General features: G+C 42.4%; 1 long non-coding RNA gene and 1 pseudogene across 1 annotated transcript; one reads left to right on the forward strand and one right to left on the reverse strand.

Annotated features, from left to right (window-relative positions):
* The first annotated feature begins 4,246 nt into the window (after positions 1 to 4,246).
* LOC129011537 (uncharacterized) lies at positions 4,247 to 37,217 on the forward strand. Its single transcript, XR_008493352.2, has 4 exons — positions 4,247 to 4,565; positions 4,686 to 4,917; positions 5,768 to 5,844; positions 36,352 to 37,217. It is a non-coding gene; the product is annotated as an uncharacterized LOC129011537 (long non-coding RNA).
* An 11,087-nt stretch (positions 37,218 to 48,304) lies between these two features.
* On the reverse strand, positions 48,305 to 55,837 carry LOC129035946 (cofilin-1-like; annotated as a pseudogene).
* Positions 55,838 to 72,089: the final 16,252 nt, after the last annotated feature.

Raw genomic sequence — 72,089 nt, forward strand, 5'->3', positions numbered from 1 at the left:
TTCCAGACAACAGAGCCATCACTTTGGAAAAGTTTGGACCAATCCCAGTTTTGCAATCAGCTCCCAGAGTTTTTCATATTTCTTCTGGCAAAGATATCTGTCGCTGTGGTCAAATGCAGCTGAATGGTTAAAGTCACAGCGTGAGCTGATCAAGTTGCCTATTTTAGTATTAGGTTGGCAGTCTGTGGCCAGGTGTCTGGGTATTTTGAGAGAAGTAATTTTGTAAAGTAATTTGCAATTCTTAACTGTGAACAGTGCCAGAAGAGTTATATGCAGGTTTTCTGTGGAGATGCTCTCTCTCTTCCAGACCAATTGGAGGATAATCATTGGTTTTCAAAGAAAACACACTGGGCCGGGTGCAGTGGCTCATGCCTGTAATCCCAGCACTTTGGGAGGCTGAGGCGGGCAGATCACCTGAGGTTGGGAGTTCAAGACCAGCCTGGGTAACATGGTGAAACCCTGTCTGTACTAAAATTACAAAAATTAGCCAGGCGTCATGGTATCCACCTGTAATCCCAGCTACTCGGGAGGCTGAGGCAGGAGAATCGCTTGAACCCAGGAGGCGGAGCTTGCAGTGAGCCGAGACATGCCATTGCACTCCAGCCTGGGTGACAGAGCAAGACTCCATCTCAAAAAAAAAAGAAAAGAAAAGAAAACACACTGATTGCAGGGAAATTAGGACACCTTGGTCCTTGCTGAATGTGTCACAGTGTCTGTGCTTTGCAGCAAATTGCTTGACTTGAGTTTTTTCCCTCTAAGAAGCAAAGATATCGGAAACAGGAGTGCCAAAATCCCTAAAATTTTTTAGTTTCTTTGTCCGTTGGATGATTCTAATTGCATGCCCATTTTTGTAGCCAAGGACGTAATTTCTCTATTCATTGGGGCTCTGTCAGGCAACAATGGAAAAGAATAGGATGTGAAACACAAACCTATGTTTATAGTTTGTCATTTCTACCAGAAGATATCATGGCATATATAATTAAAACCAATGGCAAAAAATTATTTTGACTACCTGTGGCTTGAATGTACTTACTCCATCCCTGCTCCTCATGAATATGTTAAACATAGAAAAAAAAAAATAGCATTCACTCTTGCCCAGCAGGTTAAGAGGAAGTCAATCCATTCTGTGGAACTGGTCTTGAATTTACCGACCATTACTTTATTTGCTGACTGTAAAAATTCTAGCTTAAAAAATAGCACTCTCAGCAACATCATTTTCAAACATGAAGGCCAACAGTATTTTATTTAGCATAGCATTTTGAAAATCTAATGGCAATTTGGTAAGAAAAACTTAGGCCAGTTAGGGGAGGAGTAAAAATGAAAGTGGGAATAGCATTCATTTTCTTTTTGTATTTTGTATTTTTATTTTTTTTTGAGGCAGTCTCATTCTGTTGCCCAAGCTGGAGTGCAGTGGCGCGATCTTGGCTCATGCAACCTCTGACTCCTGGGTTCAAGTGATTCTCCTGCCTAAGTCTCCTGAGTAGCTGGGATTACAGGTGTATGCCACCATGCCCAGCTAAATTTTGTGTTTTTAGTAGAGACGGGGTTTCACCATATTGGCCAGGCTGGACTCAAACTCCTGACCTGAAGTGATCTGCCTGCCTCAGCTTCCCAAAGTGCTGGGATTACCGGCGTGAGGCACTGCACCTGGCCATTTTCTATAAACTCTCTGAAATTAATTTTCATTTAGTCTGTTACAAAAGTAGTTATTCTCATTTTTCCCTATGAAGGCATAGAGTCAGTAAAGAGATTTACAATGAAGCTATGTGGTCACTTTAATGCATATCTTTGTAGCTGCCTATAGAAGAGGATCACTTGAGCCTAGGAGTTCAAGACCAGCCTGGGCAACGTGGTGAGACCACGTCTCTACTTAAAAACAACAACAACAAACAGAGTATGGAGATAGAGAGTGATCAAGTGGGAGAGAATTGTTTTGGATAGGACTTTCAGATCAAGTAAGGTCAGATCAGCCTCTCATCAGAAGACACTTGTAGCAGAGTACTTACTAAGGAAGTGAAGGAGCTCTGAGTTTGTCATGTGAATATTGGGAAAAAGATTGTTCCAGGCAGTGAAAACAGCATGAGCAAAGGCCCTGAGGCAATAGCATACTTGATGTGTTCCACTAAGGAGGGCAATGTTGTGCCTGGAGTGGAGTCAACAAGGAAGAGATTAAGCTAGAGGCTGAGGTCAGAGAGATGGGTAAGGTGGCCAGATCATATGAGGCCTTGTAAATCAAGATAAGGACTTTCTTTGGCTTTTGAGTAAAATGGGAAAGTATAGAGATTTTTAAGCAGAGGAGTGACATCATCTGACTTCAAAGGAGTTTTTATAGTGTGATGTGGGCTTTTATAGGCTCAGGCAAGAGATGGATAGGGTGGATGGGGAATAGATCTTGTAGAGCTGAGCGTTCCAATATGGTGGCCTCTGGCCACAAGTGGCTACTTAAATGTAAATTAATTAAAATTTTTAAAATTAAAAATTCATTTTATCAATTGTACTAGCCACATTTCAAATGCACAGTAGCCACATGTAGCTAGTGGCTACTGTATTGGACAGTGAGATGTAGATCATTTCCATTGCCACAAAAAGTTCTACTGGACAGTGCTGGTAGGGTATTAAAGGTCTTTGTAGGGACTTCAGCTTTTACTCTGAGTAAACAGAAAGCCATTGGAGGGTTTTAAGCAGAGGAGAAACATGCTCTGACTTATGATTTCAAAAGATCACTGTTGAGAATAGACTGTAAGGGGGCAATGGTGAAAGTTGAAAGACCATTAATAGTCTAGATGAGAGATGACCATGTCTTCGATGAGGGGGTAGGAGTGATGATGATGAGAAATTATTGGATTTTGGATATATTTTGAAGGCAGAACCAATAGGCTCTTCTGATGAAAATAATGTGATATGAGAAAAAAAATGACAAAAAGGTTGTAGGTGATGATGAGAGAAGAGAATGCAAGGCCAAAGAGAAGGGATTTCCCTTGTGGAGGAGGGGTCTCATTCACCTTGAAGCAGGAGGGAAAGCAGGGATCTGGGTGGAAAAAGATTTAGAGAGTCCTCATCTAAGCAGAAGATGAAGGAGTAAAGAGAGAGAGATGGGTGTACTGGAAGCTTGCGGGTGATGGAGAAAGTTTCAAATAATTCTTGGAAAATAAGTTGAAAAAAGAAACGTAACACAGTTGTTAGAGCAGGGCATGATTGCTTGTGCCTATAGTCCCAGCTACTTGGGATCCTGAGGCAGGAGGATCTCTTGAGCCCGGGAGATGGAGGCTGCAGTGAGCTGTGTTTATGCCACTGCACTCCAGCCTAAGCGACAGAGCAAGACTCCATTTCTTAAAAATAAAACAAAAATGTAGTTGTTAGTATTGAGGGCCCATAAGAAGTTGGTGGTGATGAACCTATCTACGCTTTTGATCACCTCCAGCAGAGTTTGACTGTTGCGTGCAAGCAGAGAAAGGAGATGGCGGGGTTCAATGAGGGCTGTCGTTTTCCTAGATAGGTTTGTAGAAAAAACAGAGAGGAAGGGAGTTTAAGGGATTGGCGAAAAGGATATAGTAATAACAGACCATGGAATAGAAATTGAGTAAGAAGGAAAGTGAAAACAGCTGAAGGCTAATGAATTGGGAGAAAGCAGAGGGATCAATAGACTGGAGGCCCCATTATTTCTAAGAGCAGTTGGAGTTGTTGTCATGCAAGTTGGAAGGAAAGATGCTTATCCAAAAGCTGAATGCCTGAATCAGTAATCTTTCCGGCAGAGCTATTGTAGGTGATGACAAGGTCAGTCCTTTGAAGTCTATGCATATATATCTTCATTATAGGCTGACTTGCCAAGTCTCAGAATTTTTACAATATAACCTCACTGTGGATCTCATCTAAGCAGGTTTGGTAACCAAAAGCTCAAGAGCATGAGATTGAGCGCCCAGAGAGCTACCCTACAGCTCATAGCCTGTCACAAACCAGCTGTGTAACCACGGACCTTGAGGAAATGAACCTTATGATCCCTTCCATCTCTAATCTGTGACTCCATAGCCCCATTATAATATAGCCTTTTCCCAAACACTGACCTTCAACATAGACCCTGGGGGATTTTCTATTAAAAATTTGCAACTCTGCACATTTTTATCTGCTGATGCCTCTTGGAATATTAAATGCTTAGAAAGCTGTCCTCAGGATCACATTCTGGAATCTTGACCATGTAGTCATCTGAGTGGGTGTGACAGGAATTATACACCAGCAGCATTTGTTGTCTGAGTGTCCTTCAGACACTGGGATGGCTGCACCTTTACCCGTCCTCTCCAACTCTCTCCACCTAGAAAGCATTCTTTTCTCTTAATTTTGTTAGAGCTATATAGGAATGCTCCTTCAGCAGAAATGATAGAGGCTGTTGCTCTCAGAATCAAATGCAATAATGTGACCTGTAAATTCCTATGAATATTTGGATATTTTAGTGATATTTGTTTATTCAGAAGAGATTCTGGATGCAGAACTCTCCTCTCTGTTCTCTAACCCTGCTTTCCACCATCATTCTTCTCTCTCTAGGGCACAGAGAGAATTAAGAACAATCTAAGGTAAATTTTTAACAAGATAGTCTAGCTTGAGCTCTGTAGGCTTGACTGATGAAATAAGTAGTAGTTTTATGCTAAAATAACCACATTGTTTGCAAAAGTTTTCTCCTTTGAGTTTTCTAGGGTCATTATGATGATCTAACTGCCTTACCTGCTTTTGAACTGGTTGAGCCTCTTGTGGGACCGAAAACAAAAGAAGGGTGTTGAAATGCAAATAGATAACTCTGGGTCCCAGTCCCTGACTGCAAAAGGAAGCCAAAACTGACAACAACGTCTCCTTCTCTACGGAGGTTTGTAGAAAGGCTGTACAAAAATCTCACAAGATGTATTTCTTCTCGTGGACTGGAGTCCCAAGGTAGGTAAGAAAAACAGAAACAGGATAAAAACAAACAAAGGATTCCGTACTTGGAATTTGCTCAGTACCAGTTGAATAGCTAATTGTTTCTTGTGTTCTTCCCCTCCCCCCTTTTTTTCTGCCTGAATAGATAATCCTTACAAAACATCTATTCATTCTACAAGTGAAAATTTCAAGAATATTCGATACTGACCTTGGCAAGAGTAATGGACCGAGATTGAGTGATGAATTTGTGTGTGTTGTGGCTGATGTGCATTTTGGTGCTTTGTATGCAAGTTTAAGAATATCTTAGCAATAGGAAAAGAAGATTTATGGCATTTTAATTAATGAATATAATGAAGGCTAAAACTTGTAGATAAATTTATAAGGTACACAATTATTTTATAGCTTATTTTTAGCACAAAGGTGATTGTATTTTGTTGCTTTAAGAAAGGACCTCCTGATAATACTGGCGTACTTTTATATTTCAATGTGACCAGTTTAATTGATATGCAAACAATTATTTTTTAAGGGAAATAAAATGAGGCAGTAGTACAACTTAGTGAAGAGGACACTGTGTCAGATTCTAATGACTAGATTAAATTTGAGCTCTTATTTGGCTTTTACTACCAACTGACTGCATAACTTTGGGTCAGTTATTTGGCTCTTTTTTTTTTTAATTTACAAAATTAGAATGAGAACTATAGATAGTGAAAATATTTGGAAAAGCTTTTTGAAGTCCCACGTGAAAGGTATCAGAAAAAAGAGTTGGGTGATTTTTTTTTTTTTAAATGGGAAATAATCTGATATTGTCAGTAAACCTAAATTTTTTGTATATTAATTTATTTTTTAAGCTGTTATTTAATTTCAGGTGCTTAAGAGCTCTTCAATTTGTTAATGGAAAGAAACACCATTTACACCGGATGGCTACAAAGCAACCTTATTCTGGTAAAATAATCTCTTAAATCCTTATATACACAGTCACTAACTGTTGGCTTTATAAGGTCAGTAGTAGCAAAACAGCCCTGTGGCAGTTAGGAGCTCAGCGTCCAAGATAGCACTAACGGGGAACAAATACAAAAAACAGCAAATAGTTTAAACAGTATCATTTGATTTGAATTTAACCCAATCTTAAACAGTGGACTCTAAAAAAACAATTACCAGCAAAGTTACATTAATTAGGGAGATCATTAGGTTGTATCAATGCAGTTTAGCTATGCCTTTTAAAAAGTGAAGATGGACTAGAAGCGGTGGCTCATACCTGTAATTTCAGCACTTTGGGAGGCCAAGGTGGGAGGATCCCTTGAACCCAGGACTTTGAGACCAACTTGGGCAACAAAGTGAGACCATCATGTCTACAAAATTTTAAAAATCAGCTGGGTGTGGTGGGGCATGACTGTGGTCCCAACTATTTGGAAGGCTGAAGCAGTAGGATCACTTGAGCCCAGGAGGTCAAGGCTGCAGTAGGCCATGATCATGCCACTGCACTCCAACCTGGGCAACTGAGTGAGACCCTGTCTCAAAAAAAAGAAAAAGATTGAACTTGCAGGCCAACATTTATTTCTGACTATTGACTACTTTTGAAAGAGAAAGTTTTGGACACTAACATTCTAGTCTCAGAGGCCTCAAAGAAGCACAGCCCTGTAAAGAAGAAAATTCTGCTGGGATTACCAAGAGCCTCAAGGTTTTGGGAACTTGGAATGCCAGGCTCAGTGTTCCGAGTTCCAATATTGACTCTGCCTGTGAGTCATCCTGAACTAGTCACTCAGTCTCTTATGTTTCCCCCTTTAGAGAAGAGCTAAGACTATTGACTTTTCAGGAGTTGCAAAACACGTTACAAAAGGATAGGAAAGTACTATGCAAGCATGTAAATATCATGAAATATTGGGGGGGGGTACATTTTAATAAAGATAAGCTGCATTCTTCTGATAATTGGAAGTCGATAATCTTTATGTAAAGACAGGCAGATTGATTTCAAAATAGAGGTTAATGCTTGAAATTTTAATTTGAACAATGTAAATTTGGATCATTGTTTGCTCTGTTAGTCAATGTTGCTTACTGAAAGGAAACTCTTAACAAGTTGTCTTACTAGAATGGCTGATTTTCAGAGTCAGACCCCCAGGCTTTCTAGAAATGTGTATTAAAATTTAGTAACCTCACTTTCAATTGTTGAGTATAGGACACTGTAGTTGGGTTTCTATATATGTTGTAAACAAGCCAAATACACAAAGTGAACTCTCTATGGACCTTAAAAAAGTCTTAAAAATTTTTTTTTGAGGATATTGATTGAGGCACCTATTTTATTCCTTACTTTTGCAGGATAGCTTGTCAGTGCCAGCTTGGGTTTTTGAATTATGACTTTTTGCTGGCCATGATTTGGCTGTTTCATTAATAAGGCAAACCTTTTTAAAGTGGAGTTCATTGTTTTTTAGTTCTTTTAATGGTATGGCTAGCCTCTCATTGTTAAAGAAAAGAAAGAATATAATTTTTATTCTTCATTCTTTCTGGCAACTTTATACCCTCTACTAACCCACCCAGTCCTGAAATCCTGTTAGTTTTTCCATCTGTTACTAGCATCTCTCTTCTGATTCCCAGTAAACGCTACTATATTCCCATCATTCAAAATTAACAACTGTTATTATTTTTGTCATGTCTTCTTCAATTTTTTTAAAGAAATAAAACAAAATATTGATGATAAAATCAAGTTGACTTTGAATATTAATTCCAAGTCCATTTCCTCCTTCTGTCCTCACTTCCCAGAGCCCATGTTCAGTTTGTATACTTTTTAATATTTTATATATATTTATATGTACCCATAGTTAATATGTAGTATTGTTTTATGGATTTAAATATACATAAATGGTTTCTTTTTTTAGAGAGAGAGGGTCTCATTCTGTCACCCAGGCTGGAGTGCATGATCATAGCTCACTGCAGCCTTGACCTCCTGGGCTCAAGTGATCCTCCTGCTCCAGCCTCTCAAGTAGCTAGGACTACAGGGGTGTGCCACTATGCTTGGCTAATTTCTTTTTTCTTTCTTTCTTTTTTTTTTTTTTTTTTTTGTAGAGATGGGATCTCACAATGTTGCCTGGTCTCAAACTCCTGGCCTTAAGAGATCCTCCTGCCTCTGCTTCCCAAAGTGCTAGGATTACAAGTGTAAACCACCATGCCCAGCCCACTGTTACATGATTTGTTTACTTTCTCTGAGCATTGTTTTTAAGGTCTAGCCATGTTTTTGTACAGACACATACACATGCACACACACACACATCTATATATCTATTCATTATTTTTAATTGCTGTCTAGCATTTCTTTTCTTTTCTTTTTTTTTTTTTTTCTGAGAAAGACTCTTGCTCTGTCACCCAGACTGGAGTGCAGTGGCATGATCTCAGCTCACTGCAACCTCTGCCTCCCAGGTTCAAGCAATTCTCCTGCCTCAGCCTCCCAAGTAGCTGGGACTACAGGCGCCTGCCACCAAGCCCGGCTAATTTTTGTATTTTTAGTAGAGGCAGGGTTTCAACATATTGGCCAGTCTGATCTCAAACTCCCGGCCTCAGGTGATCTGCCCGCCTTGGCCTCCCAAAGTGCTGGGATTATAGGCATGAGCCACCACGCCCAGCTATTTGCTGTCTAGCATTTCATGGCATAAATAATACCACATTTTATCAGTCCATTTATTAGTGAATATATGATTGTTTATATTTTTTTCACTAATATATAGGCAATAGTTTCTTAGTCTTGATTCCTAGATGCAGGATTGCTACATTTTGAATATGCACGATTTAACTTTTAAGAGATATTACCAAATTGATTTTCAACTGTTGGAAAACTGTTTCCCCAGATACTTTCCAACACTTGTCAGACTTCTTAATCTTTGCCAATTTTAGGCGTAACAAATGGTTTTCCCTGGGCTTTCTAGCTTCATTTCAGTTCATCCTATTCATAGTCGCTGGCCTAATCCTTTCTAAGGACAGCACTGCTCAGGGCCTTGCCTGGTCAAACACTCTCAGAAGCTCTCCACTATCTACTCAGTCCAAACTGCACCAAGTCCTCTGCAAGCAACCTGTCCCACCTCATCTATCCATGCCCAGCTGGACCAGAACGTGCAACTTACCACTTTCTCAAACTCAGCTTTTACTTTTCTGCCTCTGCAACTTGATCATGCTCTTCTGCATTCCTGTATTGATTCAATAAATATTTATTGAGCTCTTTACTTACTGCCAGGTGCTGGGAATACAAGGGTGAAAAAGAAAGACAATATCTAGGCATTTATGGGACTTAACAATTTTTAGCAGAGGATGGAGATGGGCAGAAAATAATCCAGTAAAAAAACTGAACAGGATGATTTTTCCATAGTACTTTATAAGTACTATAAAGAAAGTAAAATAGAATGTTAATGAGTTTGTGTGGAGGAGTGACGGGGGTAGATGTAGGGCATGTCCAGGTGGGAACTTTAGAGGGGAGGTGCTCAGCGAAGGCTTTACAGAGAAGGTTATATTCCCCTTGAGACCAGCAGTGTGAAGCTCATTCACAGACCAGAAGTATTTCTGATCCTGAGCAATTGCAGATCCCTGCATGTAGGGGTGGCCTCAGAGGATCCCGAGAGGAGCAGAGCTGCCCTTGTGGCTGGCAGTTGGGGCTAGGAGAGTGGTGGATGCTGTAGGAGACAAAGGCAGGCAAAGCCATGCCTCTCAGGGCCTTGTGGATGCTCTCTTCCAAAGCCACTGCAGGAAACCGTAGTTTGCCCTTTAAAGCCCTGTAAAGCTGTGATCAAATCCTCTCTTCATAATCATTCCTGATCCAGCTGGCTGGGCGCGCTCTTTCTGGACCACCGTTGCACAGTAGTGGTGCCTCTTAAGGCATTTAACATAGCACTTTGGGATCATGATGTCTGTTCTTCCCATGAGCTATTAGAATGTGTTTTCATGTTGCTGTTTTGTTTCTACCTCACGAGGGACAATACTTTATTGTCTGGAATGAGGAAAGTAGAGGAGGAAAAGGTAGAATACAGAAGAAGCCTGTCATTTTTGATTGAGTCTGGAATGAACTGAGTTTCAGTGAAATAAGCTTTCCTGTTGTATATTTGAGCTGATTTTCACAATGGCAAATATGACAAATTTAATTTTCCTTAAAAATTGATAAGACCAGTTGGAGTTCTAAAAGTGATTTTTTCTACCCCTTGAAGATCTTTTCTCAGAATAGCAGTCTGTAGGCTGTCACCTAAAGTGTCCTGTTTTCGGTGCTGCACCTGCTCTGAGCTTCAGCTTTTTACGAAGACGTCATGGTGTGCTATCTGTACTGGGAAACTTTCCCCAGCATCAGCCAGCTCCTGAAGATAACATTGTCTGCTAGAGATTGTCATGTATGTGGATTGAATCTCTTTATCTTCATGGTAATTTTGGAGTTGTGTGTTAGACCTATCTTACTGGTGAAAAGAATGAAGGTTCGTAGAGGTCATTACTTGTCTGTCCCCAGGTTACGAAATTAGAGAATAGCGAAACTGACACTTGAATCTGGGGCTACCGACCAATTCTCTATGAAGCTTCCACGCTTCAAGTAGTAACATAGCAAAGACCAAGCACTTAAAATTATTTCTAGATGAAGCCTTTGTGCTCTGAACCACTGTGATCACTGTTGATCGCATTTTCCTTCTTGAACTCATTTTCTATTAATAGGAGCATTTATCACAGACAGTGAGAGGCAGTTTGTGCAGCAGGGAAGAGCATGGGCTGTCTGAAGCTAGACTGTCTGAGTCAGGGTCTTCTGTGCCAGCTTGCTAGCTGTGTGGGGGAAGTTACTTAACATTTCTGTGGTTAAGTTTCCTTATTTTTAGTATGAGGATAATAACAGCACCTACCTCATTGGGTTGTTGTAAGGATTAAATAGGATAATGTACTTAAAAGGCTTAGAACAAAGCCTTGTACTTAATAAGTCCTCAGTTAATGCTCTCCTAGTCTCAGGTCTCAGCTCAAATGTCCTCTCCTAGGGAGGCCTTACCTGGCCCCTGTAGCTAGCCTGGGCCTCCCCCAGGCACTCAACATCTCCACCCTCTGCCTGCACCCTGCCTACTTCCCTCGTGGTGTTTTCCCTCTTTTGGGGTACCAGGTTTATTACAGGGTTGTCTCCTGGGTGACAATGTGAGCTTTCCATGGGTTGGCTTGTATGTTCCAGTTTCCAGCTCCAGGGCAGTGCCTGGCATGTAGTTTGCTCTCAATGTACATTTGTTTAATGGCTGTATGTTTCTGACAATCCTGAATCAGAGCTTTCATTTTGAATAAAATAGTTGTTACTCTGATTTCTTCTCAATATGCCATATGTATTAGTGTTCCCTGAAACTTCATTCCCACAGCTTCAAACATGATCCCAAATGGCTCAAGAATTTGTACTTCTAGCCCTGACTCCTCTTTCTTTCTTTCCTTTTTTTTGAGCCGGAGTCTCACTCTGTCGCCTGGGCTGGAGTACAGTGGTGTGATCTTGGCTCACTGCAACCTCTGCCTCCCGGGTTCAAGCAATTCTCCTGCCTCAGCCTCCCAAGTAGCTGGGATTACAGGCGCCCGCCACTATGCCCAGCTAATTTTTTGTATTTTTAGTAGTGACGGGGTTTCACCATGTTGGCCAGGCTGGTCTTGAACTCCTGACCTCGTGATTCGACCACCTTAGCCTCCCAAAGTCCTGGGATTACAGGTGTGAGCCACCACGCCTGGCCCTGACTCCTCTTTCAATCTGTATTTCCAACTAACTGTTCATAAAACAAATTCTGGTAGGTATCCTTAGCACAACATGTTCAAAACCAAATGTGCTTTTTTTTTTTTTTTTTTTTCTAAACCAGGTCCTCTTTCTGTGCCCCCAGCCCGGTTGGCAATGTGTGCCTTCACTCACCCAATTAGAAACCTTGGAGGTATCCTGTACTCTTCTGTCACTTACCCTCAGCCTAAAGCCAATCAGTCACCAAAGTATTGTCTGTCATTATCATCATCATCATCATCATAATATCACCACTGATGGAGTGAGAACCTTGTGCAGATGAGCATGAACCCCAATTTCATTTGCAAAATGACTCAGACAGCAGATTTCATCTCATATAAAATAAGCAAGGTGAGGTTTTGATGACGTTAAAGACATGGCTAAGAAGAGGTTGAGAACCAGCATTCAGCCCACCTGACTCCAAAGCTCATGCCCCAAACCTCAGAAATTTCTCCGGTGAGGTCCTTTTTTTAATGGCAGGATCACACCATTAGTCTGGACTGGATCCAACCTGGATTGTTGCAACAGACTTTGATCTGATCTGTCAAGCCCTGTGCCTTCTGTGCAACCCATTCTCTACCCTGGCACAAGCATTACTAAAATACCAATCTGGTCCTATGACTCTTCTGCATAAAAACCACTGCTGGGGCTGGTCAAGTGCAACAGTGTTTACAACTAATTGATCACAACCAGTTACAGATATCTTTGTTCCTTCTTTAAGCCAAAAACAAACAAACAAACAAACAAAACCCAAACAACAAAAACAAACACAAAAAAAAACCCATTGTTGGTTCCCTTTTGCATCTTTTGAATTCTAAACTCCTCACATAGCATAAAATCCCCTTCTGGGTCTTTTCCCAGCCTACACCCCACTTCCCCACCTGCCCCATTCCCCCTGTTGCTCCTACCTCTGGCCTTACTTCAGCCCCAGGGTCCCCTGCTGGACATGGCAGGCCCAGTACATGCTGCCCTGGGCCCTTTCACTTTGCTTTGTGACATATTTTTCATCCTTCAACCTTCAGCTCATAAGCCATATTCTCTGTGAAGGCGTCCAGAGGGTCCCAGACAGCCCCTCCCACCTGTGTTCCTCAGAGCATTCTGTGCCCATAATTAGGGTGAACACATTTCTGAATCAGCAGTGGAAATGTTTCAGTTCAGACAGCTACGCATGTGCCCCTGAAGGCAATGGGACAGTTAATAGAGCAAAGTCCAGAAGAAGCTCTTGGAGATGATTCCTCTTTATCTGTCTGCTACCCTGTAGAGGGGTGGGGAAAGTACTTCCAGGGTAGAGAGCTGTGGGTGGTCCTTGTATCTCTTGGAGATGATTCCTCTTTGTCTGTCTGCTCCCCTGTAGAGGGGTGGGGAAGGTACTTCCAGGATAGAGAGCTGTGGGTGGTCCTTGTATTTGCCCACACCTGACACGATGCCTAACTGTTGTTTGCTGAATGTATGAAGATTATGCCAGGCCTGAGATTCTCTTGAACATAACCAAATGTCATGTGTAAATTTCTCCAAATAACCAACCAACAAACCCAGCTCTTTATAACAATGGACAATCCAGCATGAGTATTAGGACTCTGTTTAAGTCTCAGCTTTATCACTAGAACAATTCTCATAGCCATACTTCTTCATCTGTAAAATGGGGATAATAGTAGCTACTTATAGGAGTTGCAGTGAAGACTCTATGAATGAATTGAAGGAAATTAGCAGGCACAGAGTCTGGCAAAGAAGTCTTTGTTTCAGGCACAAAGATAATGTGTAGCTCATCACTATAAACAGGAACTAGAAGGCAAGGTCATGTTCTAAAATAACTTTTAAAAGTTAGGATATCGTTGGGAATTTTAAAAGGTAAGACAATTAAAAATATGACTAATATTTGTCAGCTTTTTTTTTTTTTTTTTGATATGGAGTCTTGCTCTTTCACCCAGGCTGGAGTGAAGTGGCACCATCTCGGCTTACTACAACCTCTGCCTCCCGGGTTTAAGCGATTCTCTCTCCTCAGCGTCTTGAGTAGCTGGGATTACAGGCACCCGCCATCATGCCCGGCTAATTTTTGTATTTTTAGTAGAGACGGGGGTTCACCATGTTGTTCGGGCTGGTCTTGAACTCCTGACCTCAAGTGATCCACCCACCTCGACCTCCCAAAGTGCTGGGATTACAGGCGTGAGCCACTGCGCCTGGCCTCATTTGTTAGCTTTAACATATGAAGAGACATCCTCCTAAATGTTAAAGTACTCTTTGAGATTTTACCCATGCATTTTACAGTTGGGCTGGGAGAGATGTGACTCCCGGTTTGTTTTGCCTCACCTTTGCATTTCATCAGCTGTGCCTGATCCCAGCCCAGCCTGTGTGTCGGAATCACTTGGATGAGTGTTTTACAGACTCCTGGGCTCTAACCTAAACCCACTGAATCAGAATGGGGACAGGAAGGGAACTGTAAATCTATATTTATGAAAACCTCCCCTTGTGATTTTGATAGTCTGCAAGGTTTGGGAATCATTAGTTCCCAAACACACCAGTAGAAAAGCATATAGTGCTTAACATTCTCAATTTCTCAGCTTTACAGTGTTTGTAATTAAAAAAATTTTATTTGCTTCTTTGTAAGCAATATTAGCTTTCTCAATGTCTGTTTCATCTTCACTGCAGTCTGTTTATCCAGCCTGGGAAAAAAAACTGGCTCCACTTAAACAATGAGACAAAAAAGGTGCAAACCTGACAGCTTCCCTACCTTTTTTGCATTAGCGTGTAGGTATTTCCTCCATGTCCTACCAGGGCCATTTAAATGCTAATGTAGTTAAGTACAACAATCTTTTTAGCAATCAGATGGAATTGTTTTTACTACAATCTTATTTCTCATTTCTCCAGTCCGTACTTTCCTTTTTTGGGGCAGGGTGGGGGTAGGGCTAGAGGGGCATACATTTAAATTCTTTGACCTTTCAAGCCTTAACAAAAATTCTCTCCTAATATCTTCTCAGCAGTTCTTGCAATGTGTCTATCCTCTAAACCTGAGCTCTGCAATTTGAATGTGCTGAGTCACCTTGTCTTTGCAGGGTCAAACATTTTGCATCCAGGAAAAGTACTGCAGAAAATCACACCGTTAGCAGCTAGCTGGTATGTTGTTATTTGAATATTTGAATACAAATAGGAAGACTGGAAAGGAGAAAGTTACTGTGTACACATATACATAGTAACTTACATATACTTAAAACAACTTTTTTTTTTTCTAATAGTCTGCTAAGTCCTCTTTCTGATTGATGATTTTTTTGTGTGTGAAATTCTCTAAATATTTATTTGTGTTCCTAGAAAGTGAAAATGAATATAAATGGTAAAGCAGTTGCCTTGCAATGTTTAATAAAAGGAGAAAATAGTCTTTGCTATTATACTGAAGCTTTGCATAATTAAGATTCTTGAATTAATTTTAAAGAATTAATAACAAAAAAATACAATCATGAACCAGATATTGAGAGTTAATGTCTAATTTAAGTTCAACTTTTAGGAAGTCTGTTTTCCTATTTTGATCATGTAGTTGAATAGACAGTGAGGAGATGTTACTACAACTGTATTAATAGAGGAAGTGGCAGGAAGCTACCGTTTCCTTAGAATCAGAAAGAAAGTTTATAGAACTCACTGGAAATGAGGGTTATAGATAAAGATTGAAGTCGGAATAACTTCTATTTAGAATTGCTATTGTATTTTTGTAACATAAGAGTGGTTTTCTTTAAAGTAAGTATTTGCGGCTAAAGAGAATGCCAACACTCCTCTCACAGGGAAGTCGGAAAGCTTACCAGTATTAACAAACATCCGAAGTCATTTCACAAGGTGGAAGTTTACTATAGAACCGATAAACATAATCTTCCTCCAGGGTGTTTTGAGTCATGAATGGGGAGCAACTTGCTCCCTTCGGGGATGGAGCACTGAGGACAAGCTTCTCTGCATCAGAGCCTGTGAAATATCAATGGCAACAGCTACTGTACTCTGAGTGCTCACTTCCTCTATGCCAGAGGCTGGCTCTGGTCTTGAATTCGCTCACTATACAGCCCCCTATACAGAAGGAACACTAATTTTCAATACCTTAAAGAGGCCAAATCATTCCCACAGCATCGGTAGCAGAGGGGGTATTTGAACCCAGGCAGAATGACTCGAACTCCCTGGTAATTAGCCATGGTGGAGAATGTCTCCCAGCTCACAAAAATGACTACTCACTGGCAAGTAACACTAAGTACAGAAAGAACATCATCGGTTGGTGTTCTTGCTTTCTCTCAGTGAACAATTAAGAGGGTGCAGTGGTGAGATGGGGTGGGGTGGGGTAAAGGGAAGGCCTGGAAGAAGGGACAGAAGGGCTGCAAATAATCACCCGGGAGCCCAGTGAGACTCAGAGAAAGATTCTAACCTAAAATTCTCTTCTGCTGTCAGCTATTCTGTAATTAACATCCACAGATGAAAACATGAAGTGTATTAAAAATCCTTTGTGTTTTTTTCCAATTTTGACTGATGGACATAATATAATGACTTGATAATTGAAAGAAAGAAAACCCACAAAACCCAACAACCCAAAATTCTAAACTAACTGCTTTTCATCATTCTACTCCCTGATTAGACATAGAATTGGGCTCGTTGCTAGGGGTAGAATAATGGCCTGTGTTGGGCAGGACAAGGGCATGGAGCTCTCCAGCAAGCAGCACAGTGGGACAGTACAGGCTTCTAGCAGGCATGGTTTCAGTCTCAATTGTTTATAAGCCTTGGGATGTGGAACAACTGATTTGAGCCCTACAACATTAGAATGGTTCCTTTTCTCGGAACCTAATATGGGGCCAGAGAAGGCACTCAGCAAAGAGGGTTTTTTCAGAGGCCCAGGAGGAACTAGTTCAGAGGCCGAGCCTCCTGGGAGACCACGTAGATGAGTGGGGTCAGGTGCCTGTGTCTGAGATCTAGCTCAGGTCAGGGCAGTTTTCATTGAGAAGGTGAGATTTGAACAAAGATTTGAAGTTGCTGAGTGAGTTAGCCATGTGGGAATCTCAACAGAAGAGATTTCCAAGCAGAGGAAACAACTAAGGAGAAACAGGAAATTGCCTTCTGGCAAGATCTAGGAACAGCAAGGAAGTAAGTGTGGCTGAAACAGAGTGAGTGAGGGGTAAAGTAGTTGAAAGTGAGGTCGGGGAGTAAGGGAGTCAGACTGGCCAGCATCATTTTAAAGACTCTGAGTTTTAACTATGAGAGCAACATGGAGCCACTGCAAAGTTCTGAGCAGAAGAGGACATGTGACTGAGAGTTTAAAAAGATTGCTCTAAGCTGGGTGCAATGGCTTATGCCTGTAATCCCAGCACTCTGGGAGGCCGAGGCAGGAGGATCACTTGAGGCCAGGAGTTCGAGACCAGCCTGGACAACATAGCCTGACCTCATCTCTACTAAAAAAGAAATAAAGCTGGGTGTGCTGGTTGCGTACCTGTAGTCCCAGCTACTCGGGAGGCTGAGGTGGGAGGATCACTTGAGCCTGGGAAGTTGAGGGCGCACTGAGTCATGATCATGCCACTGTACTCCAGCCTGGGCAACAGAGCAAGACCCTGTCTCAAAAACAACTGCAACAACAAAAATCTAAAAAGATTGCTCTGATTGCTATATTCAGAATAGACTGAGTTTGAAGCAGAAAGACCAGTTAGGAGCCATTGAGTAATCCAGACAAGAGATGATGATGGGTCTGACCAGGGTTCATAACAGTATGGGGGTGAGAAGTGGGCAGATTCTGGATCTATGTTGAAGGTAGAACCAACAGGATTTATCCCTGGGTTGGATATGGAATGTGAGTGGAAAAGAGAAGGTGAGGATTTATTCCAGGGCTTTTGGTATGAGCAACTGGAAGGATGGCATTGCCAATACCTGGGATGGGAAGGATATGCAGAGGAAACAGATTTGGGGGGAACACCAAGGGTTCATTTTTGCCCATGTTGAGTGTGAGATGTCCACTTGATATCCAAGTGGAGATCAAACGGAGGAGAGGAAGGGGTCTGGTCTGGTGATACGCTTTTAGAAATTACCAGCATATAAATATTTAAAGCCCAGAGACAAAGAGATCATAAAGGGGTTACTGATAGAGAAGAGAAGGGGTCAGCAGACTGAGCTTTGAGGTGCTACAATACAGAGTTCTAGAAAAAGAGGAGGGAGCCCCAGAGGGGACCTGAGATGGAGCAACAAATGAGGCTGTCTTGAAGATGGCATTCACCAGGCAGAGAGTAGGGAAAGAATTCTAGGTGAGGGAAGGGTGAGTACCCAGACTCAGAGGTGTGAAAGCCTGATCTGGGAGAGGGACGGAGAGGATAGTAAGTGGTGTAGTATGGGGAAGAGTAGAGGAGAGGCTGCAAGATGGGCTTCTCTGACTTGTAAGGGACTTGGACCCTCAATGGAAGACTTTGGGAGTTAATTTCATGATAATTATGAGGAAGATGATGGCAGCTAAGACTCATTGACGTATTATTGTAACTTACCATGTGTCAAGCACTGTGCTAAGCAAATTACATACATTATCTCACTTAATCTTTACACCTACCCTTTAAGAAAGATAGTAGTATTATCCTCTGCAGATGAAGAGATGGGCTCAGGGGGTCAAAGTTATCAGTGAGTAAACTGCCTTTAACCCAGGTAGTTCCATTCCAGAGTCCATCCTTTTAACCACTAACCTGTCCTGTCTCCTTGAGGTCTGGCATTTCTCAACCAGGTCTCAGAGGGTCAGCATGAGAGCATGTGTCATTTCCCCATAGGGGACCTGACTTCACTGTTTCTCAGACGAGGTGCTTTACGTGCAAAGGGTTAAGGTAGATTCTGGGCACCAGTGAAGGAGTTTAAGTGGAGCAGCAACTTGACAGGATTTGCTTGTGTAGGATGTTGATCTGGCAGCAGTGTGGTGAACAGAGTGCATGAGGGTGGACTGGTAGTAAGGGAGATATATTTGGGGAAGATTAGCTCAATGTGAGACCTACTGAGGGGCCTGAGGGCTGATGAAGCAGTGTGCTTCAGGCTGCAGGGTCAGGGGCTTATTAAGAGATGAGCTAGATTTGAGAGTCATGTAGCTGCAAATAGAATCAGTGGTTCTGAGGGAGGGAAGCAATTTTCAGATATTCACTGTCCATATATACACACTTTTCTCAAATAGATCCCTTAGAGAACAGGGAAAATGCACACCTCTTGCACTTCCATCATCTTGCTATGGTGGGTTTGGGAAGGTAAAAAAAAACCTCCGGGACCCAAACCTAGGGGCCAATTTCAAATATAATGCATGTAGGAGAATGTGAATGACTCAGGGTGAGTGACACTTCCTTTTACAAGTCAGGTGAGTCTGGCTGTTTGCTTTCATCATACTTGAAGGGAGACCTAAACACACACACACACACACACACACACACACACACACACTTTTTAGAGATAGGGTCTTACCATGTTGCCCAGGCTGGAGTGCAGTGGCTGTTCACAGGTGTGATCATAGCACACTACAGCCTGGAACTTCAAGTGGTCCTCCCACCTCAGCCTCAAAGGGTGTGGGATTACAGTTGCATACCACTGTGCCTGGCTGAACATAAGGATAGATTACAACGTGATTTGGGGCTATGACTTTCAAGGATTTCAAAGATTTGAGTGACATTGCTGTAGCTAAAATACTTCCATTCTTTTATTTAAAAATAATTTCTCAATTATTGTATCTATAAAAAGAAAAGTAGTGATATAATTATACCAAATGGTTTCATTATAATAATAAGTCATCCACAAACCCATTAACTAATAATAGGAAAATAAACCCAGTTCATCTCATTAATCTCATTAAAGAATGTATTTCCAATAAAACTTTATATTGAATGATTGTCAAAGTTTATAATATACTTATGATGTTTTGATTAATTGTGTACTATGAATAACTGGAATTTACTACTACTTAACCCTGAGGAATTTTTCTTTGTATACCTAGAGGATTATGGTCACAATTTTTTTTTCTATTTTAAATTTATGTCCATAGTTTTATGGATGAGATCTATGAATGGGTTATTAATAAAAGCTTTTTTTTTTTTTTTTTTTTGAGACAGAGTCTCACTCTGTCATCCAGGCTGGAGTACAGCAGCGTGATCTCAGCTCACTGCAACCTCCAACTTCCAGGTTCAAGCGATTCTTGTGCCTCAGCCTCCCGAGTAGCTGGGATTACAGGTGCTCGCCACCATGCCCAGCTAATTTTTGTATTTTTAGTAGAGATGGGGTTTTCCCATGTTGGCCAGGCTGGTCTTGAACTCCTGACCTCAGGTCATCCGCTGGCCTCGGTTTCCCAAAGTTCTGAGATTACAGGCATGGGCCACTGTCCCTGGCCAATAAAAGCTTTTGAAGCATAAAAACAAATTTCATTTATAATTGGTGGGTAAAACAAAAACTTGCATCCAAATGTTTGTAGCAGCCTTATTCATAATAACCAAAAAGTGGAAACAATTCAAATGTCCACCAGCTGATGAATGGATAAACAAAATGTGGCATATCCATACAATTGAATATTATTGGACAGTAAAAGGAATGAGTACTGATTCATTCCACAACATGGATGAACCTTGAAATATCATGCTAAGTGAAAGAAGCCAGTCACAAAAGATTACATATTATATGATTCCATTTGTATGAAATGTTCAGAATAGGCAAATTTATGGAGACACAAAGTAGATCAGTGGTTGCTTAGGGCTGTAGTAGGGGAGGGGACAATGAAGAATGAGTGCTAATGGGTACTAGGTTTATTTTTGGGGTGATGAAGATGTCTTAAGGCTGATTGTACGAACAGTTGCAGCTGTAAATATGCTGAAAACCATTAAGTTGCATTCTTTAAATGGATAAATTATATGGTATGTGTTTTGTTTTGTTTTTTTTTGAGACAGTCTTACTCTATCACCCAGGTTGGAGTGCAGTGGCGCAGTCTCAGCTCACTGCAACCTCTGTCTCCTAGGTTCAAGTGAGTCTCCTGCCTCAGCCTCCCCAGTAGCTGGGATTACAGGTGCACACCACCATGCCTGGCTAATTTTTTGTATTTTTAGTAGAGATGGGGTTTCATCATGCTGGCCAGACTGGTCTCGAACTCCTGACCTCGTGATCCACCCACCTCAGCTTCCCACAGTGCTGGGATTACAGGCATGAGCCACTGCGCACAGCCAGTATGTGTTTTATATCTCAATAAGGCTGTTAAAATATCTGTGGGAGGTTGGGCACAGCGGCTTATGCCTGTAATCCCAGCACTTTTTTTTCTTTTGAGATGGAGTCTCATTTTGTTGCACAGGCTGGAGTGCAGTGGCGTGATCTCGGCTTACTGCAACCTCCGCCTCCCGGGTTCAAGCTATTCTCCTGCCTCAGCCTCCCAAGTAGCTGGGACTACAGGAGTGTGCCACCATGCCTGGCTAATTTTTTGTATTTTTAGTAGAGACGGGGTTTCACTGTGTTAGCCAGGATGGTCTCGATCTCTTGACCTCATGATCCGCCTGCCTCGGCCTCCCAAAGTGCTGGGATTACAGGTGTGAGCCACCGTGCCCAGCCTAATCCCAGCACTTTGGGAGGCCGAGGCAGGAGGATCACTTGAGGCCAGGAGTTCAAAACAAGCTTGGGCAACATAGTGAGAACCCAGTCTCTACAAAAGAAAAAGTAAAAAGTTAGCTGGATGTGGTGGCCCCATACCTGTAGCCTCAGCTACTTGACAGGCTGAGGCAGAGAATCTCTTGAGCCCAGGAGTTTGAAGCCACGTGAGCTACCATTGCACAACTGCACTCCAGCCTGAGCAACAAAACAAGACCCGGTCTCCCCCCAGCCTCCTCCCCCACCAGAATTCTGTGGAGTAAGTGAATGAAAACAGAAGTTAAAGCAGATATAAGAATGATACAATATTCTGACTATAAAAGAAGATCTTGTACATTTACAAAACACTATCAATTCATTGCAACCATTTAAATTTGGGATTGTAGCTACTTGGGAGGCTGAGGCAGTTGGATTGCTTGAGTTCAGAAGTTTGAGACTACAGTGAGCCATAATCGCCCCACTGCACTCTAGCTTGGATGAAGAGTGAGCCCTGTCAAGTAAATAAATAATAAAATAAATAAATAAAATAAAAAATTTGGATGTCAAATCAGAAATTGCATAGGAGGACCGGGCGAGGTGGCTCATGCCTGTAATCTCAGCACTTTGGGAGGCCCAGGCGGGCGGATCATGAGGTCAGGAGATCGAGATCAGCCTTGCCAACAAGGTGAAACCCCGTCTCTACTAAAATACAAAAAATCTGTCAAGCGTTGTGGTGCACACCTGTAGTTCCAGCTACTTGGAAGGCTGAGGCAGGGGAATTGCTTGAACCCAGGAAGTGGAGGTTGCATGAGCCAAGATCGCGCCACTGCACTCCAGCCTGGTGACAGAGGGACACTCTGTCTCAAAACAAACAAACAAAAAGAAATTGCATAGGAATATGTAGTTTTGTTTTTGTGGGGTTTTCTGTTTTGTTTCGTTTTTTTGAGACAGGATCTCGCTCTGTCGCTCAGGCTGGAGAGCAGTGGTGTGATCCCGGCTCACTGCAGCCTCCACCTCCTGGGTTCAAGCGATTCTCCCAACTCAGCCTCCTGGGTGGCTGGGACCACAGGCCTACTGCCACAAAACTGCCTGCCTTGGCCTCCCAAAGTGCTGGGATTACAAGCGTGAGCCACCGTGCCCAGCCCTGTAGTTTTTATTTTAGAAGATTCTTAAGCAAAAAAGCCTGAAGCCCAGTGAATTAAATCTCCTAAAGAGAATGGCTAGATTAAATGAGAAAAGAGGACTAAAGAAGGAAAATTTCAGCCTAGCCAATGTGGCAAAACCCTGTCTCTACAAAAAATGCAAAAATTAGCTGGGCATGGTGGTATGTACCTGTAGTCTCAGGTATGCAGGAGGCTGAATGAGGCAGGAGGATCACTTTGACCCAGTCTCATTTAAAAACAACAAAAACAAAACAAAAACAAAAAGGAAAGAGAGAAAATTAGGAATACTAGCATCTAAAGAAAATGCAGAAGAAACAGAGAAGTAGGACTAGAACCACAGAAGGACTGTTTCCAGCTGGAGGGTAGTGTCAAGCATCCCTCAGGATTGTGGAAGCTCAGGACTCAAAATCATCTGTGATTGGCAATTATGAAGTCTTTGACTTTGGCACCACCCATTTCAGTGAATTAATTGCAGTCCAGTGCAGAGACTGATGGCTGGGAACAGGAGTTCAGAGAGGTCAGAGGTGAGAATCAGAGGGAGGAAGTGAAGACATCAACTGTGAACTACTTTCTTGAGAAGTTAGAACACAGAAATAATACAGCAGTAGTTTGGTAACTTTTGGGAGAAGTGGTGTAAAGGTAGTTGTTACTACTTTGAAAATGAGATTGATTTGAACATAAACCAAAGGTAAAAAGCTGGTGAGTGAGAGAGTGAGTGAGAGAGAGGAGGGATGATCATTTCTGTCGCATGCAAAATGTTCTGCAAATCAGCTAGCCTTGGCTGTGACCCCTGGGAAGCCAGAGGGGATGCCATCCCCCTTACTTCAGAATTGTGGCCTTTCTCTTCAGGTGAGCTAGGAATTTTACTCAGTACTTCTCAGGAATTTTACAAACTCTTATCTAGGCAGTGAGCCACTATCTTGATACTCAGTTTCCAAAACTGCTTGTTTCTACAGAGCTCATTTCCAATGTTGCCAATGTTTAGTGCTACAACAGGGATGGGGGTGTGGTTGGACCAACAGGCTAGCTCAACATTCTTTTGAATTGGGGTTAAGTGACTGATTTAGGGTAAGAGTGGCTCCCAGGGCCGGGCGCGGTGGCTCACGCCTGTAATCCCAGCACTTTGGGAGGCTGAGGTGGGCGGATCAGAAGGTCAGAAGATCGAGACCATCCTGGCTAACATGGTGAAACCCTGTCTCTACTAAAAATACAAAAAATTAGCTGGGCGTGGTGGCGGGCGCCTGTAGTCCCAGCTACTCGGGAGGCTGAGGCAGGAGAATGGCATGAACCCGGGAGGCAGAGCTTGCAGTGAGCCGAGATCGCGCCAGTGCACTCCAGCCTAGGCTACAGAGTGAGACTCCGTCTCAAAAAAAAAAAAAAAAAAAAAAAGAGTGGCTCCCGAATTTCTTGGGTAGGAGTAAAAAAAGAGATTTTACGGTGTTTTTTTTTTTCTCACCTTAGTTCTTTAGAATTATGCTGGAAGAAACCAGTTCACCTCAAATACCAAGGAAATGAGTGTGATGTAGTAGGCCGAGGAGTAGCCTTTTCCATACTGCCGGCAGAATGGAGACAGACCCGGGCTCGCACACACCACCTGGACCCAGGAGTGGATGGTTCAATGTGTACTGTAAGACTAAAGAAGGTTGGCCAGGCGTGGTGGCTCATGCATGTAATCCCAACATTTTGGGAGGCCAACGCGGGTGGATCGCTCGAGCACAGGAGTTTGAGACCAGCCCGGGCAACATGGCGAAACTCTATCTCTACAAAAAATACAGAAAAGCTGAGCGTGTTGGCACGCACCTGTAGTCCCAGCTGCTCTGGAGGCTGAGATGGGAGAATCGCCTGAGCCCAGGAGGTTGAGGCTGTGTGAACCATGGTTGCACCACTGCACTCCAGCCTGGGCGACAGAGACCCTGTCTCAATTAAAATAAAAGACTAAAGAAAGGTCATGTGAAAGCTCACTGTGAACAGGACTTTTTTTCTCTGTAGGTGCTTCATTGTTACTTCAGTTTACTTGAACTCATTTCATTGTTTTCACACTCTTATGAAATGCTCTTAACAATAACTGCAACAACAAATAGAGAAGAAAGGAAGTATTTAGTAATATCAAGAGAGGGCCGTGGTTAGCATGAGACATCTTGCGTTATTCACCACTGCAATGAGAAGAAAAAGACTGAGCAAAGGGAATTTCATCCATTTCTCAAGGATTTAGAGAGCTCCATGCTCCATTTGAAGGTCACGTTGTACATGGTGAGGTCACTTTAAGGGAACGGACTTCCTCCTCTCAATGCCTCTGATCTTTATATATTTCTTTCCATGGTTTTATGCTAATACTTTGAAGAATTGAAGAATGTTATGAGGTGGCCAGGGAATGCTATGGTTCCAGGTAAATGTATTTTCAAGGTCTTTGGCAGTCGGTAAACCATTTTCCAGGACACACTTTGGTGTAAGCATACTAGTAGTAATAGTAACAAGTATTAGCAGGAGAAACTATCTTAGTTTTTTGAATTTATACTTAATATTATTATTGTTATTACATTGTTTTGTAGCTGAGACATTAAGTTCCCTGCTGTGTGCTGAGGGCATTGAGAACCCAAAGATAAAGAGGACACAGCCCCTCTAAAAACCTTTCTAGGGCCCTGTGGCTCCTTGTCCTTGGGTGGAATTCAGGGGCCCTGTGAACTTTTATAGGAAAAGATTACAGTTTCATCACCCTCTAACTGCAATACAGTATTTCCTTCAGTTATCAATGGTAATGACAAGCCACAGGAGTGATAGCTGTTCCCGTTTATACATATCACTACTTTGAAATAATGGTAGTCATTTGACTTACCACTAGATCGATAACAAGGCACATATGGTGTGACAGCCAATAAATGTTTGAATAGTTTGATAACTGTATTTCATAATTAGTTTTCTGCATATGCCTATGTCTATTTTACCTTATTTTGAGAAGGCTTTAGGAGGCACAAAAAAAGGTTAAGAACCCCTTTCTGTTTACTATCTCATGAGGAAGACTAGAAGCTTCAACAGATAAAATCAGTACAAAGTGGTGAGTGGCAGCTAGAAACATGCTCAGGAGCTGTGGAGCACAGGCTTGAGCTGAGATTCAGGGAAGGCTGATGGAGAAGATTCCTGAGCTGCATCTGGAATGAGGAAGAAACAGAAGCAGGAAGAGGTCATTTCCAGGAGAGAAAAGAACAGATCTTAGGGCAGGAAATGGCCTATGTGGAAGGCGGGTACTGACAGTCAGGGCTTGCTTACTGTGCTAAGTCTTGGGGGCTCAAGAATGAATGAGGGACCTCCTAGGTGGTCAGTGTGCTCACTGCTTAGAACAATATTTATGGGGACAGGGTGGAGATGGGTATAGTTTGAAAAAGGAAATTTTTTTTTTTTTTTTGGACACGGAATCTCACTCTGTCTCCCAGGCTGGAATGCAATAGCGCGATCTCGGCTCACTGCAATGTCCGCCTCCCAGGTTCAAGCGATTCTCCTGCCTCAGCCTCTCGAGTAGCTGGGATTACAGGCGTCCACCACCACGCCCGGCTAATTTTTGTATTTTTAGTAGAGATGGGGTTTCACCATGTTGGCCAGGCTGGTCTCAAACTCCCAACCTTAGGTGATCCGCTCGCCTTGGCCTCCCAAAGTGCTGGGATTACAGGCATGAGCCACTGCGCCTGGCTGCCTTTCTAGAATTTTATATGAGTGGAATCATACACCATGTGCTCTTCTCTTTGGTCTGGCTTCTTTCACATGGCATAATGCATTTGAGATTTGTTCATGCTGTTGCAAATCAACAGTTCATTCCCATTTTTTTTTGCCAAGCAGTATTTATTATAGAATTATATACTTTGAAAAGGGGGAAAAAGACCTTTGTTTTCATAAAACAAAATTTTAAAAAGGAGTGAGATTTTTAATGCTTATCAAATGGGAATATGAGTTAAAAATTGTTGAGAAATGCTGCTCCAGCATGTGGTCAGAGTGCATTCCAGCCCAAGATTTTCTTACCGTCAATGCTAAATTTGAGCACATTTGGAAGTATTTTAGACCTGAAAGAAGGCAGGACATCAAAACAACCACTAGAGCCGAGTGGGCCTTTGTAACCACAGACTCTCTGACGAAAAGATTTGTAAAGACTCTGCCTAATGAAGAGTTCAAAAAGCATTTTGTGTGTCATCTGTTTTCCTTACAGTCTCCTTACTTGGTAGATAAGGGGCAAGAATTATTTTCCATGTTGCATAAATAGGAAATGAGTATAATGAGTTTGAGATACTTATTACCCAAGATCCCAGGGAGTCAGAGGCAGACTGAGGACTGCAAAAGTTCCCTTCTGGTCCCCAATCCTAGCCTTGCCAGTAGGCTGGGCTGAAAGCTTTAAAAAAAATACAGTAATTTCACTTTCACTTTTGTTCTTGTTTGGGTTGTGATAGAATCTTTAACTTGAAGGAATGAAGGGTTTTCTTTTCCTTCTTTGTTTTTAAAACTTTCCCCTCTCTTCTTGGTAAACACCAACATGTGTGTTGACTCTATCCAGTTGAACTCAACAACCTAATGCCTGTTTTGTGCCAGGCTCTTTTCCAGGCACTAAGGAGGCACTGATCTGGATAAATCCTGGAGGTTACTATGAAGCAAGTAGGACTAAATGACCAAATGAGAATTAAATTACTTTTTTGGGGTCATGGAAGATTTGAAAATCTGGGGAAATATATGTGTCCTCTTTCCCCCAAGAAATGCACATAGTGTGTGTACACACACACACGTGTGTGTGCACGTGGGCTCACATGATTTTGCAATGATTTTAGGGTGTTTAGAGACCCCCCTGGAACTTGTGTGTAGGATTGGCCTTTGGATGAGTATTTTTGGCATAGAATGAAATAGTAATGCCTTGAAGGCAGCACAAAGCCATAGTCACTGAATAGAAAGATTCAGAGGATCCTGTGAGATGGGTGGGGCTGTTAGTGTTAGTGTTTTGATAGACACGTGTACTGAGTCGGGAGGGTACTAATTTCTGGAAGGCAATAGTCCAGGCAGAGGGCACATCTGAGAAAGGTAGGAGGGCAGGGAAGCAGAAAAATGCAAAGCAATCTGAGAAACCCAGTTTGGCTGGAGGATAGATTATATGAAGAGCAATCTTCAGAAACACCCATAGAAAGGTAGGCAGGGGTCATATTGTGAGTGATACTGTAAGCAAGGTGAGTAGTCTTCTTTTTATTCTCCCCAGTAAAATATTCTGCAGTTCCTTTTATTTTTAATTAGATGGCAAAACCCCATCTCTATCAAAAAACACAAAAATTAGCCGGGCTTGGTGGTGCATGCCTGTAGTCCCAGCTACTTGGGAGGCTGAGGCAAGAGGATCACTTCAGAGTGAGCTGTGATCATGCCATTGCACTCCAGCATGGCTGACACAGCGAGACCCTGTCTCAAAAATATGTATATATTATATATAGTTTTCTGTTGTTGTTTGTTTTTTTTTGAGATGGTTCAACAAGAACAAATTTCATTCTTGTTGCCCAGGCTGGAGTGCAGTGGCGCGACCTCTGCTCACTGCAACCTCCGCCTCCTGGGTTCAAGCGATTCTCCTGCCTCAGCCTCCCGAGTGGCTAGGACTGCAGGTGTGCACCACCACACCCAGCTAATTTTTGTAGTTTTAGTAGAGATGGGGTTTTACCATGTTAGTCAGGCTGGTCTTGAACTGCTGACCTCAGGTGATCCACCCACCTTGGCCTCCCAAAGTGCTAGGATTACAGGCGACTGGCCATTTTTTTTTTTTTTAGATGGAGTCTTGCTCTGTCGCCCAGGTTGGAGTGCCATGGCACAATCTCGGCTCACTGCAACCTCCGCCTCCTGGGTTCAAACGATTCTTCTGCCTCAGCCTCATGAGTAGCTGGGACTACAGGTGCATGCCACCACACCCAGCTAATTTTTGAATTTTTACTAGAGATGGGGTTTCACCATATTGGCCAGGCTGGAGGTTTTTTTTTTTTTTTTTCTTTTTTTTTTTGAGATGGAGTCTCACTCTGATGCCCAGGCTGGAGTGCAGTGGCACAGTCTCAGCTCACTGCAACCTCTGGTTCCCAGGTTTAAGCAGTTCTCCTGTCTCAGCCTCCTGAGTAGCTGGGACTACGGGCACATGCCACCACGACCAGCTAATTTTTATATTTTTAGTAGAGATAGCGTTTCACCATATTGGCCAGGCTGGAATTTTTTGTGTGTGTTTTTTGTTTTGAGATAGAGTCTCACTCTGACGTCCAGGCTGGAGTGCAGTGGCGCAATCTCAGCTCACTGCAACCTCTGCTTTCTGGGTTTAAGGAATTCTCCTGTCTCAGCCTCCTGAGTAGCTGGGACTTACAGGCACACGCCACCATGACCAGCTAATTTTTGTATTTTTAGTAGAGATGGGGTTTCACCCCGTCACCGTATTGGATGGAGTTTCACCATATTGGCCTCAAACTCCTGACCTCAGGTGATCCACTCACCTCAGCCTCCCAAAGCACTGGGATTACATGCGTGAGCCACTGCGCCTGGCCAAATCAGTTGGTTTTTGCTAGTAACAATTCCCCCACCCCTAAAATTTCATGGCTTTAAACAACCATATATTTAGCTTGTGATTTTGTGGTCAGATGATTCTAGTCTGGGCAGCTCAGCTGGGCAGCTGATGTCTTCTAGGCTTGTCCCTATGTCTGGAGCCAACCAATGGGTTAGATGGTGGCCAGATGATCCAGGAAGGCTTCCCTTATGTGTGGCCGCTGGCTGAGAGCCTTGGTGCTCCTCCATGTTTCCACTCCTCTAGCAGGCTAGCACGGGCTCATTCACATGGTGGTCTTAGGGATATAAATGCAAGCAAGAGAGTAAACCCAGAGCACAGGTGAATTAAGGCCACTGCTTGCGTACATTTGCTTCACAAGTCACATGGCCATCCAAAATGCAGGGGCAGGGAAATAGACTCAACTTTCTGATGGGAAGAACTGCAACATCACATTGCAGGGATGTGGAAGGGTGGTGGTTTTGTAAACTACCTCATCTGGTCATTGAATGCATTGATTCCACAGTATATGATAGATACAGGCAGCTAACAAAAATTTGGATTATTGGATAAATTATTGGCCATATATATACATGTATGTATGTACCATACTTGTTTTGCAAATAGGCTTGAAGCCTGCCTAGGAAAAATTGAGTCTTTTTTTTCTAGCCTATCTTATTTTTGGATCCTCATATTAGTGATATATGGAGCTTAAATATTGCAGAACTAGTAACAAAATGTTAATGTCAATACCTCAGAAAAGGGAGTTACTGAAGAATACTGAACTTAATGTACAGTTGAATTAAATAATGATAGTAGCCTAAGCCAAATATTATTAGATTAGTGAATGGTAGAGACAAAAAGCTACAAAGAAGTTTGGTTTGCATATTAAAAAGTATCCTATGCATGAAACAACTTCACATCTTTATGCCTCATTGTCATTTCTAATTAGACTATCTACCCACTAGAATTATTTCACATTTCCAAATGGTTGAATTAGTTGGGTTACAATTCCAGCTGCATACAGGATTATTTTGCAGGTAAGCAAGCCATATCAAACACAAAACAGTGGCAGAAATAAGGTGAATGGTGTTTACCATTCTTGCACTCATATATCTACACATGCAGACTAACAGTGATGGGACATGACTTATGCACCAGGCATTGTAATACAGAGAAAAATCAGACAAAACCCTCTCCCTCCAGGAGCTCATATTCTTTGTGAGGGAGAGAGATACATAAGTACAGTTCCAGAGATAAGTGCTAGTAAAATTTTGCTGATGATATAGCAGAGCCTAGATTTTTTTTTTTTCAGGATCTCTGTCACTCAGGCTGGAGTACAGTGATGCAATCAAGGCTCACAGCAGCCTCAACCTCCTGGACTCAAGTGATCCTCTCACCTCTGCCTCCCAAATAGCTGGAACCACAGGCATGTTAGCACATCTGTCTAATTTTTTTTTTTTTCGAGATGGAGTGTCACTGTATTGCCCAGGCTGGAGTGCAATGTCCTGATCTCGGCTCACCGCAACCTCCACCTCCTGGGTTCAAGTGATTCTCCTGCCTCAGTCTCCTAAGTAGCTGGGATTACAGGCATGTGCCACCACTCCTGGCTAATTTTGTATTTTTAGTAGAGATGGAGTTTCTCCATGTTGGCCAGGCTGGTCTTGAACTCCCGACCTCAGGTGATCTGCCTGCCTCAGCCTCCCAAAGTGGTGGGATTACAGGCGTGAGCCACCACGCCTGGCCTAACATTGGTTTTTTATGTTAGTAATGACATAGCAAGTCACTCTGGAACTTTTACAAAGGACATCTGCCCAGATATTAACCCTGCAGATTCTCATTCATTAGGTATGGAGTGGGGACCAGATAGTTGTATTTTGAAAAGGCACAGATGATACTGAGAGGTACTTCTAAGAACCATTGCTTTATAAAATGTTAGTGAGGCCGGGTGCAGTGGCTCATGCCTGTAATCCCAGCACTTTGGGAGGCCGAGGCAGGCGGATCACGAGGTTAGGAGTTTGAGACCAGTCTGGCCAACATAGTGAAACCCTGTCTCTACTAAAAATACACAAAAAATTAGTTGGGTGTGTTGGTGGGCGCCTGTAATCCCAGCTACTCAGGAGGCTGAGGCAGGAGAATCGCGTGAACCCGAGAGGCGGAGGTTGCAGTGAGCCAAGATAGTGCCACTGCACTCCAACCTGGGCGACAGAACGAGGCTCCGCCTCAAAAAAAAAAAAGTTAGTGTATGGTTTAATTATTTTGATGTGTTTAAGTTTTGGGAGAAAAGTTGCTGCATGTTTTACTTCTTAGGTCATTGTCATAATTGATAGATTTCATTATTACAGAGGTAATGTCTACTATAGAAAATGTGAAGACTAAAGAAGAACAAAACGAAGAAAATAAAAATTATCGATAATTTTCCTATCCAGAGATGACATGAAAATCCTTTCACTTTTCTTCTTCTTCTTCTTTATTTTTTTTTTGAGATGGAGTCTGGCCGTGTTGCCCAAGCTGGAATGTAGTGGCATGATCTCAGCTCACTGCAACCTCTGCCTTCTGGATTCAAGCAATTCTCCTGCCTCAGCCTCCAGAGTAGCTGGGATTATAGGTGCACGCCACCATGCCCATCTAATTTTTGTATTTTTATTTGAGGTGGGGTTTGACCATGTTGGCCAGGCTGGTCTCGAACTCCTGACCTCAGGTGAATCGCCCACCTCAGCCTCCCAAAGTACTGGGATTATAGGCGTGAGCCACCACTCCCGGCCTCACTTTTCTTCTTGAAAACATACCACAAACAATCAGACTCTTTTTTACTGCTTTTTGCATTTAATATACTCTGACCATATTTTCATGTTATTAACTAATCATCTATGGTATTTTAAAAGGTCAGTGTGTTTCTCTTTACATATTTAAATTATTAATATCCCATCGTTGGTGTGAGAGAATTACAGATAATTAAGACATGGACATTGTCCTTTAGGAGTTCATAGTCTAGTCCAAGAGACACATATAAACAAGTACAGCACAGTTTAGGAATTACTAAAAGGAATACTTTGTCAAGTTCTCTTGTTTATCCAAGGCCCAAGTCAATTCACTGTCACTTCCTGGTAGCCCTCCCTTAATAATGAATAACCATTAATAATTGTACCCATTTACTGAATTTCATTTACTTAGCAGGTACTATGCTAAGCACTTTACATAAATTAACTCAAGTTCACAAAAATGAGGCTGAGCGCTGTGGTTCAACCCTGTAATCCCAGCACTTTGGGTGGCCGAGGTGGGTGGATCACCTGAGGTCAGGATAGTTTGAGAGCAGCTTGGCCAACATGGTGAGACCCCCTCTCTACTAAAAATACAAAAATTAACCAGGCGTGGTGGCAGGCGCCTGTAATCCCAGCTACTGGAGAAGCTGAGGCAAGAGAATCGCTTGAACCTGGGAGGCGGAGGTTGCACTGAGCCGAGATTGCGCCACTGCACTCCAGCCTGGGTGACAGAGTGAGATTCTGTCTCAAAAAGGAAAAAAAAAAAAAAAGATGCAAAATAGGTTTTTTGTTTTTTTTTTTTCCCAGATGGAGTCTCGCTCTGTTGCCCATGATGGAGTGCAGTGGCGTGATCTCGGCTCACTGGAGGTTCCGCCTCCCGGGCTCACGCCATTCTCCTGCCTCAGCATCCTGAGTAGCTGGGACTACAGGCACCTGCCACCATGCCTGGCTAATTTTTTGTATTTTTTTTAGTAGCTATGGGGTTTCACCATGTTAGCCAGGATGGTCTCGATCTCCTGACCTCGTGATCCATCTACCTCTGCCTCCCAAAGTGCTGGGATTAGGTTTATTGTTTTAAAGAATAGTTTTATTGAGATATGATTCACATAAATGTAATTCACCCACTTAAAGTGTAAATTCAGTGGTTTTAAATATAGTCACAGAATTGTGCAACCATCACCAGAATCAATTTTAGGGCATTTTTATTGCTCCACAAAGAAACCCCGTGCCTATTACCAGTCACTCCCCACATCTTCTCAACTCATCCAGTCCTAGGCAACCAGTAATGTACTTTCTGTCTCTAGACTTGTCTCTCCTGGACATTTCATATAATATGTGGTCTTTTGTGACAGGCTCCTTCCTTTCTTCCCTCCCCCTCCCCCTCCTTTCCCCTCCCCTCCCCTCTTCTCCCCTCCCCTCCACTACTCTCCCCTCTGCTCCCCTCCTCTCCCCTTCCCTCCCCTCCCTTCACCTCCCCTTTCCTTTTTGACGGAGTCTCCCCATGTCGCCCAGGCTGGAGTGCAGTGATGCGATCTTGGCTCACTACAACCTCTGCCTCCCAGATTCAAGCAATTCTCTTGCCTCAGCCTCCCAAGTAGCAGGGATTACAGGTGCCCACCACCACACCCAGCTAATTTTGGTACTTTTAGTAGAGATGGGGTTTCACCATGTTGGCGAGGCTGATCTTGAACTCCCGACCTCAAGTGATCTGCCCACTTCAGCCTCCCAACGTGCTGGGATTACAGGTGTGAGCCACCACGCCCAGCCTGACTGGCTTCTTTCACATAGCATAATGTTTTCAAGGTTCATCCGAGTTATAGCATGTGTCAGTACTTCATTCTCCTTCATGGCTAAATAGTATTCCATTGCATGAATTAAATGTAGTACAATTTGTTTATCTATTTCTCATTTGGGTTGTTTCCAGTATTTGCCTAATATGAATAAGAATGATGCTGCTGGCCGGGCGAGGTGGCTCACGCCTGTAATCCCAGCACTTTGGGAGGCTGAGGCGGGCAGATCACCTGAGGTCAGGAGTTCGAAACTAGCCTTGACCAACATGGTGAAACCCCGTCTCTACTAAAAATACAAAAATTAGCTGGGCATTGTGGCATCCGCCTGTAATCTCAGCTACTAGGGAGACTGAGGCAGGAGAATCGTTTGAACCCAGGAGGCAAAGATTGCAGTGAGCCGAGATCATGCTATTGCACTCCAGCCTGGGCAACAAGAGCGAAACTCCATCTCAAAAAAAAAAAAAAAAAAAAAAAAAAAGATGCTGCTATGAACAGTCATGTACAAATTTTTATATGGACATATGTTTTCATTTCTTTTGGGTAAACCCTTAGAAGAGGAATTTCTAGGCGACATGAGAATTTTGTTTCCTCTTTTGAGAAACTGCCAAACTTTTCCAAAGCAAATGCACCATTTTACATTCCATCAGCAGTGTGAGAGCTCCAGTTTCTTCGCATTCTCCCTAACACTTGTTATTTGTGATTTTGATTATAGCCAAAGATAGATTTTATTATCCCCATTTTTAAGATAAGGATATCATGGTTTAGAGCAGTTGTCAGGCCATAGACAGGTACTTTGCACTCTCAGACACTGCACCTCATCTGCCATAGCACTTTGAAATGACCTTATAATAATTGAAAGAGGAAGGCCGGTCGTAGTGGCTCATGCCCGTAATCCCAGCACTTTGGAAGGCTGAGACGGGTGGATCAGCTGAGGTCAGGAGTTTGAGACCAGCCTGGCCAACATGGTGAAACCTCGTCTCTACTAAAAATACAAAAAATTAGCTGAGCGTGCTGGTGGGTGCCTGTAATCCCAGCTACTTGGGAGGCTGAGGCAGGAGAATCACTTGAACCTGGGAAGTGGAGGTTGCAGTGAGTGGAGATTGCACCACTACCCTCCAGCCTAGGCAATAAGAGTGAAACTCCATCTCTCAAAAAAAAAAAAAAAAAAAAAAAAGAAATAATAATAATAATAATTGAAAGAGGAAAACATGGAACTATATATGGAATTGTTTTCAAATACTTTAGTATTTTTTCCAGATTTAATGGGCAATTGAATATTTCATATAATCAACTTCTGTAAATGACTGGTATTCCTTTTTTTTTTTTTAAGGTGAAGTCTTACTCTGTGGCCCAGGTTGGAGTGCAGTGGTGAAACCTTGGCTCACTGCAACCTCTGCCTCCCAGGTTAAAGCAATTCTCCTGCCTCAGCCTCCCAAGTAGCTGGGATTACAGGTGCATGCCACCATGCCTGGCTAATTTTTGTATTTTTAGTAGAGACTGGGTTTCACCATGTTGGTCAGGCTCGTTTCAAACTCCTAACGTCTAGTGATCCACCCACCTTGGTCTCCCAAAGTTTTGGGATTACAGGCGTGAGCCACCATGCCTGGCCAACTGATATTCCTTTTATAAAATACACATCTGACTTATTTCTATTGCCTCATTATATCAAGATTTACATCCAAGTTAAATTTGTATAGATTATAGGTAATCAAGTGTGGTAAGCACCCACTGAAATGTTTCAAAATTTTAGAATTTAGAATTCAAAATTACTGTCAAAATGATAATTCTTTTTTTTTTTTTTGAGGCGTCTCACTCCGTCGCCCAGGCTGGAGTACAGTGGTGCGATCTTGGCTCACTGCAACCTCCGACTCTTGGGTTCAAGCGATTCTCGTGCCTCAGCCTCCCGAGTAGCTGGGGTTACAGGTGTGCACCACTATGCCCAGCTAATTTTTGTATTTTTAGTAGAGACAGGGTTTCACCATATTGGCCAGGCTGGTCCTGAACTCCTGACCTCAGGTGATCCACCCGCCTCGGCCTCCCAAAGTGTTGGGATTACAGGTATGAGCCACTGCGCCCCACCAAAGTGATAATTCTTAACCAGAGGAAATAGACAAATGAACAGAAACTCATGTGGAAAGGTTTGTTCCAGGGGTTCACATTCATGATTGTTCATCAGACTTCAGAGCTTTAAAAAATAGAATACAGGTGCACAGGCTCTACCCCAGATTAAGTGAGTCAGGATCTTTGTGGTTGACTCTGGGGTGTCTGCATTTGTAAAAAGCTCCCCAGCTGATTCTGAGGCTCAGCTGAGGCTGAGAATCAATGGTTTGTGTGACTAAGATGGTTGGCAGTATGAAGATGTTTTTGAGAAATTTACTGGCGGACCTGCCTGGGCATCCAGCTTGATTGGTCTGTTGCATGGGGTGGAAAAGATAGTTGGGGTGGGGGTATGGGGTAGCTTTGGCAGGTGGGAGATGGCAGTGCAGGTAATGCAGAAAAGGAATTCCAGTAAAGTAGTGTCTGTTTTTGAAGCCAATGAGAAGCTTCCTTATAAAGAAGTAATATTCATATGCCATGACTCTATTCCCACCTCAACTTGTTTTGAAAACTTTAAATCTAGAGAGAAGTTGAAATAAAGGTACAATGAACACCTGTTGATTTATCTGTTTTTATCTAGATTCACCAGTTAACATTTTGCTGTATTAACACCGGCTCTCCTTCCCAACCCCCTTTCTAAACCATTTGAAAGTAAGATGCAGTCACTGTGGCCTTTACATTTAAGTAACTGTGAAGAATAAGAATGTTTTCCTACATAACCATAATATAATTATTACATAATGAAATTTAACGTTGGTATTATACCATTACCTAACATACAGTCTATATTTGCTCTTCATAGCTCTTTTTTTTTTGATTCCAGGATCCAGTTGAAAATCAGGCATTGCATCCAGTTATCATGGCTTTAATCTTTATGCCTCCCCTGCACTGTTTTGGGAATATCTTGATACTGCTATTTTTGAAGAGTCCAGATCAGTTATTCTGCAGAATGTCTGTTGATTTGGCTTTGACTGTTTCCTCATGAGTACATCCAGATTATACATTTTTGTTGATGTTGGGTTCTTCTCAGTGAATCACATCAGATGATGTCAGCACAAGGCCTGATCATTTGGTTTAGGTAGCTTTCACTAAACTTTTTCATTGTAAATGTACCTATCCCTTTTCTAATTAATAAGTAATGTGTTGGGTGATAGTTTGTGTGTGACTATCTTTTTCTCCACTGACCTTTCATCCAATGGTTTCAGCATTTTAAATGATCCTTGGCTGAGTCAGTTGTTTCAGTGGTGGCTGCAGACTTGTGGTTTTCCAATTCTTTCATCACTTTTACATTTATTAATTGGCAGTCTACGACTTCTTATAGCCACATAAAGATAATTCAGGAATTATCTGAACCTGTGAATGTTACCTTATTTGGAAAAAGAGTCTTTGCAGATACAATTCAATTAAGAATCTTGAGATGAGGAGATTATCCTGGATTATCCAATGGGCCCTAAATCCAATGACAAATGTTCTTGGCGGAGGCAGATTTGAGACAGACAGGAGACGAAAAGACACGAAGGAGGGAAGGAAGTGATGTGACCACAGAAGCAGAGATTGGAGTGATATAGTCACAAGCCAAGGAGCACCAACAGCCACCAGGAGCTGGAAGAGCCCAAGAGTATATACTAATACCTGGATTTAGGACTTCTGGTCTCTAGAAGTAGGAAAGAATAAATGTCTGTTTTTTGTTGTTGTTGTTGTTGTTTTTCTTTCTTTGAGTCAGGATCTTGCTCTGTCACCCAGGCTGAAGTGCAGGGGCATGATCACGGCTCACGGCAGCCTTGACCTCCTGGTCCCAAGCAATCCAACTCATCTCAGTCTCTCGAGTAGCTAGGAGACCAGCCACCACACCCGGCTAATTTTTGTATTTTTTATAGAGATGAGGTTTCACAACACGTTGCCCAGGCTGGTCTCGAACTCCTGAGCTCAAGCGATCTGCCTGCCTTGGCCTCCCAAACTGCAGGGATTACAGGCATGTTATTTTAAGCCACTCAGTTTTTACTACAGCCACAGGAAACCAATACAAAGGTCAAGGGAATTTTCTGTTTTTAAAATATGGAGGCCAGGCTCGGTGGCTCACGCCTGTAATTCTAGCACTTTGGGAGGTCGAGGTGGGTGGATCACTTGAGGTCAGGAGTTCAAGACGAGCCCAACCAACGTGGTGAAACCCCCGTCTCTACTAAAAATACAAAAATAAACTGGGCATGGTGGTGGGAGTCTGTAATCCCAGCTACTTGTTCAAGAGAATCACTTGAACCCAGGAGACGGAGGTTGCAATGAGCCAAGATCGTGCCACTGAACTCCAGCCTCGGTGACAGAGCAAGACTCCATATCTCTTTCTCTTTCTCTCTCTCTCTCTACATATATATACACACACACACACACACACACACACAAACAGAAGATTTCTAGCACACCAGAAAGGCATTCTTTCTCTGTTATATATATATATATACACACACACACAGATACACACACACATATATACATATACACACACACATATAGATAGATAGATAGATACACACACATACACACACACAGAAGATTGCCAGCACACCAGAAAAGCATTCTTTCTCTTTTTTTTTTTTTTTTTTTTTTCCATTTATGTATCTCAGATAGGTCCAATAACAGGACTTGGAAAGACTGGAAATCTTCCTTTTGTCACTCCGTTTCCCCTCTCCACACTTCTCCACCCTGCCCTCTCCTGGGGGAGTCTGGCCCTTATGAACCACATCAAAAGATCCTCTGGCTTCCGGTTGGGTTTGGCCAGTGGGGAGCCCCAGCAGATGAAGGGAAAGTAGACAGCTTGGCTGTGTCCTCAAGTAGAAGGTCACTGGTTCTCTCAGCATGTCCTCTCTACATGCATGTCAGGGTCCCCATGACCACTCCCTTCTTGCATCCTTGAGGCCTTGGAGTAGACAGCACTGCTTGCTAGCCCCAGGAACCTGCACTTTTCCTTGGGGTTTTCTGTACCCTATCTGTATTTACAAATAGCATCTTTATTAAATCCTCTTGGAATTATGCAGAGTTGAATATGCCATCTACTTCTCTGTGGGGACTCTGACTGGTGATACACTTTGAAAGGACAGAAAACCTTGAGTCTCTGGGCATTTCTACGGTGTTTCACATTCAGCATTGCTGGTATTGTAGATAAATACCTGTCGGGTAGTTGTATCATTTTCACACTCAATTATTTTTCAGTAAAAGCTCTTTGGACTACTATTAATATTCAATGTCCTTGTGTTTTCTCTTAGACCTCCCTAAGTCTCATATCTTATGCTATTTGCTAAATGATTATATTCTTTTTTTAAAAAATTTTTAATTTTTTAAATTTTTTTCTTATTTTTTCATCACTCTCAGGATGTGATTACATTCTTCATCTATTAATATTTTCTTTTTTCTTCCACTTCTTGCCCACAAGTACCATCTTGATCATGAGTAAATAATTGTATTAATTTTAAAATTTTAGCTGATAGTCATATGATGTTTTTTTCCTCCTAAGAATTTCAGGAAACAACATATTGTCCTAAGGTATTTGTATACGTGTCATGGTCACTTGTTTGGTAATTAAATGCTGTGTCCTTTGAATGCCTGTGGAAAGCTGTCTTCCCTGATATTTCTCTCTCAAGATAGCCATGAGCCCACAATTCTGATTATCAGTGCAGAGCAGGGCCCCAACTTTTTATTTTTTATTTTTATTTTAGAGATGGAGTTTTGTTCTGTCACCCAGGCTGGAGTGCAGTGGCGCAGTCATGGCTTACTGCAGCCTTGAACTCCTGGGTTCAAGCAATCCTCCTGCCTCAGCCTCCTGAGTAGCTGGGGCTAAAGGTACGTGCTACCATACCCAGCTAACTTTTTTTTTTTTGAGACAGAGTCTCACTCTGTAGCCCAGGCTGGAGCATAGTAGCATGATCTCGGCTCACTGCAGCCTCCGCCTCCCAGGTTCAAGCAATTCTGCTGCCTCAGCCTCCTGAGTAGCTGGGATTACAGGTGCACACCAGCATGCCCGGCTAAGTTTTGTATTTTTAGTAGAGACGGGGTTTCACCATGTTGGCCAGGCTGGTCTTGAACTCCTGACTTCAGGTGATCCGCCTGCTTCAGCCTCCTAAAGTGCTGGGATTACAGGCGTGAGCCACCGTGCCAGTCTTTTTTATTTTTATCGTTATTATTTTTTGAGACAGAGTCTCACTGTCTCCCAGGCTGGAGTGCAGTGGTGCGATCTCAGCTCACTGCAACCTCCACCTCCCGGGTTCAGGCGATTCTCATGCCTCAGCCTCCAGAGTAGCTGGGATTACAGGTGCACGCCACCACCACTGGCTAATTTTTGTTGTTGTTGTTGTATTTTTAGTAGAGACAGGGTTTCATCATCTTGGCCAGGCTGGTCTCAAACTCCTGAGCTCAGGCAATCTGCCCACTTTGGCCTCCCAAAGTGCTGGGATTACAGGCGTGAGCCACCACTCCCGGCCTGTAGGTTCTTACATAATGTTCACAACCATCCCAATTATCTTCTTTTTCCATCTTTGAAACTGAAGCTTTGAGGAGTGAAGCATGGAGTGAGGATTTGGACCTGGAACTCCTGACCCCTTATCTAGCTAATCTCCTCTCCAGCCACCCACAGAGCACAGCACTTGCAGACAGGCCCTGGGTTTGCGGCCTGGCTTCTTTAGTGACCATTTGCGAGGTTTCAGACATCACTTTCCCATCTCTAAAATGGGGATGATACCCCACAGGGTGTTCAGAGGGTTAAACACAGTTACGTATGAGAAAGCACTGAGCCTCTTGCCTCTCTAAAATGACCTTCCCTGGTCAATTTCATTATCCTGTTTGTTTCCTCTATACCAAGTACCCAGTCTGCAATTATCTTGTTTGCTATCAGGTTCTCCTGTTTAAAACATGTGCTTCCTAAGGGAAGGGACTCGGCCTGTTTGTCTTCTCTGCTACATTCTCAGCAGCACTTAGCACAGTCCTTGGCACACAGTAGATGCTCAATAAATGTTTTGTTGTCTCCCTACCTCCTCATCTACTTATCATTTTCTTTTTTTTTTTTTTTTTGAGACAGAGTTTCGCTCTTGTTGCCCAGGCTGGAGTGCAATGGCGCGATCTCGACTCACTGCAACATCTGCCTCCTGAGTTCAAGCGATTCCCCTGCCTCAGCCTCCCGAGTAGCTAGGATTACAGGCATGCGCCACCATGCCCGTCTAATTTTGTATTTTTAGTAGAGACAGGGTTTCTCCATGTTGGTTAGGTTGGTCTCGAACTCCTGACCTCAGATGATCCACTTCCCTCGGCCTCCCAAAGTGCTGGGATTACAGGCGTGAGCCACCGCGTCCAGTCTTACTTATTTTCTAAAACAGGGGCCCGCAAACTATAGCTCAAGGGTCACCTCTGCCTGTCACCTGTTTTTATATGACTTGTGAGCCAAAAGATTTTTACATTCTTAAACGGGTAGGGGAAAAAAAAGAAGAATTTATGACATGAAAATTATGCAAACTTCAGATTTCTGTGTACGTATGTAAACTTTTAATGAAACACAACCGTGTCCATTCATTGACATATTGTCTACGGCTGCTTTCAAACTACAGTGCAGAGTTGAGTAATTGCAACAGAGATCATAGGAACCACAAAGCTTAAAATATTCACTATGTGGCTCTTTACAGAAAAAGTTTGCCCATCCTTGTCCTAAAAGATAAATAGAAATTGCTTGAAAACTAATAATCACTCTGCTATTCACCCTCAGTTATTCAGGTACTTACCTGATTGTCTTTCATTCAGACATTTATTTATTCAACAAATATTTATTGAGCATCCACTTCTTCTACCAAATAGATCAAGGGACTCAGCTCTGTTTGCCCTCCCCTAGTTGGGGAGGTATGTCAGAGAATTGGGGGTATGTGGCCCCAGTGATGGTGACTGAATTTGTGTTAACCCACCAGCTCCGTACCTTTGTTAAGGTGACATATGGAGGCTGTTGAATAGAAAGAAGCCACATACATCCCATGGGGCTTGAACCCAAGCTTTTGGCATGATGAGTGTCGAAGCGCTAGGCAGTGTCTCATAAATGGAGGCCTGTTCTTTTAAATCAGGTTTTTCTTTTTCAGTCTGGGACTCACCTGTTACTTTTCTTCGCCTTGAAGCTCTTATCTCTGCTTTTGTCTCTCTGTCTTCTGCATCTCACAGTGTAAATATAGCTAAAACATCCGCAGACACCCTTCTTCCTCTTCCCCTATGGTTTCCATTTCCTCTGTCCTCTGTCCTAGCTGTCAAAACTACATTAGCTATGAAGGGGGTCAGAGGAATGAGAAATAATAGCAGTCAATATTTGTTAAGTGCCCAGCACAAGCATTGTCATTTTTAATCTTTTCTTTAAAAGGTGGGTACTTTTATTGTTCTCCTATGTTACAGATGAAAAAACTGTGGCTCAGAGGGGCAAAGCAATTTGCCCAGTGTAACATATCTGTGAAGCAGTGAAGCCTGGAATTTGAACCCAGGCAGTGTGACTCCAGAGATGGAGCTCTTAAGTATGGTGACGGATCAGGCATATCTGCATATTCTATGACAGGAAAGCAGTGTGGGTGGAAAATAGGGGTGCCTTCCTTTTTTTGTGATGGCATTTTTGGCAACTCCCTCAGGTAGATACCAAAGAGGAAACTGGTAGTCACCATCAGACCAGACACCCTGCGTCTCAGAAAGAACATTTACTACCAAAGGGACTTGGAAGTGCTAACAGGCCAGAAAAAAACTGGACGAGGGACAAAAAAGACTGACACTTGTTCTTTCTGCTGGTGTGGGGTTATCATGACTTTGCAAGATCAAACATCTTGACAAAACATCAAAACATCTTGACATCTGACAAACCAGGTTGTGTCTCTGGATTGACTCAGACAACGATTGTCCAGAATACCAGGTCGTAAATTTAACAGAACTGACCCAACCAGCAATGCCCGAGGTGCCTGTGGAATGTTAATCATGTTACTAGAAAAAAGGAGTGGTCAAATAAGTATGGGGATGTAGAGTTAAACAAGGGTAAGCAGGATCTTACTGTGTGAACTTCTGTGACCCTCCAAGAGGGAGAAACTATGGATGGCAATTATCAGACCTCGGCCATGTGTCAATGGCTATCTCAGGGGACTGGTGTTCTGGGTGTTCCCGGGAACTCCTTTTGGGCAATCCTGCTTTAAGCCTTTCCCTTTCCCTTTTCCTTTTAGCTTAAGAAATCCCAAACACGTTTGTGATTTCAGAGCAGTCTGTGTCTTGTGTCAATTCATTGCTGCTTCTGGGCTAGGAAGGGAAAAGGGTTGCCATATTTCCAGTGATGAAAAAACTTTGTTAGGAAAGATGTTCAGATTAATAATACAAAATTAGATTGGAGTTTTTTGAGAGCCTTTCAATTATTCAGCAGTGATGTGTCAGTAAAAGTAGAAGTAAACTGGGACCATGTAAACCTTTCTCAAATGTTAATGTTTCACATATTTTAGTTTGTCTAGTCTTTTACATATTGTTCAAACCATTAAGTTAGACCTCAGAATATAAAGCATGTTTATTTTCTAATGATAAACGAAACACACATTTATGTGACTAAGATGTGGGAATTGCAGCCCTGGGCTGTGGTTATGTAAACATGGGAATGTGTGGAATTTACTCATAGTTTACAGGAAGTAAGGTGTCATTGTTCGGATAGTTTCCCGTCATAAAAAATTATCTAATTTGATTTTAAAATAGTAACCTTAGATGTTATTTTTCTACTCAGAAATTCATAGGAAACCCAAAATTATGTGTTTTTTCTTTTTCTTTTCTCTGTTTTTGTGAAACAATTTTCTACCAAAAAGAAATTAGATGTTTCTGTTCCTGGTAGTGCTCAATATAATGATGTATATATTTACCACATGCACATGTGTAGGTGACCTGACATTAAACATAGGGAAACTCTGTGTTGATTTCAGTGATGAGCTACACGTACACAAAACCATCCTCCTTATTTGGTCATTTCTACAACTTCCAGTCCTGAGAACTGGTCACTCCAGCAGGTTTAAAGTAATAATCTGTGGCTGTCAAATGATTTTAATTGAAGCATTTTTGGCTTGTACTTCGTTATAAGCTTGCGTTTAAAAGCAGAGGCAGGCCAGAAGCAGTGGCTCACGCCTGGAATCCCAGCACTTGGGGAGGCCGAGGCAGGTGGATCACCTGAAGTCAGAAGTTCGAGACCAGCCGGATCAACATGGTAAAACCTCATCTCTCCTAAAAATACAAAAAAGTTAGCTGGGCATAGTGGTGGGTGCCTGTAGTCCCAGCTACTCAGGAGGCTGAGATAGGAGAATCACTTGAACCCAGGAGGTGGAGGTTGCAGTGAGCCAAGATCACACCACTGCATTCCAGCCTGGGCAACAGAGTGAGACCCTGTCTCAAAATAAAATAAAAATAAATAAAAATCAAAAATGTTTTTCTTTTCTTTCTTTCTTTTTTTTTTTTTTTTTTTTTTGCGAGAGAGTCTCACTCTGTCACCCAGGCTGGAGTGCAGTGGTGCAATCTCGGCTTGCTGCAACCTCCACCACACAGATTCAAGCGATTCTCCTGCCTCAGCCTCCTGAGTAGCTGGAACTACAGGTGCGCACCACCACACCCAGCTAATTTTATATTTTTAGTTGAGAGGGGATTTCACCATATTGGTCAGGCTGGTCTCGAACTCCTGACCTCGTGATCTGCCCGTCTCAGCCTCCCAAAATGTTGGGAATACAGGCATGAGCTCCGCGCCTGGCCAATTTTTTTTTTTTTTTACTGTGGTACAACATAAAACATAAAATGTACCAATTTTACCATGTTAAAGTGTACAATTCAGTGGCATTTACTACATTCACAATGCTGTGCAATCATCACCACAATCTAATTCCAGAGTAGTTTTATCACCCCAAACGGAAACCCCATACCTATTGAGCAGTCCTCCCTGTTTTTCTCCTCCCTCCAGCTTTGCTCTCTACATGGATTCACCTATTCTGGAAATTTCAAACAAATGGAATTGAACAATATGTGGTCTTTTGTGACTGGCTTCTTTCACTTAGTATACTGTTTTCACAGTTCATCCACATTGTAGCACATACCAGCATTTCATTCCTTTTTATGGCTGAATAATATTCCATTTTGTGGGGATATTACCTTTTGTTTATCCCTTCATCAATTGATGGACATTTGAGTTGTTTCCACCTTTTGGCAATTGTGAATAGTGTTACCATGAATGTTTCATGTACACGTTTTTATTTGAAGACCTGTTTTTAATTCTTGTGAGTATAGCTCTAGAAGTGGAAATGGTGAGTCACATGGCTATACTGCTTACCTTAGTGAGTCACCACTGACCTGTTTTTCTCTTTTCTTTCTTTTTTTTTTTTTTTGAGATGTGCTTACTCCATTGCCCAGGCTGGAGTGCAGTAGCACAATCACAGCTCACTGCATCCTCAACCTCTGGGCTCAAGCAGTCATCTCACCTCAGCCTCCTGAGTAGCTGGGAGTATAGGCACACACCACGATGCCTAATTTTTATTTTTTATTTTTTTGTAGAGACAATGTCTCACTTTGTTGCCCAGGCTGACCTCGAACCTCTGGACTCAAGCGCTTCTCCCATCTCGACCTCCCAAAGTGTTGGGACTATAGGCATGAGCCACCATACCTGGCTTCTCTTATCCTTTAAATGCCTTTCTAAAAATAAAAATGCACCACAAAATATCAATTATGAGACGGGTTAAAGAATGTTTATATTTCTGGACTGAATATTAAAAGCCTAAGATGTTTCCTTAGCAAAGTTTCCTTCAAAATTCATTCAGAATACTTTGCTAAATGAACAGGCAAAGCAGGCAGAAGCCACTTATATTCATTTGCTTTTTGCCATCCTTGGCTTTTTCCTAAAACATTTGGCCTTTCACAAAATTCAGTATCTCTAAAGATGATGGTTATAAATACATGATACCGTCACTCTCCACTTTGGTTTTGTACTTTTTCTGGGTCAGATGGAAGCTCTCTAATCTCTTTTGTGATTTGGTTAAATGTAGAATAATCCAGCGGCAAATCCGAGTTAGCTGCTCATCTTCCTTTTTGTGTTTACTTTTGCTTAAATATCATGGTTCCCTAGGGCAGGGTAAAAGATAAATAGAATGATGACAGATAATGCTGATAATTTCCCAGCATGAAATTGGCTGGTGAGGATCCTAGTCCTAGCTAAAAATGAACAATAATGCGAAGTCTGACTGCCACAGACAGTGAGCTCCACAGAAGGGTATAAGAGCTAGTGAAAACCAAAGTGTTTTCCTACTCACACTCCCCACAGCACAGAGCTCCCCAGTCACCAAAATGTGTGGGGTTTTTTCCCCCCACAAACCAAGCAATTCTCCAGCAGACACCAATGGGCTGTCCTATGATTCAATTTAATTCTGGAGTTAGAGTCAGATCCTGCAGGTTAAGGGCTCAGTCCCACAGACTTCTCCTATTTCAGATGCCAATTGCAAGTCCATAGCATGTTGTCACCTGTACTTCTGGGTTTGTTAGTTTGTTTGTTTTTGTTTTTTTGAGACAGGGTCTTACTCCGTTGCCCAGGATGAGTGCAGCGTTGGCTCACTGCAGCCTTGATCTCCTGGGCTCAAGCGATCCTCCCACCTCAGCCTCCTGAGTAACTAGGACCACAGGTACGTGCCACCATGCCTGGCTAATGTTTTATTTTTTATATAGATGGGGGTCTTGCTACATTGCCCAGGGTGATCACAAACTCCTGGAACTCAGCACCCACCTTGGCCTCCCAAAGTGCTGGGATCACAGGTGTGAGCCATTGTGCCCCGCCCACCTATGCTTCCAACCTACCAGCTATAAATGAAGTTACCAGGACCCCTTTCTCAGGTTCCATTAATTAGCTAGGATGGCTCACAACTCAGGGAAACAGTTACTCACATTTACTGGTTTGTTATATTAATAAAGGATGCAGACGAGCAGCTAGATGAGGAGATGCACAGGGCAAGGCAGGTGGGGAGGAGCACAGAGTTTCCTTCCATGTGTTCCCAGGTGCACCACCCTCCAGACACCTCCACACATCCAGGACCCTGGAAGCTCTTCTAGCCCTGTCCTTTGAGTTTTTACAGAGGCTTCATTACAAAGACACAATTGATTACATCATTGGCCATTAGTGAATAACTCAGCCATCAGCCCTCTCTCTCCCCCCTCCCTGGAGATGAAGGTGGGGTGGAGATAAAAGTTCCAACCATCCAATCACATGGTTGGTTCCCTTGGCAACCAGCCCCCTTTGGGAGGCTACCAGAGCCCCCAACCATCAGTCATCTCATTAGCATACAAAAATACTTATCCCTTTGGAGATTCCAAGAGTTTTAGGAGCTGTGTGCCAGGAAACTGGGACAAGAACCAAATACATATTTCTTACATAAATCACAACATCTATCACAAGGGTCTGCGACCCATTCATGAATATGCAGCTCCTCATCCATCAACTGCTCTTTGGTGGCCCAACCTTCCTAACACTTTCCAGGTTTTGGGAAATAGTTTAGGAATTTTTCTCCATGAGAGGTCTGCTCTCACCTAGGACTTAGATCCCAAATATTGAACAATCAATATGGTGCAGGCATCAACCAGTCTGCTCACAGGACATGGGCCATGGTATAATGCAGCAGGTTCTGAATTCCATCCCCCACCCCACCACCCCACCACCCCACCACCCCACCACCCCACCATCAGGCTCAATGCTGTTGTTGCTGGAATATGAAGTCTCCTGGTCCTGGGATTGGGGTTAAGGAGGCAATGACCATGGGAGGGCATGTTAGGGTATCGACTATTTACCAACCGATACGGAAGTATTTTATTTTCTATTTATTTATTTAATTTTTTTTTAAGATGAAGTTTTGCGTTTGTTGCCCAGGCTAGGGTGCAATGGTGCAATCTCCGCTCACTGCAACCTCCGCCTCCTGGGTTCAAGTGATTCTCATGCCTCAGCCTCCCAAGTAGCTGGGATTACAGTTGCCTGCCACCATGCCTGGCTAACTTTTTGTATTTTTAGTAGAGATGAGGTATCACCATGTTGGCCAGGCTGGTCTTGAACTCTTGGCCTCAGGTGAACCGCCTGCCTTGGCCTCCCAAAGGGCTGGGATTACAGGCATGAGCCACTGCGCCCGGCCCAGAAGTATTTTAATGTTTACACAGCCAGTATGACCGCACTGATGTGCTAGGAGGATTCTATTACTAGAAACTATATTTCGCCATCATCCTTAACCATAAATCTTCAGGATCAGGATTCTGCTATCTTTCCCTAGTGTCTTTCCACAAGTAGTTACCCCTTTTCCTATTTGAGAAGGCATCATTGTGCCTCCGTAAGAGATGACCCTTCTACCTATAGCAGTCTAGGAAGGTTACTGTCGTGACCTGTGGTTCCTTGTTCTTTCAGGAATTTCTTCCTCTATTCATTTGACTTGATATTGCCATCAACTTTTTTCTAAAGCCTCAGTTACACTTGGCCATTGTCCTGCTTAATAGCCATCAATGTGTGTCCAATGCCTAAAAATAAACAATCTCCCCACTTCTGGCAAGGGAAAAAAAATCACACACATAACTTTAGAATGATATTCTAGGCCTCAGTTTCATTCCCAACGTCTTTTTCAATAACAACTTCTCTTCGTATCCTTCTCCCCATGCATGGGAATGCATATTCTCCCCCCAGATACACCCTGTCAATCACCATCTGTGTCCCTCAATTCCCTCCAAGTAATCTCTTGCTAAAATCCTATCATACTTGCTGGTTATTCCTTCAGTGTCACACCCTCTCCTTTTTTTGGAAGCTGTGGAGGAAGCATGTGAGCTAAGCTGAGCAGCCAGCCTTTTTCCGGGGTTGATGTGAGCACCTGGAGAGAGACCGTGACCGTCAGCTCTGAGGCTGTGTGAGCCTGGAGCTGCCACAACCATTTATTCTACAGCGTGGCAAAAACCTGTCGGAGAACAAACTCAACTCGGGAGCAGGGCCAAGGGGTCAAGGGATTTCAGGAATGTGCCCTGATAGGCATCAATGAAACCCTGAGATCCCTCCTTGGATTTCTCTTCTGCTGGGGACAATACATTCCCCTTTTTTGCCTAAATTAATTTGAGTTAGCTTTCTGTCACCTGTGAGAACCAGGTGGCCCTTCTTCCAAGGTGCAGGTCATACGCCAGCTCCTTCTTGTGTTCCTGCCTGCTTTTTCTCCAGCCTTTCTTTGCACTGTTTCGCCACTGCCTTGGGGCGTGTTGTTTTGCACATGCTTCATCCTGCTAGGATGTAAGGGCCTTCGGGAGGACAGATTCCTGGAGCATCAAGACCAGATTACATGGTTAATTAGGGAGGAAGTGGGTGGTGGGCACTATGTGTGAGTTGCTCTTTTGTGAGATTAGGCAGGAAGAAAGAAAGGCTGGTAGGAAAAGGCGTAAGGGACCAGGCTCAAGGCTGGCTTAACACTGGCTCTAGAAAGCTCAAGAAGAAAAAAATTCAGCTCAGAGTATATATGAGCATTCATGCTTTTAAACAAAGGGAAGTCGGGGAAAAGGGAGGAAGATGGTATCAAAGAAAAAAAATTCACTGCAGAAATTCCATCTCAGGATCAGCAGGAGGGCTGGGAGAAGAGCTCAGAGAGGTTGGGGCTTGGGAAAGAGAAAAGGGTGTTTATTCAGACACATGAATGGAGAAAATAATGTATTAAGATACGGTGACAATGTAACATGAAGAGGAGGTGAAGGAATACATACTTTATGATATTAATCTTGGCAAAGCAGCAAATCCTCAGTTTACTGGACATGTTATTTAAGGGTTTTAATTTAAGGCTATTTTCCTTAAAACTGCCTTAAGGATTTAACAGCTGTGTCTTTATTTTTCCTCCAAGTGGAGGTCGCTTCTCATCAGCTTACTAAAGGGCCTCCTTGTCCGTATTCTCTTTCCATATTAATCTCTTCTCTACCCAGTGTCAGGCAGTCTAAAGTGTAAATCTTATCTTGTCACCTTCTTTCTTGAAACACTGCAAATCTTCCCAGAAATTCTAGAATGAAATTTCCAGTCCTTAGCTTAGCACATAGGCCCTGTATTCTGGGGATACAGATGTCATAGCCCAGCATGGGGATATATGTGGCAAGCAGGCCCTGCTCACCTGTCCAGACCACCTTCAGCCACCTCTTCCCTGCCCCCTTGCTTCCCTAATCCCCACCTCACATTTCACACCTCCACGATATTGAAGTTTCTTGGTATTTTCTGCTAAACCGTGTGCTTTTCCATCCCTCGAAATCTTTCTGTATATTGCTTCAACTTAATTCAATAACATTCATTGAGCACAAAAAAGGTGTCTGTTGCTGTAGTGGGAGCTACAGTAATCTTACTCAAACTCATTTACTCGGTTAACTCCTAACTTAGGTTAACTGCGGTGAAGGGATTGCCCTCCCTCTGCTGGAAGCCCCCCAGCCCCTCTCATCTGGCAGGAAGGGGGCAGCCTGCAATCCCCAAGGGCAGGTCTGGGGCTGCCAGGTGCTCCAGGCAGGAGGCCGGAGGGGGCTCACCAAGGCTTGCCCTGCAGGAGATGACAGTGCTGCCTCTAGCTTGTCCGCCTGGGTACAGAGGTCCTTGACCTCCTGTAGCCATTTGCTGGTAATTCATGCAGGATCCCTGTCAGCTTCTTCTTGATGGTATCCTTGGAGCTGACATAGATCATTCTACTCTTAGAGGTGCAGACTGAGGGGCTCAGAAGATAAACACCAGGTCCTCCTCTTGGCTCACTTTGGTCTCATAGGTTGCATCACAGAGGACATAGTGGCAGTCCTTGTCTGGCAGCATCTTGACCTTGACAACCATGGTGTAGGAGTTGTCAACAGCCTGCCCCACTTCACCTGCCAGGGTCCCGCTGCCCTCCTCAACGATGATATTCTCGTCCCCACTCAGCAGAAGAGCACCACCTTCTTACGTGTCTTCACCTCCTCTGCTGTTGAAGACTTGTGCTCCTTCTTGTCATCATGTCATTGAACACCTTTTTTTTTCTTTTTTCTTTTTCTTTCTTTTTTTTTTTTTCTGAGACAGAGTCTTGCTCTGCCATCCAGGCTGGAGTGTAATGGCGCGATCTCAGTTCACTGCACCCTCCACCTCCCAGGTTCAAGCAATTTTTATGCCTCGGCCTCCCGAGTAGCTGGGATTACAGGCATGCGCCATTGTGCCCGGCTAATTTTTGTATTTTTAGTAGAGACAGGGTTTCACCATATTGGCCAGGCTCGTCTCGAACTCCTGACCTCAGGTGATCCACCCACCTCAGCCTCCCAAAATGCTAGGATTACAGGCGTGAGCCACCACACCTGGCCTCATTGAGCACCTTGATGATGCCATCAGAAACAGCCACACCCAATGCCATGTTCCTGGAAGTAAGAAGGAGATGGCAGGGAGAGCCCCAGGAGAGGAGAACTGCTGCAGCTGCGGCCAGGATCTGATGGAACCAAAAATTCTTAGGAAGGCGCTGGGTTGAAGCATGAAATTCATATGTAAGAATGGTACCTTTTGCTCCAGCATTGGAACAGACTGTGGCTTTTTTTTTTTTTTTTTTTCCAGTTGAGCATGAGGTGAAGTAGTTGGCTTATGTTTTGGGACCAGGAGTCTCTTGAAACTCTCCACTTACTAGTGCTCAAAGTCCCCAGAGGCATTTAGGAAATGTGAGGCATTTAGGAAATCACAGCCACATTCACTACAGTCCTCATTTTGTGGAATGACCTGGGCTATTTGTATGGTTTTATTTATCTTGTTTAAAAGAAAATTACTGAATGAGTATATTTGAATTCACTGAAGTCAGATACTGATATGATGTGACCCCACTGTACAGGTCTCAGTTCTCCAGAAAGTTCTAGCCTGGGAATGCATTTGGAAAGTAATCAGCGTGTAGTTAGTAGTTAAAGCTGTGAGTGTGGATGTGTTCACCAAGGGGAGCGTGTGTCAAGAGTAAGAGGAGGCAGCCTTGGGCAGAGCCTTGGTGAACATGGATGTTTATGGGGCTGGAGAAGGAGGAACCCAAAAAGCATCTAAAAAACGTATGAGCCTGCAAAGTAACATGGAGACCAAGGACAAGTGTTTCAAAGAAAAGAGAGTGGTGAAAAGTGTCTGGTACTACAGAAAGAGGTATTCCCCTATCTTCTTTAATTCAGATAAACCTGGAGGGCGTCCTTTAGATTTAACAGCTTCTCCAAAGCGGCCACCATTGAGAGGCATAGTGGGGTAGAGACCAGATTGCAGAGGAAGGAGCAGGGAATGGGAGACTGGTTATTTCAAGAGTTAGAAGTGAGCATGGAAGGTTACTAGAGAGGGGGTTGTGGACTAAGAAAACGCTTTAAAAATAAATGGGGGGGGGGGAATTCTTGAGCCTGTTTTTATGATGAAGAGGAGAACCAGTTAAAAAGGAGAGCTTAGAAATAAAAGTGCATGGTGGTGGAGACAATTAATGGAACAAGGTCCTGGAGGATACGGGAGGTGACGACCTGAAGGCCAGGTCCAACATTTCACCTCGGACTGGAGGAAGGAATAGGAAAAAAAAATGTTTTGCAAACCAGGAGCATGTCTTATTTGTGTCTTTGCCCCTGTGCAGCATGATGCCTGTTTGCAGGAAGGTGAGGGAGGTACAGATGACTGTGCCTCACCTACAGGTACAGATGACTGTGTAGGTGAAGGATGAAGGGTCAAGTGAGCACTTGCCTCTTTTCAAAGAGGAGCAGTCAAGACCCTCTATTGAAGGCACCTGAGAAAGTGATGGGGATTTGGAGAGAGATTGCAGGTTGGGAGGACCCACTGAAGGAGGTGGAGAGGAGGAGGGAGAAGTAATTGTGCTGCTGGGAAGTCTTGCTAAGATTGGGGACCATGAAGTTAGAAGCCAAATCCATGGGATGGGGGTGTCTTCTCCAGGAATGTGCAGATGCCCATGGGTAGGAGTCAAGAAGGCAGCACCTGGCTGGGCGTGGTGGCTCACGCCTGTAATCCCAGCACTTTGGGAGGCCGAGGCAGGAGGATCACCTGAGGTCAGGAATTTGAGACCAGCCTGGCCAACATGGCGAAACCCCGTCTCTACTAAGAAAAATACAAAAATTTGTCGGGCTTGGTGGCGGATGCCTGTAATCCCAGCTACTCGGGAGGCTAAGGCAGGAGAATTGCTTGAACCTGGGAGACGGAAGTTGCAATGAGCCGAGATCGCGCTGTTGCACTCCAGCCTGGGTGACAGAGTGAGACTCCATCTCAAATAAAGAAAGAAAGAAGGAAGGAAAGAAGGAAGGAAGAGAAAGAGAAAGAAAGGAAGGAAGGAAGGAAGGACACGAAAGCAAGCAAGCGGACAGCACCTATCAGAATAAGTCATCCACGTGGGAAGGGGGTGAGGGGCTACTCTCTGGCATTAACTTTCCATTTCTCCGCCAAAAGCTCAGCGCCTGCCCTGTCCTCAGACACTAAGGTGAGGAGAGCTGAACTCCTCCAGGCTCTCCCTTGGGGATTTGCATCCGTTTAGTGACCTGTGCTGACCATCGCCAGCCCTTGAACCAGGCTGGGTTGGGGGTTATGATTACTGGACTTCTGTGCTGCCCAGCTCCACCACACCCCTACTGTGCCTTTCCTTTTTATCAGGTTCCTGAGCTCCGTGTATATATCCTAGAATGGTTAAAAATGTTAAACTGTCAATACCAGGTGTTATTGAAGATGCAGAGCAACTGGAACACTCAGACACTGCTTGTAGGAATGTACATAGGAACAAACACTTTGAAAATTCTTTGTCAGTGTTGACGGTAAATATACCCAATGACAGTAATTCTACTCTGAAATATACACCCAAGAGTAAATACACTAAAAAATGATACAAGAATGTGTACAGCAGCATTATTCCTAAAAATAACCCAAGATTAGAAAGAACCTAGATGTCCATCAGTGGTAGAATTGATAAACAAATTTGCTATGGTCCTGCAGTTGAATACTATTTGGTAGAGAAAATGAGCTGCTGCTACACCTCACAAACACAATGCTGAGTGAGAGAAGAGGGATGCAACACACATGCTGTGTGTTGTAATTAGAGATAAATTTCAAAAGCAGGCGAAACTAATGGTTGGAGTAAGGACTGGGAGGGGACATGAAGGAAGCTGATGGGTTACTGAGAATGTTCTCTATCTTAATCTGGGTGGTGGTTACATGAGAATTTTTACATTTAAAAGTTCATCAAACTTCAAAAATTCATCAAGTATATTTGTAGTTTCTGAATTTTTTTTTTTTTTTTTTGACAGAGTCTCGCTCTGTTGCCCAGGCTGGAGTGCAGTGGTGCGATCTTAGCTCACTGCAACCTCCGCCTCCTAGGTTCAAGTGATTCTCCTGTCTCAGCCTTCCAAGTAGCTGGGACTACAGGTACATGTCACCATGCCCAGTGAATTTTTTGTATTTTTAGGAGAGATGGGGTTTCACCGTGTTAGCCAGGATGGTCTTGATCTCCTGAATTCGTGATCCGCCTGCCTCAGCCTCCCAAAGTGCTGGCATTACAGGCGTGAGCCACCACCCCTGGCCAATTTCTGAATTTTTATATGTAAATGTTGAAAATATCATTTCTTAAAATACTGTGACTGATTCCAAGTCAGCATAGACTGTAATATGGACTATGTTAAATTTTATAAATAGCATTATTTAATTAGTTTTATATTTATTATGCTTATTTCCCTTTTCATTTTCTGTGATTTGATTTCATCTTATTGGACCATGAAATACTGATTGCAGTCAGTTTTAAGTATGATTATTAGGTGGCTGGTATAATTTCGTTGGTATAAATGGTTCAAAAATCAAAGATTACATTTGTTTTTTTTTTGGAGACAGAGTTTTGCTCTTTGTTTCCCAGGCTGGAGTGCAATGGCGTGATCTCGGCTCACCGCAGCCTCAGCCTCCCGAGTTTAAGGGATTCTTCTGCCTCAGCCTCCCAAGTAGCTGGGATTACAGGCATGCACCAACACACCCGGCTATTTTTGTATTTTGAGTGGAGACGGTGTTTCTCCATGTTGGTCAGGCTGGTCTTGAACTCCCAACCTTAGGTGATCCGCCCACCTTGGCCTCCCAAAGCGCTGGGATTACACACGTGAGCCACCGCGCCTGGCCACATTTTTTTAAAACAGGTATTTTTGGTGGTTAAATATGACGGTTAAGTGAATTTATTTTCTGATAATCTGTAATTCAATTAATTGGATTATTGATCAATCAATTTGACATTTATAGTCTACTTAGGCAAACAACAGGATTGAATGGCAAATATTTAATCAGATTGCTCATTGTGGTAGACTTTTTTTTTTTTGAGATGGAATCTCTCTCTGTCGCCAGGCTGGAGCGCAGTGGCACTATCTTGGCTCACTGCAACCTGTGCCTCCCGAATTCAAGTGATTTCCTGCCTCAGCCTCCCGAGTAGCTGGGACTACAGGTGCATGCCACCATGCCCAGCTAATTTTTGTATTTGTAGTAGAGATGGGGTTTCACCATATTGGCTAGGCTGGTCTTGAACTCCTGACCTTGTGATCCGCCTGCCTCAGCCTTCCAAAGTTTTGGGATTACAGGTGTGAGCCACCATGCCCGGCCATGTAGACATTGTTTTTGCCATGCAGCATCTATTCTCCATTTCTGTGACAATGGCACTCTGTCTTTGCTTTTGTGGGTGCATTAGTTACCTGTTGCCGTGTCATAATATTATCACAGATTCAACAATATATTTATCATCTCACAGTCTATAGGTCAAGAGTCTGGGTGTAGCTTCACTGGGTCCTCTCCAAGGCTACAACATGGTGGCTATGGCTGTGTTCTCATCTGAGGCTTGACTGGGGAAATATCTTCTTCCAAACTAACATGGTCATTGGCTGAACTCAGTTCCTTGCAGACCACTGGAATGAGGGCCTCATTTTCTTACTGGCTATTGTCTGTAGGCCAGCCTCAGGTCCTAGAAGCCATGCTCAGTCCCTTCCCACACAGGCTTTCAACATAGCTGCTTGCTTGATGAAGTCAGCAAGGGAAAGAAAAAGACTTCAGCAAGACAGGTTCTACAATCTTTTCAAACAATTATATATACCCCATTACCTTTGCTGTGTTCTATTAGTTAGAAGCCAGACACAGGCTGTGTTCATTCTTAAGTGGAAGGGATTGCACAAGAGCATGAATGCCAGGAGGTGGACTCATGGCAGTCACTTGTATGAGTATCATGAGTCTATCTGCCACAGTAAGGAACAGTCTGCTTCTCATGCCATGTTTCAGGTCCAGCAGACTCCATCCCTCTCACCTTGGCTAAGCCAATCACCATATTCCGTTCTCTGGCCACAGTGACTGGATCAAGGCATACCACCAAGGTCAAGCCAGCTGGGGCCCATGTGACTCAAGTGCTCAGAACATAAAGTGTTGAAACATCAATAAAGCAGACTCACCCTTCCACAGGAGAGGAAGGGGAGAATGCTGGGAAGGGAACCCAGGATTCAGAAACAGTGGTGCTGGAAGGTAGATTCTGGAGTTATTATGTGTGTCCCAAATCGAGCCCACCTGAGGTAGTCCCTATTCCTGGCTTTTGAGTAATGGACATGCCACACTTTGGAAATCATTGCTCCAACCAATTGAATATATACATTGTGTGTTTGCCATACTCAGTTAAAGAGTAACATGGTGTCAGGCACATAAACGTGCCTTGTATTAAAAGAAAAAAGTCAAGTGCCAAAATGAGTGGGCATAGCATGTAATATGACCGAGGTTGATATTATGAATTGCATCACAATCTAAAGAAAAAGTAGATTCTACCTGTTCGTCTGTAACTGTGTCAGGCTAAATGTCTGAGTGGATTTTCACTACATTTGGAGATCATATTTGGCATGACTTGACTTAAACCATAGGTTTTGAGTAAGGTAACTATGAATTCTGATTTGCCCAGAAAAGCTCCAGTTTAGACCTGTTGTCCCAGTATAATTATTACTAGTGTTTCCTTTCACTCTCTAAAGTGTCGAGTTTGGACAATAAATTATATGATTACCCCAGCTCAGAAGTGTGTTCCAGATTCACTTGGAAAGCCTTAGAGGAGACCATTTCCATTTCCAAGAGACAACCTGTTATTCCCTACAACTGCAGTCAGGGGAAGAACCCTTGTGACTGCTGATTGAGAGAAACATGCACGGTACGTAGTTATTAAGATACTGTGTACAGAACAAGCAGGGATTCCAACTGAATATGCACCCAAATTCTTAATAAAAGAATTATAGGTGTTGACTTGCAATTTAGATGCTTCTAACATGAGCACTATATCTTGAACTTCATGATTAGAAGCAGCAGGGATTCATTGAATTATTAATGAAATGACTGGTTCACTCAAGGAACTCTAGTTCTGCAAGTTAAGAAATTTAAGTAAGAAATGAGTCAGAGGAATCAGAATTTGGAGACCTGCTTGGAAGCAACAGATGAAAGGAAGGATACAAATAGCAAGTGGAGATCAAGGAATCCCGTGGTAGATCTGCAGAGGCCTCAGCACACTTCAGAGTCCTCTCTTTTTGCTTCCTTCCTCTCCTTTAGAACAAGGACTAAAAATTGCCTTCAAAGAAAAGGAAAGGAAGGTGGAGAGTTGGGGTGGGATTGAGACCATGGGGGAAGATGAGGAGGTGGTATAATTTAGAATCTTTTTTTTTTTTTTTTGAGATGGAGTCTCTCTCTGTCTCCCAGGCTGGAGTGCAGTGGCATGAGCTTGGCTCACTGTAACCTCCACTTCCCAGGTTCAAGCGATTCTACTGCCTCAGCCTCCCAAGTAGCTGGGACTACAGGCCTGTGCCACCATGCCTGGCTAATTTTTGTATTTTTAGTAGAGACGGGGTTTCATCGTGTTAGTCAGGATGGTCTTGATCTCCTGACCTCATGATCCACCCGCCTCAGCCTCCCAAAGTGCTGGGATTACAGGTGTGAGCCACCACACCTGGCGTTTGAATCTTTACAATCATAAGCTCTAGAGATAACTACTAGGATTTGAATATTGACTCTTACCTTGATAATTTTATGTCCTTGGACAGAGTTACTATGATTAATTTCATCATCCATAAATTATTATGCTAAATTGTGAGGATTAAATGAGATAATATATGTGATATGACTAGCACAGTCCTCAGAACATAGTAAAAATCTCAGTCAAAATTAGCTTCCATGAAGAACAGTTGTTGAGCTCCATACAGAGTAATGTATCATTACTACTCATGTTACCATGAATAACATTTATTGAGCTCCACACATAGTAATGTATCGTGTACTTTAAACACATTACCTAGGTTGGTTGCAGTGGCTCACACCTGTAATTCCAGCACTCTGGGAGGCTGAGGTGGGAGGATGGCTTGAACCCAGGAGTTTGAGACCAGCCTGGGCAACATGGCAAGACCTCTCATCTCTACAAAAAATACAAAAGTTAGCAGGTATTGTGGCACACGCCTGTAGTCTCAGCTACTTGGGAGGCTGAGGTGGGAGGATTCATTGAGCTTGGGAGCTCAAGGCTGCAGTGAGCCATAATCGTGCCACTGCACTCCAGCCTGGGCGACAGAGTGGGACCCTGTTTCAAATAAATAAAATTTATGTATTAGCTAATTTCATACAATGGACTAGATATTTCCATCATAAATGGAGGAAACTGAGACTCAGAGATTCCATAATTTGCCTTGTTGGCTAGTGAGAGGTACACTAGAATTTATGTTCCCATAGGCCTGGCTGCATTGCTTTTCCACCACCCCAGGCTGCTTTGTCTGAACCACTCCTGTATCACCAGAGCCTAGAACGCTGCCTAACACTCAGGCACCCACCAAGTATGTGTTGTCTGACTGCATGAATGCTTCCTGTCTCCTCTCACCATGACGGTTCTTTTGTTCAGTGTGTTGGGCATTTGAGTATCTGGCCCGCAGTGTAGGACATGCACTCATTAGTATGCTGCTTCTTCTCTTTAAGCCTTTGTTTGTGTGTTGCCAATCCCCCGGCTAGACGGGGAATTCTCAGGCCAGGATTGCCTTGTATTCACTAATGCAGGGGACTAAGCTCCAGCACGTTGGAGCCCAGAAAGCACTTTCCAGAAAAAGATTCTTTAGAACATCCAAGGATGGAGTATCCTGACTTTTTTTTTTTTCTTTTAAACATTCAGATATCAAATGCACACTTGGCTAGCTAATCTGTCTTAACTAGGATCAAATTATGAAACTGTCTTCACACTGGCAGCTGAGCCAAAAATGAATATTTGGCATGCTTAAAACAACCGTTGCCTGCTTTTGTTTTTGAAGGCTGTGTATTTCAGCAGAAAGAGCGCTGGACTTGGGGCGTGAGTCACTTAACGTCTTGGGCTCTCCTTCCTTCCTTCTTTATTTATTTATTTATTTATTTGAGACAGAGTTTTGCTCTTGTTGCCCAGGCTGGAGTACAATGGCGCGATCTTGGCTCGCTGCAACCTCTGCTTCCTGGGTTCAAGCGATTCTCCTGCCTCAGCCTTCTGAGTAGCTGGGATTACAGGCATGTGCCACCATGCCTGTCTAATTTTGTATTTTTAGTAGAGACAGGATTTCTCTATGTTGGTCAGGCTGGTCTCAAACTCCTGACCTCAGGTGATCTGCCTGCCTCGGCCTCCCAAAGTGCTAGGATTACAGGCGTGAGCCACCACGTCTGGACTTCCTTCCTCATTTATAAAGCCAGGATGATAATGCATGCTCTAGTAACCTAAAGCTTGAGGTGAGGTCAGAAGATACAGACTATTTTAAAGGCATTTTTGTAGTGTACCATTAAATTTAAAAGGATCATCTATAGAGCTTATTGGTGGTGAGATTATGGGTGATTTTTTCTTCTCAGTTTAGCCTATATGTATTTCCTAATTTTGATATTATGAACTTTTTTCCCACTTTGCTTGAGTTACTAAAAGTCATTTAAGATTCCCAGTAGAAAGACTGTGGGCTGGGTGCAGTGGCTCATCCCTGTAATCCCAAGGCTTTGGGAGGCTGAAGCAGGAGGATCACTTGAAGCCAGGAGCTTTGTTCCTTGGGCAACGTAGCAAGATTCCATCTCTACAAAAAATAAAAATTAAATTAGCCAGGCATGTTGGCACACGCCTATAGTTCTAGCTACTTTGGAGGGTAAGGTGGGAGGATTGCTTGAGCCCATGAATTTGAGGTTGCAGGGAGCTATGATTGCACCACTGTACTCCAGCCTAGGTGACAGAGCAAGAGCCTGTCTCTAAAATAAAATAAAATAAAAAAAGAAAAGGTTGTGACTTACACTTTGATATTTTAGTTGACATTTCAGGGTCATTTTGGCAAATATCTGATATTGTACAATTAATGTATCTAAGTGACAGTGTAATTAACATAAGAGAATGATTACTGCTGATTTTTAGGGACTGTAGTTTACCTGTCACAGTCTGATAAGGAGGTTTGATTTCTCCTCCAGCCTAGCTTCTGTTTGTGGCTGGGGGTAGAACAGGCCTGGACAGTTTTGCCTGTGAAAAACTAAGGTCCTTGTGATTCTAACCCCTCCAGACTCTTGTTAGTATCAAGAGAGATAATTAAAATTAAACACAACTGTAAGTTCACTTTTAAGCATGGATAAGTGCTACACAGTACTACAACAAATTCAAAAGTAGGAAGATGTGATCTGTGACCTTTCATGTTTTTAGGGAGTTTCTCAGGTTCTCCTCAATTTGGCCTATCCCAGTTTATGCTTTTTCTTCCAAAGGTGTGCTTTTAAAATTACTGAGGAATAACACCTACTCATTGTTATTTCTGCTTCTTTTAAACTGGTGATTATTCAGAGTCACACGTTCAAGTATCACACTGACACTGCCTTTTATGATGGCTTGGCTGCTTTGTTTGACTTCTGTGGACCTGAATCATCCTAGCAGTTGAGACTGAAAAGTGCAAGTCTCAGCTGAGGTCCTAGCTTCAGTGGAGGTTTCTTCTGCCCACACCACATTTGTCACCAACTATTCCTATTTAATTCCATGGTCTTGGAATGTTGTTTCCCATATACACTTCTAGAGATAATTTTAAAGATTATGGGCAGCGGGCAAGTTGGCTCACACCTGTAATCCCAGCACTTTGGGATATCGAGGAGGGAGGATTTCTTGAGCCTAGGAGTTTGAGACCAGCCTGGGCAACATGGTGAAACCCCATCTCTATAAAAAGTTTAAAAAGTAGCTGGGCATGGTGGCACATGCTTGTAGTTCCAGCTACTCGGGAGGCTGAAGTGGGAGGATTGCTTGAGCCTAGGAGGTCAACAGTGTAGTAAGCTGTGTCCATGCCACTGCTCTGCTGCCTGGGTGACAGAGAGAGACCCTGTCTCAAGAAAAATGGACTCTTTTGCACAAGTTTTAGTGGACATTTAACATTTTTCATAAATTTAAATATCCAATTTTGAAAATCGATAATAAATCTATAGTATCTTTTGTTTAAGGATTCTCAACCAGGAGTGATTTTGCTCCCCAGGAGACATTAGGCAAAGTCTTGTGGTCACAGCTGTGTGTGTGTGTGTGTGTGTGTGTGTGTGTCTGTGCGCGTGCGCGCATGTGCGTGCAGAGATCAAGGATGCTGGTCAAGATCCTATAATGCACTAGACAGCAAACTATAACACAAATATCTAGCCCCAAATGTCAACAGTGCTGAGGCTGAGAAACTGATTTAAATGTGTCCAAAGGAATATGAATATCATGGGATTTTGCACTTACCAGAGCCAATTTAAAAAATACACAACCCGGGGCCGGGCACGGTGACTCAAGTCTGTCATCCCAGAAATTTGGGAGGCTGAGGCGAGCGGATCACCTGAGGTCGGGAGTTTGAGACCAGCCTGACCAGCATGGAGAAACGCCATCTCTATTAAAAATACAAAATTAACCGGGTGTGGTGGTGCATGCCTGTAATCCCAGCTACTCGGGAGGCTGAGGCAGAAGAATCACTTGAACTCGGGAGGCCGAGGTTGCGGTAACCTGAGATCGTGCCATTGCACCTCAGCGGGGGCGACAAGGGCAAAACTCTGTCTCAAAAATAAATAAATAAATAAATAAAAATAAAAATAAAAAAATAAAAAAAATTACACGACTCTTCCATAGCATTGTTCCTTTTTTTCCTTGGAACTGTATTTCCATTCTCTTTCCCTCATAGAATTTTACCTTGATGAAATACATCCTTATGTTTGAAAGCCCTTATTAACTACCATGTAATTCTCTGCTACAAAACTAGGTATGTAAATTGAAATTTCTTTTCAAATATCCTATAAGGTTCTAAAGGTTAACATTTTTCCTCTGTATTGAGGTAGCACTGGAAATTGATCAAAACACCATAAATATATTACAACCTATTTGATATATTTGATAGATGAGTTTTAAACACAAAAATCTTTTGGTTGAAATGCATCTCTTAACGGAATGGATTGGGGAGGGAATTTCAGGGACCTGGTAAATAGGCTTTGGGTTAAGTAGAGGTTTATATTTTCTCAGGTGGATCAATTTTAGAAAAAGATTTTGAAATGCATTTCCTTAAAACTATTTGTGCCCACGTACCCTCTGGAAAATCTTCATGTACCCACAGAGATACTCACATATCAGCCTGATTTGGCTGTCTTTGGTTTCTGAGTAACTTAGCAACGCTTTTCTTTTAATGATTCAGACAGTTTTGCATGCAGCTAATGCACGTTAAAGAAAGCTAAGCCAGTGTATATTATAAATACTTTATAAGTCAAGCAAGTAGAATTTCTCACAGGAGTCATAATTATAGTGGAGGGGGCATACCATTGTAGTGAGAGTTCTGGAGTCAGGTACAGTATTTGTTCCTGTTCTTCATCACTACTGGCTATTTGACTTGGGGCAAATGATTACCTGCTGTGGTCTGTAGCTTTCTCACCTATGATAAACAGGGGCAATAACAGATTCCTCATTTGGTTATTGTAAGATTTAAATGAGTCATCCATACAAAGCACTTAGTACAGTGAGTGCCCAACATATCCTAAGCACTCAATAAATACTAGTTGTTGTTATCTTTAGATATTATAGGGTTTATCTCAAGGGACGGGCACTAGAAAAGCAATGGAATAGGCATTTCAGTCTTTTTTCTTATACCATGGCTCTTTTTTGCACGATTTACTGTACCCAACTTCCCTGATGTTATGGACAGCAGTGGGTCTTTGATATTCCCATTGATCATGAGTTCTGGAAGTCCAAGGCTGCGAGGCTGCTGCAAGGCACCTGCTCCCAACAGCAATGTGCTCTCATTTTCTGGTCAGCCTCACAAGGACAAATGTAAACTCTTGAACACCTGGGAGAGTGAGCCTCTGAATGCCTGAAGTTATTTTTAATATTCTCAGAATGCTGTCTGGGAGTTGCATGATGTAGATGGATGGCACTCATTTGGGGTCTCCTATAGTGTCACTTGGACAAAACATGTAAAGGTATGACTTCAAGTAACTGGACCAAAGTACCTTAATCCTTGTATTGACAACCATCCTATTGGGTTACACAGTTTTAATCCCAGAGGAGTTGTCTCTTGACATTAAACTGTCCAAACAGTATTTATATCTGCGGCTGCCCTGCAAGATCACTTAACCCTGCACAGCCGTTTAAAAGTAGTTAATGACAGAACCGGCACGACTTGCCCCTTATGAATGATCACATAAGTTCGACCTGTGCTGTCATGGTTTATGGAGGAAGGCAGTTTGTCCATAGCCTGCTTCAACCACAGCAGGTAATTTGAAATGAAATGAGACAGTTTCTACAAGCAGATTGATTTGGGAATCTTGCCTGTTCTTCCCTTTGACCTTTGACAAGTTGACACTACAAAGATTGTGACTTTAAAAAATGATTGGGTGCAAATACATTTAGGTAGATGATTTACTGTGTGCTGAAGCAAGGACAGTGCGTTTAGAGCGATGCTGTGAGGGAAGGTAATTGTAAACTTTAACAACTCATGTTTTATGTTTCTGTATCTTATTAATTATCCTACTAGGTGAATCTACTGATAACCCTTGATCAAGTAGTTTATATTCCTGGTAAGAGACCAGAGACCCAATTTCAGGATTAAGAGATATAGTATTTATGATAAACTTATTAAAAGTTACAGTTCAGTTAGTTATTTTGGCCATAAATCACAGCTTGTATATAAGGATAAGAAGTCGCGGTCTCTTTCATGGATTCTGTTCTTTTTCTTTTTCTTCTGGTTTTCCTAAATATAGTTAAACATATACAGGAGAAAAACATTGTGATTAAAAAGATAATCAGCTTGATTTTTGATAACCAAAGAGTTACCAGGGATATCTGAAAAGAAAAGAAATTCCCAACTATGAATTCACACATGTTATTTTCTAATTTAGATTTTCACACCAAATAGTATGTAATAAGTAAACAAATATTTTCCATATTATTTCTATTCTATTCTTCTGGTGCAGTTTTTCTTAGAAGTGCGGTTTTGTCATGAATTGGTGCTACCATAAGTAGAATTTTAAAATTGACTGTCTTCCAAAACAAAAATAAAAAAGACAGTAAGGTAATTTTTAAAAAACTGTTTCCTTAGTTCACAGTGATACAATATTTATAGTGAGATTGTTTTAAATGAACTCTGTGATAGAATTGTTGATTTATTAATATTTGGATTTGGGTTGATGTTCCTTTTATATTTGCTGTAGGAAATACCCACGACATGAGGTTTGTAAGCTTTTGTGTTTTTCTCTATTCTAACCACTCTGCTTGAAATATAATTTTGAAGATGCTAGTAAAAAATATAACAAATTCCCTATTGGTCTCCATTTAAATTATTTACTACCCTTTTGAGCCATATCTTCATTGAACTATGTTAAAAGTATTTTGCTGAAATGTTTCTTTATGTTGTCCATCGGGTTTAATAGACGTGCCATTTAATAAGCTCTCTACCTGTAAGGATAGACTATTTGACCTCTATGCCCTGCCACTGGTAGACATAGTATAAGATTGCTTTGTGAAATAAAGCTGTCGGTAACATCAACAAAATAAAAAATGATCGTATTCCAATACTCTTTGCTGAGTACTATGACAGCACTGAAATATGGAATAAAATTGAAAGTAGATTAGTTTTGGGTCTTAAGTCATGTTTTGACAAGAAATAAGAGAGGAGAACATATCTTTGAACTTTTAGTTTTAAAGTTTTTTAATGAAAATATTTATCATTTTGTAAGGTTCCTTCTTTCTTTATCACATCTAGGCTGTATAACCTTAAAACAATTCGTTCTCTTATTGTGAGGGATATAAATACTCTTCTATCTTTATATTAAATATCATAAAGGAGACACACACAGTGAGAGACGGCTTGACACTTACAAGTTAAAAATTGTCACACTAATAAAAAGCTTATTGAAGAGGCTGGAAAATCAGTCGTTAATAAGCTATATATTTTTAGGGTATGTAAAGCATGTAAATACTGTAGACAAGCAGGCTGCTTTTGCTGTATTTTTTGTTCACTTTTTGGAATGGTTTGAATCTGAAGAGGAAGAATAAATATGTCAGAGTGGAGAAAGCCTTGCTGGTGATTGCTTTCAACCTAAAGGAATTTGAAAATTGCTGCGATGTGCAGATTGTGAAATTATTTCTTTTGCCTCTGTGGTTACATATTAATCAGCTGAAATCATGACAAATAAATGGCATTGATGGCCCACAGGGAATGTGGGTTGAGTACAGTAACCCTTCCCTCCAGGAGTTTGCAAACATCCTATGTCACCAAACGGGAGATTGTGGAGCTCTTAAAAATGCAGTGCCTACTTCCCTTCATTGCATATGCGGAATGATTACACAGGGGCAGGTTAAACCGCACTGCTTATTCATCTCAGAATGAACTTTTCTTTCTTCATATTCTTTCCCTTTAAAACACAGGATACAAATTCTCTGCACAGGTCACTGGGCTGCCCTTGCTTTCTCCAGTGTGTTCAGGGGCCCTCAGCCCATAGGGGCAAAGCTCACTGATGGGAGCCTTCTAACCCTGGTGTCATTTTAAAAAATTGAAATTGACCCCCTCCCGCTCTCCACCAATAAATGTGAAGTACATGATAGCATGGGGCTATAACTTTGGTCAGACCCTTATGAAATGCTGTTTTTAGTCATGAAGAGAGCCAATGTCTTAATCTTAAATTTTTCATATTAAGAAATTTAAAAAATAAATGGAAAAAGCAAAGATTGTATTGGCTAAAGGTTCTGGAAAAAAAATTTTCTTACAAGGTTTCAAACAATCTCTCCTATGATATTTTAAAATGTACAAAGGGAAAAAAATTAAAAATTAGAGGAATATGAAATATAGCTATGTTTCTTAGTTGAAGTGTATACCGAAAGTGTGATGGAGGTCCTGTAATATCACCCCTTAATTAATTCCGTTACATGGTTTTAACCTTGACTTTGCTAATAATATCTTTAAACAGGACAATGAATTACTGTGGTCATTAGGTTGGTGTCATTTGTCATGACTGGTGTAGGCTTGACTCCTGAGTATAGAAGGTTGTTAAATAACTATATAGTTAACAATGATCCAGACCAAATTTACATGTGTGTTTTATTCATGTTTTTTGTTTTTTTTTTGGTCAAGTATCAAGCTCTAGGAAGGGCCCTGAACATCTTGAGACGGTCAAAGAGTGTGCTGCAGACTTTTAGAGGACTGGGGGTGGCCATGTCCTAAGAAAGAGGTCCTTGGCCAGTGGAGATTTCTGAGAAGAGATCAAGGCTAGGCAAGGAAGGGACTGTGTATAAGGGTAGGGAAAGGTAACAAAATTGGAGGTGAGATAAAATTTTAGCATTCAAGAAGAGAAGAGAGGAGGGAAGTATTGGTAGAAAATTAACAGTAATTATAACACAGGGAAGGGACTTGGAATGCATTCCATTTTGAAGTAGGTGAGGGGATAGAGTTTTCACAGTGGCATTCTGTATGTCAGCCTGGGGTTCAAGAATCAGGTCTGCCAGATCATAGCTGTGATACTTTTGGCAAAAGATGCAAACCTTCTTAGTGTCAGAGTTTTAATTTGTAAAATGGAGATAAAACTGAGGTGGCTTCCCTGGAAGTGAATCCAATAAACTACTTGAAAGTGCCTAGCATGGTTGCCAACACACAGCAACTATCCAATCAGTACTGGTGGCCTTTTCTTCCCTCTTCATTCTGAAATGAGGATGTCAACCTCTTCCTTCTTTCAGATTTTATGAACTTGAAGATGTCCATTCTATTCTTGTGAAAGGGAGTATTCTAGAAGTTTTTTTCACCTTCACTAAACCAAAAATTCTTATTCTAGTTTCAATTACTCCAGTTATTTGGTTTAAGAAATCCAGACTAGAACCTAGTGTCAATGAATTTTAGAGATAATTTGCATTGTGGTTTTGTAATTAACATTGATTAATATTACAAGAGAATATGGGGAATGAGATGAATAAGTTTCTCACTTGGGCTCTTGTTTATTTATTCATTTATCTATTTGTTTACGCATTTGGTCATTCTTGAAAGATTCAATTTGGTAGAAAAAGAAGGTTTCCTGAAGCAATACATTGCAATAAGATCTTTGCTCTCAAGTAATTCAAAATCGAGTAAAGAAGAAAAAGATGCCTACAAAAAGTTTAAGCCTGGTGGCAAAGGAAAAAGAATATGGTCAGGAGGGTTTTGCAGAAACATTGAAGTGACTATTGAGAAGTTGCCATCTTTGAGACGCAGGATGGAGGTGAGCATTCTGCGATAGGAATGAGGACAAGTAGAGCTGTGAAGGATGTTCCAATTATTGTGGGGAGCACTGTCCTGAGAGGCACCCTCCAGGGCAAGAGTGCCAATACATCATGGCAGCAACAGATGGAGTTACAGGGCGCATGGGGTTAATCTTAGCCATAGCCTATGGGATGTTTGTCGTGCTGTGACTTAATTTTGAGGTGTCATTTGGACGTTACTAACCTCATGATGATCTCTAAGTGCAGAAACAGTGAGAAGGTTAAAAGTGCTAGTAAGAGAAGGCAGATGACACCAGTGAAAATAAAAGTAGCATATTTTTCTAAAACAATGAACAAGGACATATGCCACACATGGTTAAGGGATGAGTCCTCACTTGGGCCGTAAGCTCAATGCAGCACAAGGTTCAGGATAAGAACTCAAGAGATTTAACATCACCATTATTTTAGAAGCCTTTAATTTCTTTCCCTTCCTTCTTTTCTTTTTCTTTTTTTTTCAGGGTCTCACTCTGTTGCCCAGACTGGAGTGCAGTGTTGCGATCTCAGCTCACCGCAATCTCCACCTCCCAGGCTCAAGCGATTCTCCTGCCTCAGTCTCCCGAGTAGCTAGGATTACGGTGTACACCACCATGCCCGGGTAGTTTTTGTATTTTTAGTAGAGATGGGGTTTCACCACGTGTGCCAGGCTGGTCTCGATCTCTTGACCTCAGGTGATACACCCGCTTTGGCCTCCCAAAGTCCTGGGATTACAGATGTGAGCCACCATGCCCGGCCGAAGCCTTTAATTTCTTTGAGAATCTTCTTTATCACTGTTAAAGTCAGAGGACAATAGTAATAATTGTAACACTACATATATGTGTTCACTGTGTGCCAGGCACAGTTTGATGTAATTTATATATATAAACTCATTTAAACTTCATAACAACTCTATAAGGTAAGATATTGTTACCTGTATTATAGATGAGAAAACTGAGGCGCAGAGAACTTGTGTAACATGCCTGTGGTCATCCAGTAAGTGAACTAAGATTCTAAATCAGGAAGACTGATGTAAGAGTCCGTGATTCTTATGAAGCCTGGAATGAAGCATTGTTTTGTAATTTACTCATTTACTCATTCATTCAACCAACCAACCAACCAACTAACCAACCAACACATTTATTGAGTATGTACTACATGCTAGTTACTCAGCAAGACATCAGAGCTAGAGTGGGGACCAAAAGCAGATGCTACCTTCATGAAACTTATAGATAAATCAGAGAGATCGATGTTATTCAAATAATAACATCAGTAATCCTAAAATTTCAATATGAGCAAGAGGTGCAAGGTGCTAAGAAAGCTCACAATAGAGAAACTGGGCCTAGTAAGAGAAAACTTCCTTGAGAAAATAGTACCTGAAGCTGGGATCTGAAAGATGAGTAAGAGTTAACCAACTAAATGGGAGCAGAATTTGTGCTTCACAGCCCTTGTGACAAGAGGGAGAGTTGAGGCTGAGGAACTGAAAGAAGGTCATTTTGATACTAGGAAGAGATGAATGCTACACGAAGTCAAACCATGTAGGAAGAGTTTGTGGGCTATGGAAAGGAATTTATTGTTTGTCTGAAGATCAACAGAAAGCAATTGAAATATTTTCAATGCGGGGAGGGTGGCATGGTTTGGGTTTCACATCACTCCTCTTGCTGCAACATGGAAAATGGATTTGAGATAGACCTGGGGTGGATGCAGAGAGCTGGGCTATGGGCCAACTGCATGAACTCTGGTGAGATATGATGGAGTTCAAACCAGAGGGTGACAGTGGAGGTGGGGAGAAATAGACAAATCCAAGAGATACGTGGCATGCAAAATCCACAAAGCTTGTTGATGGGTTAGATGTGGGGAGATGCAGATGGCCCCTGGCTTGGTTTCTGGGGCTGGATGATGGTGGTGCCATCCCCTGTGATGGGGACACTGGCAAAAGACCTTGGTGGTTTTTGTTCTGACTCTGGACAAGTAGAGTTTGGAGTTTTTTTTTTTTTTTTTTTTTTGAGATGGAGCCTTGCTCTGTCACCTAGGCTGGAGTGCAGTGGTGCGATCTCAGCTTGCTGCAACTTCCGCCCCCTGGGTTCAAGTGATTCTCCTTCTTAGGAGAATCTCCTTCTTAGGCTCCTGAGTAGCTGGGATTACAGGTGCCTGACACCAACCCTGGCTAATTTTTTTTTGTATTTTTAGTAGAGACGGGGTTTCACCATGTGGGTCAGGCTGATCTCAAACTCCTGACCTCAGGTGATCCGTCTGCCTTGGCCTCCCAAGGTGCTGGGATTACAAGTGTGAGCCACCATGCCTGGCAATTTTTGTATTTTTAGTAGAGATAGGGTTTCATCATATTGGCCAGGCTGGTCTCAAACTCCTGACCTCAGGTGATCTGCCCACCTTGGCCTCCCAAAGTGCTGGGATCACAGGCGTGAGACACAGTGCCTAGCCCCATCTCAGTCTCTTGAGTAACCAGGACTATAGGTGTATGTTACCATGCCTAATGAATTTTTGTAGAGACCAGGATCTCGCCATGTTGCCGAGGCTGGCGTCAAGTGATCCTACCGCCTCGGCCTCCCAAAGTGCTGGGATCACAGGTGTGAGCTACCACGCCCGGCCCATTTTATTACTGGTATAGTACCACTTTATGTTTATAAACAAATGCATTTAAAATAATCTTTTGGAACAAACCCTGTCACTAAAGAAACGGCTACTCTACTGTGAGTATAACTGCTTCTAAAATACCAATTTATAGACAGACTTGAATAAGCCATCATTAATTCTTTGTATGATTAATGTATAAAATGCAGACTTTCTATTAATGGAAAAGCAAACTCAAGCATCACGCGGATAATATCAATAATATGCATTTGTAATTACATACTGTAGATAACTGTAGAAGCTACATTTTATTACGTTAATAAAACGTAAAAACTCCTGAAGCAACCCAGACTGGGCAGCAGCAACACTATTAGGGCTCGCTGCTTCATCAGTTAGGAGTCTGTTCAATTGTTCTTAGCTGGTAGTAACACTCACAGGGCACTGGGAAACCTTTTTTCTCCCATAAAATAATGACGATCTATTTTCCAAGATAAAATATTGCATGTTGATGGAATAATACAATATGAGAGTTATGAGAGTAGCAGCAAAGATAAAAATGAAACTTAACAAGGACAAAAAGGAGGATGGGAGAACTGCTTGTTCCTCTAGGCAGACAAAGTGACCAGTTTCTGTCACTGTGCACGTAAAAAAATTGTTTATTCTGTTAACATGCAGCAGATATTTGGGAGAACTCATAAAGAGAGTGCTAATTTTATGAAAGGGAAGTGTAAAGGGTTTCAAGTGTTACTGGGCTAATACCTTGGTCACACTGACAGGCAAAAGGAACAGTGTGTTAGATGAACTGGACCAATCGATATCTCTTTAGGTATCTGCCAATCATGCCATTAGAGTGGAAGACTGCATGGATTAGTTCAAGCAGTTTCTCAGATGCTCCAACGACTCAGCCAGACACTTTTCCCTAGGTAGGAAATGGGAAGAATGACTTCATTTTGGGGAGGATGAGGAGGCCTCCAGATTTGGAGAGCACTGGGATATGCTCTCCCATTTATACCTTTAAACAAACCTAGCCAGTTCAAATATAAGCATTTTAAGTAGAGATATTAAGATTCTGGGTCTTGACCGGGCACAGTGGCTCATGCCTGTAATCCCAGCACTTTGGGAGGCCGAGGCGGGCAGATCACGAGGTCAGAAGTTCAAGACCAGCCTGGCCAACATGGTGAAACCCCGTCTCTACTAAAAATACAAAAATTAGCTGGTCATGGTGATGCATGCATGTAATCACAGCTACTCAAGAGGCTGAGGCAGGAGAATTGCTTGAACCAGGACCCCAGAGGTAGAGGTTGCAGTGAGCCAAGATCACGCCACTGCACTCCAGCCTGGGCTACAGAGTGAGACTCTGTCTCAAAGAAAAAAACAAAAAAACAACAACAAACAGATTCTGGGTCTTAATATGGCTGACGACAATAAAATGTCTCAAGATAGATGTATTTGTTTAATGGTATATATTATGTGCCATTAGTAATTCTTAGTGATGAAATTAAGCCTGTGCTTAAATCTTAAACAAGTCAAGCATCAGTCCTTAAAACACTCGGAGGCAGCTGACAGCTCTGTGTAACCTGTGCTGCAAAAATATTCATAGGAACACGGAAGACATTTCTATAAGCTAAACAAATAAACAGACCACGTGCAGCAGACCCACCAAGTTACTTGATCCAAAACTCAACTGCCAGAGGATTTAAGATATCAACAATAGAGGTGTCAAAAGCATAATGTTTCTGTTGGAAATACCACCCAGAATTCCCAGAGAGCCTTTCTCACTGATTAACTTTGAAACAAAATCCAAACATTCTTGGCTGCAGGGAAAAGTTTATGGTGTTTTTTTTTTTTTTTCCCAACACACTACTAATTTTGAACTAAAAATAATTTGATGTCAAAATTTTTCTTCTGAATAAGATACTATTGGTATCTTATATTCTAACCATCCCCTCCCAGAATGTCCAGTTTCTTTCATTTTACATAATTTTTGTCACAACACGAAAAATGAGGTTGCTCTGCTGAATTTGTAGTATAGAAAGTGGTACATGAATGGGCTTCAAGACGTCCAAATTTATCTACAACAAACTATTGTGTATGTGTTTTTTTTTTTTCTGGAGAGAGGATTCAGGCTTTCATAATATTCTCCAGGCTGTGAGCTCCTGTTTCCCCGTTTAAGAAGCATTCATGGGCCCTAACATAAATACGATAGGAATACAATTTGCAACAAGAATTCTCCTTTCCTCTCCCTGAGATGTATTTCCTTATAAGG

Source organism: Pongo pygmaeus, chromosome 1 (assembly GCF_028885625.2).
Source record: "Pongo pygmaeus isolate AG05252 chromosome 1, NHGRI_mPonPyg2-v2.0_pri, whole genome shotgun sequence".
Classification (NCBI taxonomy): domain Eukaryota; kingdom Metazoa; phylum Chordata; class Mammalia; order Primates; family Hominidae; genus Pongo; species Pongo pygmaeus.